The 72089-nt window shown below is 44.7% G+C and overlaps 1 pseudogene; it reads left to right on the top strand.

Moving 5' to 3' along the window:
• The first annotated feature begins 33858 nt into the window (after positions 1-33858).
• LOC130593203 (F-BAR domain only protein 2-like) lies at positions 33859-67711 on the top strand (annotated as a pseudogene).
• The last annotated feature ends 4378 nt before the right edge of the window (positions 67712-72089 follow it).

The following is a 72089-nucleotide window of genomic DNA, read 5'->3' as shown; positions in this document are numbered from 1 at the left end:
ACAGAGGGCCCGATATGCAGAGTTGACCCTCATCATAGGGAAGTGTGTAGTCTGCCTGGAGCCCGGATCAGGGATATCACCAGGGCGCTCCCCAACCTGGTGCACCCGACAGACTATTACCCGCTGCTGGTCTTCCAGACAGGTGGGGAGGAAGCTGCTTCCTGCAGTCTGAGGGGGATGAAGAAAGACTACAGGGCCTTGGGGCGGATGGTGAAAGAGTCTGGGGCTCAAGTGATCTTCTCCTCTCTTCTTCCATCTTCCACTGATGTGGGAAGGAATGGGAAGATTCAGTTCATGAACAATTGGCTTCGAGACTGGTGCTACAGGCAGGGCTTTGGATTCTTTGATAACGGCTGGTTTTATAGGGCACCAGTCTGGACAATGACAAGTGAGAAAGGTTTGTCTCACAGAGGGAAAAGGATGCTGGGGCACGAATTAGCAGGGCTCATTTGGAGAGCTTTAAACTAGATTCGAAGGGGGATGGGCTTGTAGCTGGGCTTGCCCCAGTGGGGCAGCGCTCCAGAATTAATGAAGACTGGGAGGCCTCCTACAATCCTAGGGTGAAATCGGTGTGCTCAGCTCGCTCCCTGAAATGCCTGTACACCAATGCGCGCAGCATGGGAAATAAGCAGGAGGAGTTGGAAACCTGTGTTAAGTCAGGAGACTATGATCTGGTGGCAATTACAGAGACGTGGTGGGACAGCTCACATGACTGGAATATAGTCATGGAAGGCTATGTCCTTTTCAGGAAAGACAGGCCAGCCAGGCGGGGTGGTGGGGTTGCTCTTTATGTGCGGGAGGAACTACAGTGCACCGAGTTCTGTCCAGGGACAGATGATGAGCGAGTTGAGAGTCTGTGGGTGAGAATTAAGGGGCAGGCTGGCAGGGGGGATACTGTTGTAGGTGTCTGTTACAGACCACCGGATCAGGGTGAGGAAGTTGACGAGGCCTTCTACAGGCAGCTGAGAGCGGCCTCACAGTCACAGGCCGTGGTCGTCGTGGGGGATTTTAACTTCCCTGATGTTTGCTGGAAGGACCACTCGGCAACCCAGCCACAGTCCAGGAGGTTCCTCCAGTGTATGGATGATAACTTCCTCCTGCAAATGGTGGATGAGCCGACCAGGAGAGGAGCGCTGCTGGATCTCATCCTCACTAACAAGGAGGATCTGGTCAAAGCAGTAAGGGTTGAGGGCTGCCTTGGTTGCAGCGACCACGAGATGGTGGAGTTCAGGATCTTGTGTGGTAGGACTAGTAGAATACCAAGTAGAATTGCAACCCTGGACTTTAGCAGGGCAAACTTTGGCCTTTTCAAGCAATTGCTAGGGGAAATCCCATGGGCAGGGCTGCTTGAAGGTAAAGGGGCCCAAGATAGTTGGTTGACATTCAAGGACTGCTTTTTCCGTGCTCAAGATCAGAGCATCCCGACACGTAGGAAGTCAAGGAAGAGGGCCAAGAGACCTGCGTGGCTAAATAGGGAATTGCTGGGTATGCTCAAGTGGAAGAGGAGAGTTTACAGGTCATGGAAGGAGGGGCTGGACACTTGGGAGGAATATAAGGCTGCTGCTAGAGGATGTAGGAAGGCAGCTAGGATGACTAAGGCATCCTTAGAATTAAACCTGGCAAGAAGGGTCAAGGACAGCAAAAAGAGCTTTTTTAAATACATGGCAGACAAAACTAACACCAGAGGCAATGTAGGCCCACTGATGAACGGGATGGGTGCCCTGGTGACAGAAGATAAAGAGATGGCAGAGTTACTGAATGCCTTCTTTGTTTCTGTCTACTCTGCTGCGGGCAGTCCTGAAGAGCCCTGTACCCCTGAGACCTTAGATGAAGTCAGGTCGACGGAGCGGTTTGCCTTAGTCGATGAGGAATGGGTTAGAGACCAGTTGAGCAACCTGGACATCCATAAATCCATGGGTCCAGATGGGATGCACCCGCGGGTGCTGAGGGAACTGGCGGAAGTCATTGCTAGACCACTCTCCATCATCTTTACCAAGTCTTGGGAAACGGGAGAGGTGCCTGAGGACTGGAGGAAAGCAAATGTCACTCCAGTCTTCAAAAAGGGCAAGAAGGAGGACCCGGGTAACTACAGACCGGTCAGCCTCACCTCCATCCCTGGGAAAGTGATGGAACACCTTATCCTTGGTACCATCTTAAGGCATATCAAGGATAAGAAGGTTATGAGGGGCAGTCAACATGGCTTCACCAGGGGGAAATCATGCTTGACCAATCTCTTAGCCTTTTATGAGGAAATAACACGGTGGATGGATGATGGCAGAGCGGTGGATGTGGTCTACCTTGACCTCAGCAAAGCATTTGACACAGTCTCCCACAGCATCCTCACGGCTAAAATGAGGAAGTGTGGACTGGATGATCAGGTAGTGAGGTGGACTGCGAACTGGCTGAAGGAGAGAAGCCAGAGAGTTGTAGTCTATGGGGCTGAGTCTAGTTGGAGGCCTGTAACTAGTGGAGTGCCTCAAGGGTCAGTACTGGGACCGGTATTATTTAATATATTCATCAATGATTTGGATGAGGGAATTGAGTGTACTATCAGCAAGTTTGCTGATGACACTAAGCTGGGAGGAGTGGCTGATACGCCAGAAGGCTGTGCTGCCATCCAGCGAGACCTGGATAGGCTGGAGAGTTGGGCAGGGAGTAACTTGATGAAATATAACAAGGGAAAGTGTAGAGTCCTGCATCTGGGCAGGAACAACCCCAGGTTCCAGTATAGGTTGGGGAACGACCTGTTAGAGAGCAGTGTAGGGGAGAGGGACCTGGGGGTCCTAGTGGACGACAGGATGACCATGAGCCAACACTGTGCCCTTGTGGCTAAGAAGGCCAATGGCATCCTGGGGTGTATTAGAAGGGCGGTGGTTAGTAGGTCGAGAGAGGTCCTCCTTCCCCTCTACTCTGCCCTGGTGAGACCGCATCTGGAGTACTGTGTCCAGTTCTGGGCCCCTCAGTTCAAGAAGGACAGGGAGCTGCTGGAGAGAGTCCAGCGCAGGGCAACGAAGATGATTAAGGGAGTGGAACATCTCCCTTATGAGGAAAGACTGAGGGAGCTGGGTCTCTATAGTTTGGAGAAGAGGAGACTGAGGGGTGACCTTATCAGTGTCTATAAATATATAAAGGGGGAGTGTCACGAGGACGGAGCCAGGCTCTACTCAGTGGCAAACAATGATAGGACAAGGGTTAATGGGTACAAACTGGAACACAAGAGGTTCCACTTAAACTTGAGAAGAAACTTCTTCTCAGTGAGGGTGACGGAACACTGGAGCAGGCTGCCCAGGGAGGTTGTGGAGTCTCCTTCCCTGGAGACATTCAAAACCCGCCTGGACGCGTTCCTGTGTAACATTATCTAGGTGTTCCTGCTCCGGCAGGGGGATTGGACTAGATGATCTTTCGAGGTCCCTTCCAATCTCTAACATACTGTGATACTGTGATACTGTGATATTAGGTCGCATTCCAACCTGCCTGGCCCTTTAACTGCAGGTAATGACATAGCAAACTCCTTGACTGTTAACACTGTGCAGTTTACTTCTGCAGCTGCTTCACAATCCTTTTTTCCTCATCAGAATGCCTCTGATTTAAAGAAACAATTTAATCTGTCTTCTTAAGCAAACAATTTGTCAGCTCTTGCCCTGTCAGTCAACAGCTCAATCCTCATTTGCCATGTGTGTAAATCCTCGTGGTTTAAGAACGAATGTGGTATTGTGCTCCATTGGGGCCTGCAGAACTGGGAAGGGCCAGTGGAATTGATAACCTGGGGGAGTCTGTATGTTTGTGTCCTCCTACCTACAGGTCCGTGGTGGCTTCTTGAAAAGTTTGTCAAGCCATACCATGAGCTGGACAGACGAGTTGAAGAACTTGATGCCCTAGCTGCAGGAGCTGACCTTGAAGACCCAGAGCAGAATGAGACAGAGGAAGAGAAAAATGAATGATTTGCAAAACATCACTTGGGGCAACTGAAAAGTAATGACTTGAATATGTGTGCTTGTGTCGTGGTTTAAACCCAGTCAGGTAACTTGTTCACTCACTCCCAGTGAGTGGTGCCGAGCTGACAACAATCGAGGTCTGTGTCCCCCCCCCCCGCACCGGGGCTCTCCCCTTCCCCGCTCCCAGAGGAACGGGGAGGAGGATCGAGAGAGTGCAACTCCTACGGGTTGAGACTAGAACAGTCCAGCAACAAATCACCACCGCTACTATCAGCTAAAACAATGATAAGGGAAAATAACAAGGGAAGAGAATACGATACCACCGGCCAAGAAAGAGAGTTCCACCCGGAAGCCCCTGTCCTTCCGGGTAACTCCCAGTTACACCCCACCCCGGGCATGACGTGCTGTGGTATGGAATACCTCCCCGGCTAGCCCGGGTCACGCGCCCCATCTCTGCTTCCTCACAGCTTCCCCTCCTCCCTGGCAGAGCATGAGCCTCACAAAGTCCTTGGTCAGGGTAAACATCACTTAGCAACAACCGAAAACATCGGCTTCACCAACACTGTTCTCAAACTAGAAGTCAAAACACAGCACTGCACCAGTTAACACAAAGGAAAAACATGACTGCTACTGCTGAACCCAGGACATTATCCACCCCTTATTCCATACCATTCACGTCGTGCTCAGATCCCACATTTTCAATACACCATCGCTCTCCCACATATATACATCCATATACATACAGACCAAGAGGAAAAAAATCATTTTCTTAGTGCATGGACCAATCCCTATAATGCTGACGAGTCCATTCGGTCCATGATGTTCCAAGTTCATTCTCTGTTGGGATGATGGCTGGAGGGAAGTCAGGGCCAGTCGCTGGTGACCTGGAGACATCTAGTTGATGGGCTATAAAAGCATTACACAGCAGGCAACAGCATACAATTGAGTTCACTGGCTGTTTTCCCCTAAAATCAAATCCCCTTGAGGTATACATCGGACTTCCCCATCTTCCCGCATTACCCACCAAGTATATCCAGGTCCCTGAGCAAAAGCAATCCCACGAGTGGGTTTGCCTTTACCTGAAGCAGGAATAACCCAGACTGTCTTCCCCAGCAAATTCTTCATATGCACCACAGGAACTTTGTCCCCCTCTACAATATGTAAAAGTTCTGACTGGGCTGGGCCAGCCCTGTTGGCAGATCCTCTGGTGTTGACCAACCAGGTGGCCTTTGGTAAATGTGTATCCCAATGCTTGAAAGTTCCCCACCCATCGCTCTCAGTGTAGTTTTTAACAGCCCATTGTACCGTTCGATTTTCCCAGAGGCTGGTGCATGGTAGGGGATGTGATATACCCACTCAATGCCATGCTCTTTGGCCCAAATATCTATAAGGTTATTCCGGAAATGAGTCCCATTGTCTGACACAATTATCTCTGGGGTGCCGTGTCGCCACAAAATCTGTTTCTCAAGGCCCAGGATAGTGTTCCAGGCAGTGGCATGGGGCACAGCGTATGTTTCCAGCCACCCGGTGGTTGCTTCCACCATGGTAAGCACATGGCGCTTGCCTTGGCGGGTTGGTGGCAGTGTGATATAGTCAATCTGCCAGGCCTCCCCATATTTATACTTCAACCATCGTCCTCCATACCAAAGAGGCTTTAACCGCTTGGCTTGTTTAATTGCAGCACATGTTTCACACTCATGAATAACCTGGGCAATAGTGTCCATTGTTAAGTCCACCCCTCGGTCACGGGCCCATCTATATGTCGCATCTCTGCCCTGATGGCCTGAAGTGTCATGGGCCCACCGGGCCAAAAATAATTCACCTTTATGTTGCAAATCTAAGTCCATCTGAGCCACTTCAATCTTAGCCGCTTTATCCACTTGTTGGTTGTTCTGGTGTTCCTCAGTGGCCCGACTCTTGGGTACATGGGCATCTACATGACGTACCTTCACCACCAGGTTCTGCACCCTGGCAGCAATATCTTTCCACAGTGCAGCAGCCCAGATGGGTTTACCTCTGCGTTGCCAGTTGCTCTGCTTCCATTGCTTCAACCACCCCCACAGGGCATTTGCCACCATCCATGAGTCAGTATAGAGATAAAGTACTGGCCACTTTTCTCGTTCAGCAATGTCCAGGGCCAGCTGGATGGCTTTCACCTCGGCAAATTGACTCGATTCACCCTCTCCGTCAGCAGTTTCTGCAACTTGTCGTCCAGGACTCCATACAGCTGCCTTCCATCTCCGATGCTTTCCCACAATACGGCAAGAGCCATCAGTAAACAAGGCATACTGCTTTTCACTTTCTGACAGTTTATTATATGGTGGGGCCTCTTCAGCACGCACCACCTCCTCCTCTGGTGACATTCCGAAATCTTTGCCCTCTGGCCAGTCCATGATGACTTCTAGAATGCCTGGACGACTGGGATTTCCTATTCGAGTTCGTTGTGTAATTAGTGCAGCCCATTTACTCCATGTAGCATCAGTTGCATGATGTGTAGAGGAGACCCTGCCTTTGAACATCCAGCCCAGCACGGGCAGCCGGGGTGCCAGGAGGAGCTGTGCTTCAGTGCCAATCACTTCCGAAGCAGCTCGAACCCCTTCATAGGCTGCCAGTATCTCTTTCTCAGTTGGGGTATAGCTGGCCTCAGATCCTTTGTATCCCCGACTCCAAAAGCCGAGGGGTCGACCTCGAGTCTCCCCTGGAGCTTTCTGCCAGAGGCTCCAGGTAGGACCGTTCTCCCCAGCTGCAGTGTACAGTACATTTTTTACATCTGGTCCGGTCCGGACAGGTCCAAGGGCTATTGCATGAACTATCTCGCGTTTAATTTGCTCAAAGGCTTGTTGCTGCTCAGGGCCCCATTTAAAATCATTCTTCTTCCGGGTCACATGATAGAGAGGGCTTACAATCGAACTGTAATTTGGGATGTGCATTCTCCAGAACCCCACTGCACCCAAGAAAGCTTGCGTTTCTTTCTTATTAGTTGGTGGAGACATTGCTGTTATCTTGTTGATCACATCTGTGGGGATCTGTCTACGTCCATCTTGCCATTTTATTCCCAAAAATTGAATCTCCTGTGCAGGTCCCTTGACCTTACTCCGTTTTATGGCAAAACCAGCTTTCAGCAGGATTTGGATTATTTTCCTCCCTTTCTCAAAGACTTCTTCCGCTGTATCGCCCCACACAATAATGTCATCAATGTATTGCAGGTGTTCTGGAGCTTGCCCCTGTTCCAGTGCAGTCTGGATCAGTCCATGGCAAATGGTAGGGCTGTGTTTCCACCCCTGGGGCAGTCGGTTCCAAGTGAACTGGACACCCCTCCAAGTAAAAGCAAACTGTGGCCTGCACTCTGCTGCCAAAGGAATGGAGAAAAATGCATTGGCAATATCAATCGTGGCATACCACTTGGCTGCCTTTGACTCTAGTTCATACTGAAGTTCTAGCATGTCCGGTACGGCAGCACTCAATGGTGGTGTGACTTCATTCAGGCCACGATAGTCTACTGTTAGTCTCCATTCTCCGTTAGACTTTCGCACTGGCCATATGGGGCTATTGAAGGGTGAGCGGGTCCTGCTGATCACCCCCTGACTCCCCAGTCTACGGATCAACTGATGTATGGGAATCAGGGAGTCTCGGTTGGTGCGATATTGCCGCCGGTGCACTGTTGTGGTCTCAATTGGCACTTGTTGTTCTTCAACTTTCAGCAACCCCACAGCAGAGGGATCTTCTGAGAGACCAGGCAAGGTGGACAGCTGCTCAATTTCCTCAGTCTCCAAAGCAGCAATACCAAAAGCCCATCGGTACCCTTTTGGGTCTTTGAAGTACCCTCTCTTGAGGTAGTCTATGCCAAGGATGCATGGAGCCTCTGGACCAGTCACAATAGGGTGCTTTTTCCACTCCCTCCCAGTCAGGCTGATTTCAGCCTCCAGCACAGTCAACTCTTGGGATCCTCCTGTTACTCCAGAAATATAGATGGGTTCCACCCCTTGACAGCTTGATGGCATCAGGGTACACTGTGCACCGGTATCTACTAGAGCCTTATATTTCTGTGGGACTGATGTGCCAGGCCATCTGATCCACACAGTCCAGTAAATCCGATTGTCCCCTACCTCCACCTGGCTGGAGGCAGGGCCCCTCTAATGGTCATCACAGCATTGGACACTTAAGTCGTGTTGAAAGGGATTATTCTTCATTATCACAGGAGCTGGAGTAAAATCAGCTCTTCCACTCCATCTGGGAAACTGCTCACCAGAGACTCAAGCCGTAGCTCTCATGGGACGATCAGTCTTGGCCCTTGCTCCCCTCTTCAGTTCACTCACCCGTTCCTCCAAAGCTGAAGTAGGTTTTCCATCCCACTTTGTCATGTCTTCTCCGTGATCCAGCAGGTAAAACCATAGGGTACCCCGTGGCGTATACCTTCTGTATCTCCTCTCTTGAAGAATAGGACGTCTTTTGTTAATAGCTGAGACGTGTGTTGGTACACGTGAGGAGCTGGATAAATCAGATACATCGTCCCTCAATTTGTCGAGGTCCTGGGACAGTTTTTTCACAGCTGAGATGATGGAAGGAGTGAGATTGTCTTCGAACTCTCGGAGTTTATGAACCATTTCATCCACTGTTAGTGGTACTATGTCATTCCAGGTCACTGTTGCCAATGAATGGGCATATGATGACGGTGCATTCCGTGTGAGTTTTCGCCACATGGGTCGTGTACATTCAACTTCATCTGGATCTATAGGTGTATCCCCGTTATTCGGCTTGATGTGATAGATCATCTCTACGATGGCCGATTCCCTCAGAGACTGGATGCCTTTGTCTATAGTAGTCCACTTGGCCGAACGACTCGTAACATCGTCCTTGTACGGAAACCTTTCTTTCACAGCTGCCAAGAGCCTCCTCCAAAGGCTGAGGGACTTTTTCTCTCTTGCAATTGCTTTGTCAATTCCCCCTTCTCTAGCAAGTGATCCCAGCTGCTTGGCTTCTGTACCTTCTAGTTCGTGACCATCGGCCCCATTGTCCCAGCATCGGAGTAACCAGGTGATGATGTGCTCCCCTGGTTGACGGGTAAAATCTTTTCGCATATTCCGCAGCTCGGTTGAGGTCCGAGGTCGAGAAGTTACCTCTTCTTCTTCATCTTTGTCATGTGATGATGACTCCTGATCAGATTCTGGACCAGGTGGTGAATTCATTGGTGCTTCATCTCGCTTCACCCTTTTTGCCTCCTTTTTGCTTGTTCGCTTGCGTACAGGTGCAACTGATATTGGTACGAATTGGTCCTCTGGTTTGGCTGCAGTGATTGTCACTGTGGTTTGAGTAGCGACTGTACTTGTTGCTGGGGGTGGTGTAGCTGCTGTGCTTGGAGCTGGGGTAACCGCGCTGTCTGTTGCAGTTGAAGTTTGATCAGCTGCTGTACTTGCCGCTGGGGTAGCTGCGCTGCTCATTGCAGCCAAAGTTTGAGTAGCGACTGTCACTTTGCCCTCAAATCCACCGACATTCTTTTCCTTTTGAAGGTGCTGGATAGTGTTGAACAAGGCCCTGTAAGCATAGGCCAAGCCCCAGTACGTTGCCGTGATTTGTCCATCTCTGGTATGGCCAGAATGACCACACACCTCATTTAAGTGTTTTACTAATTCTTCTGGATTTTGCAGTTGTTCGGTAGTGAAATTCCAAAGTACTGGAGGGGCCCACTGACCTAGATACTTGCCCATACTATCCCACACACCCTGCCAGTCATGGCTGTCCAGCCTCAGGGAAAATCTCTTGGTCCTCCTACATCGTCGTTTGACCCCAGACAAGACCCAAACCAGAATCTGCTTAACTCTTGAAATCAGTAGTGGGCAAAACACACTCTGTATGCGTGTTAGCATGGTGATTCCCATCACCATCAGCAAACAAGTCTCAACAGCATTAAAAGGCCATTCAAAAAATTCAAGACTGTCAAATGTAAATGGTCTGGGGGGACGACTAGGAGGGTAAAAGGATGTCTCCTTCACAGGTTGAGCACCTGAGAAGGAGAAAAAAGATGTGTAATTGCTAAGCCCCTCCATCATATACCTCCCAAAGTATAAAGGTGGTGACCACACTGGGAACATAAGCCAGATCAGTTTCATGATCAATGATTCTATTGTATTACAAGTCATTACCATAAAGTACAATGGGATAAAAACCTTAGCCCAAGCCCCACACTTGAAAAACACTAATACAGCCAATACCGGATGGACGTAAGATATGATATACTGAAACTGTGAGATCAAGAGGAAAAATCTTGAGAGCCAATAAATCAGCATTGTGACGAGTGACTATCAATCCAGTCAGATCTGTTCTTATCTCAACCCCTCGCGCCCCACGTTTTGCGCCAAAAAGAACTGTCGTGGTTTAAACCCAGTCAGGTAACTTGTTCACTCACTCCCAGTGAGTGGTGCCGAGCTGACAACAATCAAGGTCCGTGTCCGTCTCCCCCCCCCCCCCCCCTGCACCGGGGGCTCTCCCCTTCCCCGCTCCCGGAGGAACGGGGAGGAGGATCGAGAGAGTGCAACTCCTACGGGTTGAGACAAGAACAGTCCAGCAACAAATCACCACCGCTACTATCAGCTAAAACAATGATAAGGGAAAATAACAAGGGAAGAGAATACGATACCACCGGCCAAGAAAGCGAGTTCCACCCGGAAGCCCCTGTCCTTCCGGGTAACTCCCAGTTACCCCCCACCCCGGGCATGATGTGCTGTGGTATGGAATACCTCCCCGGCTAGCCCGGGTCAGGCGCCCTGTCTCTGCTTCCTCACAGCTTCCCCTCCTCCCTGGCAGAGCATGAGCCTCACAGAGTCCTTGGTCAGGGTAAACATCACTTAGCAACAACCGAAAACATCGGCTTCACCAACACTGTTCTCAAACTAGAAGTCAAAACGCAGCACTGCACCAGTTAACACAAAGGAAAAACATGACTGCTACTGATGAACCCAGGACAGCTTGAAACTTAGGTATTATTAGAGGCTGTGATTTTGTGTATAAACCACCTGTATTTACTAACCTGTTGCTAATATGAAACTACACCTTGCATTGTATGGATTTGCCACTTGTAAAAGAGATGGTAGAGCATGCAAATTTACAGCAGCTGCTAGAAAATGCTAAGGCAGAATCTAGAAAGATTCTGATAGGATGGTAGTGTTATAAAGCAGATAATGGAACATATTAAGAGATTGGGAGAACCCCACTGGTGGGAAATTTTCTTTGGCTGATCCGCCACTGCCATCAGCATCTTCAACATGCTGCTGCACCCTGTAGTAGTTATACTGCTAATGAAAATCTGTGTGTGCTTTGCCATAGTAGCAACTTGTTACTGGATGAGGCAGGTGAAACTCTTCAGTGACAACGAGGTGCAAGGACCAAGGCTGGCCAAAAGCCTGCTGCCACAGTCAAGGGCAAGACTGCGTTGGCCTCTGTGTTTGCCACCAAGAAGAACCTTTAGCTCCATTGTTGGCTGCAACCCAGCAGGTGTTGAGTGGTGGGGACACATGCCATACCAGACCTTGATGTGAGGGATTCCCTCCCCTGTTATAAGAGGGTCATCCAGGAGAAAAGGGCAGGCCAAGCAGCCTGTGGTTGGCATGAGAGATGATCTAGTAAAAACAAAATAGGACAGCAATTGATTTTTCTTTTAGTACATAAGCATGGGTGTGAAGACTTTGATGACTTACGTTGCATGAATTTAAGTGACAACTCCAGTTCAATACACGCATAAATACAAAAGTTGAAGACCTTTGCTAACCAGCTAGCAGAAAACACCAGGTGGAACCCCTTTCAGAGATGGACATGAGGGGTGGGACTAGCTGCAAAAAGCTGTTGCATTATTAGGGGTAATAGGTAATGGGTTTTTTATGTATTTTATGTTGTGTTCCCTGTCTTTTAGCACTAATCCATTCTCTTATAGACAGTATACTATATAAACCTGTAGCACAAATGATAAAATATTTGTGTGTTCCAACCATGGACCATGGGGTGGCATGTGTCAGGGACAATGGATAATGGTCTGTGGTGAAACACACAAAGATAGAAAAGTACTGTTTGTCCACTTTGCCTCCTCCCTGCAGAGTCCTGCTTTGGCTGCTCCCTGGAAAGTCCAGCTTTGGTTCCTACCCAGAAAGTTCCGCTTTAGAACTCCCTGGAAACGTCTTGACCCTTGGAGAACTTTTTAGATATTGCTAGCAGCTTCTTCCAATGTAGGCTGGCCCCCTGCATCAGAATGAGTGTGTATTTTTATCAGTATAAAAGCCCCAGCCTCATGTGATGTGAGGGAAGCAGAACCTCATGCCACCCAGGTCAACATTGGCTCCGCGGGGACGCCCGCTAAGGTTGAGCCTGCCACCTCGCACTGCAATGATGATTCTCAGAGCTGGTTTCCTGATTGTCTTCACAGAGTCCTTGGGGTTGGTAAGATAACCAAACATCAGAAGTATCCTTTACTGTATCCTTTACTATCTCTATATTTTCCTATATTAATAAACTAGTTACCCCTCCCCCAGGCACAATAGGGAGGAGAATTAAAAGAATGTAAAACTTGCAGATTAAGATAAGAACAGTTTAATAACTAAAGTACTATATGAAACTACTACTAATGATAATAATATTAATGATGATAAGAGAAATAACAAGGAGAGAGAATATAGCACTAAAAGGGGGAAAGGAAAAAAATAAAACCCCCATGTGTTGCACAATACAGTTGCTCACCACCTGCTGACTGATACCCAGCCTGACCCGGGCAGCCATCAGTGCCTCTGGAGTGGATTTGTCTCTGAGTGGACAACTCCACTTTCAAATATCTCTTAATATTAAATATTCATTGATGTAACACCTGTACTTTGGATGTCTTTTCTAATCTATAGGCAGCAGTTAAATCAAAAAAAGCTACAGATACCTATAAACTCTATGTAAAGAAATATGCTGTGGTTAAATCTGGTTTTGAACAGAAAATGATAGAAACTGCACAGGTAAGTTATATTAAATGAGTTAGCTTTAAAATAAAATGTTCTATTTTATCTCTTTGAAGATATCTGAAATGAAAGATTTAAAAAATTTGGGTTATGATAGAATGCCCTCCATTGGAACTCAGTATGAAGAATATCCGAAGTAGCATGATTGAAGGGCAAACATTGACCATGTGTCTTGTGATGGCAGTGTCCTTGAGTGACACAGTTGAACATTAGCACTCTAGAAGAAGTTTTAGAAGAAAATGTTAGGAAGAAATCAAAATTAACTTCTGGAAGTACACTTCAGTAACAGTTTAAATGTCTTTCCAGGATTTATCTGAGATGGTCAAAAGCCCCATCATCTATTCAAATTTCCATTTGTTTTTTTTTTTAAGCTGTTCTAATCTGTGTTTCAAAGGTTATCAAGTTCTCTGTATGATTGCATGTGCTGCTGCTTATGTTTTGAAGTTTTTTCAAATCTTTTGATAGCAGGCTTTTTTCTATTGTCCCAGATTTCAAAAAGCAAACCTAACTGTTTCTGCTCTTAGTACTAATATTTAGTTGAGGACTGGTTGGCATATATATTTGTATGTGCTTCTTGGTTTAATAAACCTTTACAAGATAGGAATTTTCTTTTCAGTAGAAGAGTCTTTGCTCTCTTCCTTAATTTCAAAAATTAATTTTTAGACATAGATGGAATTATTAGGGCGATTCAGTCATACTTGTATTACTAACATAGAAGTGGAAAAGTGTTAGTTTTTCTTAACTCCTTGGAAATTAAGATTTTACTGTATGGATATTATGTAGGCTGACAGGTAAAACGCTGCCCTGTCCTAAACTATAAACTGCTTTCTTACTTTGAAAATTTCACTAGAACTTGATCTAGTTCATGTCTGAATAGATACTCAACACAGATGTTACAGAAAGGTTACTGTATACCACAACTCTTCCACTCACCCCTCCAGTCCAGGCATTTTTGACAAAGAAGTGCTCAAGCATGCTACTGCCAAATTCTGCCTTTAATGTGACCATTAAAGAGTCTTGACATCCTTTCATTGAAGAGTTCACAGTACATATCTTTTTTGTGCAGTATTTTAACTAGGTTCTATTTGGAGGAGCTGTACTCCCTATGCTTTTCGGTTTCGAGTTATATTTGGTTGAGTACATTGTTTCTCTCATTTAAAAAATGTGACTCTTATTTTGTGCAAGGAACAACCAACACAAATGCTTGTGTTGTCACAAAGGAAGGGGCAATGGAGTACTAAGGGTAGAGACCTGTATCTTTAAGCTGACTTAGTGTGTGACACCTGGCCTGAACTTACTTGAATGGGTGTCCATCTTATACATTTATATCTGTTGCATTTTGTGTCTCTCACTGTAACTTAAAATATTTGTTTATCAGTTATCCCTAGGCAATTTCATTGGGATTGTCATGTGTGATTCCAATCACTTGAGAGTTTTTGGACTAGGCAATATTTTTAAACTTAAATATATCTTAAAACAACTGTTAGAAGCAAGTATAATAGTAACAAAACAATCTTTACCATTTACATTCCTCCTGGAAAGTTCCACAAATAAGGTAAAAGCATACTGACATGTGAACACATACTGCTGTTACCCAAAATGGTAACCTCTTTGCAGTGTTCTTGTTAATGTAACTATTGTAGTTGCTCAGTAAGTATTCCAGTAACTCATCATTGTGTGGTATGGATAAATTGTAGTGCAGCCTGACTTTTGCTGTAGACCATACCTTTTTCATACAAAGAAATCAAGTAATAACAGAAAAATACTGAACCGTTCAACTGATTTGTTTCAACCCATATATGTGCATGGGTTTTCTGGATATCTAGAATAACTGAAGAAGTTCTTGCCCTGTTTGTTATTTACCTTGCTCTGGAATTTATTGAACCCTCACTGAAATAGATCATGGAATTGTTTGAGTTGAAAGGGCCCTTAAAGCTCATCTAGTTTCAACCCCCTGCCACATTCAGGGACACCTTCAATTAGACCAGGTGGCTGAAATCCCCATCCAGCCTGTCCTTGAGCACTTCCAAGGATGGGGCAACAACAACTTCTCTGGGCAACTAGTGCCAGAGCCTCACCACCCTCACAGTGAAGAATTTTTCCTGATATCTAACCTAAATTTCCCCTCTTTCAGCTTAAATCCATTTCCCCCTTGTCCTGTCGCTACGTACCCTGGTCAAAAGCTCCTCTCCAGATTTCTTGTTGGCCCCTTTAGGTCCTGGAAGCTGCTCCAAAGTCTCCCTGGAGCCTTCTCTTCTCCAGGCTGAACAAGCCCAGATCTCTCAGCCTGTCTCCAGAGCAGAGGTGCTTCAACCCTCAGAGCATCTCCATGGCCTCCTCTGGACTCACTTGAACAGGTCCATGTCCTTCTTGTGTTGAGGGCCACAGAGCTGAATGCAGTACTCCAGGTGGGGTCTCATGAGGAGATTTTGTGAATACTTCTGATCGACTTCAGAAAAAGTTCACTCAGGATGCTTTAAATCTCTATTTAGTCTTGCAAATCCTGCCTGCTGTTTATTCCCTACTTTACAAGAAAGAGACTGTTTATAATGGTTCACTTATTTCTCTCTGAAACCATAAGAAAAAAATTTAAAAATACAATTTTAGTAAACTGCCCTTGCTTAATTTGTACTACAGACTTGTCTCTAAAGAGCAAGAAAGCTGTGAGCTTTCTTGTTTAGAACTGGCAGAAGATAAACATGAAGAGTATTTGAAGTGGATTTTATTGTCAGTGAATTATTGAAGGAAAATGTAGGGGGCTTCAGCAGACAAATTAGCTGGGCTTTTCATGAAGTCTTAAAATTTCATTTGAGCCATTTACTGCAAAAGAATAAAAAAAAAAAGTAACAGTTTATTTTGCATCTAGAGACAGAATATGAAGATGTTCAGTGTTCAGCTTTAATTGTGTTATTAGGTAGGCATTAGTGTTGTGGTTTATCCCCAGCCAGCAACTAAGCCCTCCACAGCCACTCACCTTACTCCCCTTGCAGCAGGATGGCAGGGAGAATCAGAAGGGTAAAACTGAGAAAACTCGTGGATTAAGATAAAGAGTGTTTCATAGGGAAAGCAAAAGCTGCACACAGAAGCAAAACAAAACAAGGAATTCATTCACCACTTCCCATCACAGGTAGAAGTTCAGGTGTCCAGGACAGCAGGGCTACTTTTTTTTTTATGTTATTTTTTTTTTTTTTGTGATTAAAGATGTAGGAAAATATAATTTACTTTGTAGTTTAGATATTGGATTTGGCAGAAATTTGTGTTGAAAGATTTTTTTTCTGAGTAAAACTATAGTTGTTTGCCAAGAATTATTTTCATTAGGAATAATTGCTTGTATTGATTTACAGACATTTCAAGACATTGAAGAAACACACCTTCTTCATATGAGATTACAGAATCATTGTCAAATGCCATAAAAGAAATTCATTTACAAACAGGAGTGGTAATTTTTATATTATCATTTGTTTGGATCATGCTGCATATTTCTCTTCACTATTAAATTAAACATTTCTTACTGTGTTTGTGGTAATTACAAGATCACATCTTTCAAATAATAGTAACATTTTAAACCAGTATGAGTAGGAGGTGATAAATAAAAATTATCCACACAGTTCAAAAGACTTTCAAGCATATGTGGTTCTTTTTAGCACAGATATCAAACATTATGGAAGTATAATCATAGAATAAAATGCTTATAAGTAGTCTTTAACTTCTGATGTTTGAAATGTATTTTTATTTTGCATACATTTAATTTGAGTCACTGTTTTCCTCAGTTTTGAGGTTTTCTGTCAATGAATGGTGGTCACAAGGGTCATGTTATTTATTTCTAAAGCATATGCATACTGCCTTGTTGGAATAACTTCTTATTAACATGTGCTTGTCCCTTTGTCAAACCAAAAAACATCACGACAGTAATGCTTTTACTGAAGCAGGTGGGAACTGTGATAATACCGTGGCGACAGTTCACACCCTTAACTGGTGCAGGCTTAAGAGATTGCATGTTTTCCTGACATTATAGCAGGACATATTACTGACAACTTGAGAAAATGATGGGTTACAGAAGTGGTTTAGATCGAAGAAATGGAAGTAAATCCTAGACCCGTAATCAACCTGTATTCTTTCATTCCTCGTTTGTATCTGTATTATACATACACTTGCTAATACTAATTCAGAGAAAGGATTTCCTTGGTAAAATGCCTGTTGATTTTTTTTTTTTTTGACTGCCTGTAATATATTTGAGAGGCAAGTATTTTGAAACTTAACTCCAGAGAAAAAAACTTTTTAAAATTAATTATATTCTTGCAGTTACTGGTTTTAAAATTCTTTTTGTGTTGTTTGTTGGTTTGTATTTTGTTTTTGAAGGTGCATGAAGAGTTTATTAATAAAATGACAAATACCACAGTTGAGAGTTTAATACAGAAATTTGCTGAGTCAAAAGGAACTGGCAAGGAAAGACCTGGTAAGAGGCTACAAATAGGAAAGTAGGAAATGTTGTAGATTTCCACTCCTAATAAAAGTTCCAACTTTATTTGTTTATGAGTTGTAAGGGTAATTTTCCTGGGTTCAGCAGTTGCAGACTTGTTTCTCCTTTGTGGTAGCTGGTGCAGTGCTGGGTTTCGACTTCCAGCCTGGGAACAGTGTTGGTGAAGCCGATGTTTTTGGTGGTTGCTAAGTGATGTTTACCCTGACCAAGGACTTTGTGAGGCTCATGCTCTGCCAGGGAGGAGGGGAAGCTGTGAGGAAGCGGAGATGGGGCGCCTGACCCAAGCTAGCCGGGGAGGTATTCCATGCCACAGCACGCCATGCCCGGGGTGAGGGGTAACTGGGAGTTACCCGGAAGGACAGGGGCTTCCGGGTGGAACTCGTTTCTTGGCCGGTGGTATTGTATTCTCTTCCCTTGTTATTTTCTCTTATCATTGTTGTCGTTGGTAGTAGCAGTGGGGATTTGTGTTGTACATTGGTTGCTGGACTGTTCTTGTCTCAACCCGTAGGTGTTGCACCCTTTCGATCCTCCTCCCCGTTCCTCCGGGAGTGGGGAAGGGGAGAGCCCCGGTGGGGAAGGGGGGCCTCAATTGTTGAGACAAGAACAGTCCAGCAACCAATGTACAACACTGGGAGCAAGTGAACAAGTTGCCTGACTGGGTTTAAACCACGACAGTTCTTTTTGGCGCCAAACGTGGGGCACGAGGGGTTGAGATAATAACAGATCTGACCGGATTAATAGTCACTCGTCACAATGCTGATTTATTGGCTCTCAAGGTAGTTCCTCTTGATCTCACAGTTTCAGTACATCATATATTACTTCCATCCGGTATTTGCTGTATTAGTGTTTTTCAAGTGTGGGGCTTGGGCTAAGGTTTTTGTCCCATTGTACTTTATGGTAATGACTTGTAATACAATAGAATCATTGATCATGAAACTGATCTGGCTTATGTTCCCAGTGTGGTCACCACCTTTATACTTTGGGAGGCCTATAATAGAAGTGCTTAGCAATTACAGATCTTTTTTCTCCTTCTCAGGTGCTCAAACTGTGAAGGAGACATCCTTTTACGCTCCCAGTTGTCCCCCCAGACCATTTACATTTGAGAGTCTTGAAGTTTTTGAATGGCCTTTTAATGCTGTTGAGACCTGTTTGCTGATTGTGATGGGAATCACCATGCTAGCACGCATACAGAGTGTGTTTTGCCCACTACTGATTTCAAGAGTTAAGCAGAGTCAGGTTTGGGTCTTGTCTGGGGTCAAACGACGATGTAGGAGGACCAAGAGATTTTCCCTGAGGCTGGACAGCCATGACTGGCAGGGTGTGTGGGATAGTATGGGCAAGTATCTAGGTCAGTGGGCCCCTCCAGTACTTTGGAATTTCACTACCGAACAACTGCAAAATCCAGAAGAATTAGTAAAACACTTAAATGAGGTGTGTGGTCATTCTGGCCATACCAGAGATGGACAAATCATGGCAACGTGCTGGGGCTTGGCCTATGCTTACAGGGCCTTGTTCAACACTATCCAGCACCTTCAAAAGGAAAAGAATGTCGGTGGATCTGAGGGCAAAGTGACAGTCGCTACTCAAACTTTGGCTGCAATGAGCAGCGCAGCTACCCCAGCGGCAAGTACAGCAGCTGCTCAAACTTCAACTGCAACAGACAGCGCGGTTACCCCAGCTCCAAGCACAGCAGCTGCACCACCCCCAGCAACAAGTACAGTTGCTACTCAAACCACAGTGATAATCACTGCAGCCAAACCAGAGGACCAATTCGTACCAATATTGGTTGCCCCTGTATGCAAGAGAACAAGCAAAAAGGAGGCAAGACGGGTGAAGCGAGATGAAGAAACAATGAATTCACCACCCAGTCCAGAATCTGATCAGGAGTCATCATGACATGATGAAGAAGAAGAAGAAGAAGAGGTAACTTCTTGACCTCGGACCTCAACCGAGCTGCGGAATATGCGAAAAGATTTTACCCTTCAACCAGGGGAGCACATCATCACCTGGTTACTCTGATGCTGGGACAATGGGGCCGATGGTCACGAACTAGAAGGTACAGAAGCCAAGCAGCTAGGATCACTTGCTAGAGAAGGGGGAATTGACAAAGCAATTGCAAGAGAGAAAAAGTCCCTCAGCCTTTGGAGGAGGCTCTTGGCAGCTGTGAAAGAAAGGTTTCCATACAAGGACGATGTTACGAGTCGTTCGGCCAAGTGGACTACTATAGACAAAGGCATCCAGTCTCTGAGGGAATCAGCCATCGTAGAGATGATCTATCACATCAAGCCGAATAACGGGGATACACCTATAGATCCAGATGAAGTTGAATGGACACGACCTATGTGGCGAAAACTTATACGGAATGCACCTTCATCATATGCCCATTCATTTGTAACAGTAACCTGTGCCCGGGGTGGGGGGTAACTGGGAGTTACCCGGAAGGACACGGGCTTCCAGGTGGGACTCATTTCTTGGCCGGTGGTATTGTCTTCTCTTCCCTTGCTATTTTCTCTTATCATTGTTGTAGTTGGTAGTAGCGGGGGTGATTTGTGTTGTACATTGGTTGCTGGACTGTTCTTGTCTCAACCCGTAGGACTTGCACCCTTTCGATCCTCCTCCCCTTTCCTCCGGGGAAGGGGCCACCCAAGGCCTCATCCAACCTGGTCTTGAACACTGCCAGGGATGGAGCATTCAGTCAGGTGAAGTTCACGACAACTGGAAAAAGGGAAATATAATAGCCATTTTCAAGAAGGGGAAAATGGATGGCCCATGGATCTAGAGACCAGTCAGTCTCACCTCTGTGCCTGAAAAAATCTAGTAGCAGATTCTCTGGGAAACATGAAAAACAAGGTGCTTGGTGACAGCCAGCATGGCTTCACTAAGGGGAAATCCTGCCTGACCAATTTGGTGGCCATCTATGATGGGGCTACAGAACTGATGGACAGGGGTAGAGCAGTTGATGTCATCTACCTAGACTTGTTCAAAGCATTCGACACTGTCCCACACGACATCCTTGTCTCTAAATTGGAGCGACATCCATTTGACAGGTGGACCACTCGGTGGATAAAGAACTGGCTGGATGGCCACACACAAAGAGTTGTCGTCAATGGCTCAATGTCCGTCTGGAGGCCAGTAACGAGTGGCGTCCCTCAGGGATCGGTGTTGGGACCGGTCTTGTTTAACATCATTGTCGCTGACATGGACAGTGGGATGGAGTGCGCCCTCAGCAGGTTTGCTGATGTCACCAAGCTGTGTGGTTCAGTTGATACCCTGGAGGGAAGGAATGCCATCCAGAGGGACCTTGACACACTTGTGAGGTGCGCTGATGCCAACCTCATGAAGTTAACCATGCCAAGTGCAAGGTCCTACAGCTGGGTTGGAGCAATCCCAGGCACAGCTACAGGTTGGGCAGAGAAGAGATTCAAAGCAGCCCTAAGGAGAAGGACTTGGAGGTGTTGGTTGATGAGAAAATGAACATGAGTGGGCAGTGTGCGCTTGCAGCCCAGAAAGCCAACCGTATCCTGAGCTGCATCAAAAGGAGAGTGACCAGCAGGCTGATGGAGGTGATCCTGCCCCTCTCCTCTGCTCTTGTGAGACCTCACCTGGAGTATTGTGTGCAGTTCTGGTGTCCTCAACATAAAAAGGACATGGAACTGTTGGAACAAGTCCAGAGAAGGGCCACGAGGATGATCAGGGGACTGGAGCACTTCCCATGTGAAGACAGGCTGAGAAAGTTGCGGCTGTTCAGCCTGGAGAAGAGAAGGCTGCATGGAGACCTCATAGCAGCCTTCCAGTATCTGAAGGGGGCCTATAGGGATGCTGGGGAGGGACTTTATTAAACGCTGTAGTGAAAGGACAAGGGGTAACAGGTTAAAACTTAAACAGGGGAAGTTTAGGTTGAATATAAGAAGGAAATTCTTTCCTGTTAGGGTGGTGAGTGTCGTGGTTTAAACCCAGTCAGGCAAGTCGTTCACTCACTCCCCCCTACACTTCTTTTCCTCCCCCTGCTCCCGGAGGGACGGAGAGAAGAATCAAAAGAATGCAACTCCCACAGGTTGAGATAAGAACATTTTAGTAACTAAGGTATAACACAAATCACTACTGCTGCCACCTATAATAACAATGATAAAGGAAATAACAAGGGAAGAGAATACAACACCTCAGCACCAGCCGACCGATAACTCGCCCCCCCCAACCCAACCAAGCACTGACCGATACCTCCTCCAACCCTGCAGTCTCCCTGCCCTTCCGGCTAACTCCCAGTTACATTCTGGGCATGATGTGCTGTGGTATGGAATACCTCTTTGGCTAGCTTGGGTCAGGTGTCCTGTCTCTGCTTCCTCCCAGCTTCCCCTCCTCCCTGGCAGAGCATGAGGCTCACAAAGTCCTTGGCCAAACCAAAACATCAGATCTGTTCCCAGGCCGAAAGTCAAAAAACTGCACTGCACCAGCTACCAAGAAGGAGAAAAATGACTGCTACTGCTGAACCCAGGACAGTGAGACACTGGAATAGGTTGCCCAGGGAGGTTGTGAATTCTCCATCCCTGGCAGTGTTGCAGACCAGGTTGGATGAGGCCTTGGGTGATATGATTTAGTGTAAGGTGTCCCTGCCCACGGCAGGGGGTTGGAACTAGATGATCATAAGGTCCTTTCCAACCCTTATGATTCTACTGTGGGTCAGGTGTCCTGTCTCTGCTGCCTCCTGGCTTCCTGTGTCCCTCGTCACTGGCAGACCATGAGACTCACAAAGTCCTTGATCGGAGTAAACATTACTTGGCAAAAGCTGAAAACATCATTGTGTTATCAGCATTGTTCTCAAACTAAAGTAAAAAACACAGCACTGCACCAGCTACTAAGAAGGAGAAAAATAACTGTTACATCTAAACCCAGGACAGTATCCACCCCGTTTTTCCGTACCATTCATGTCATGCTCAGATCCCACATTTTTCAATATGCTATCGCTTTTTGTCTCTTGAAGTGCATTTATATATATATATACACACACATACACACAAAGAGACAGATATCATTCCTTAGTCCATGGACCATCCCTATAAAGCTCGTTGAGTTAATTCAGTCCATGATGTCAGGCTCCATCTATCTTAACAGTCTTTCAGGGCAGGAGAAACAGTGCGTAGTGTTGGATTGTTGCCTGCTGATGGCATCACTGAACTTGTCTGGTCACTGCTCAGTTCATCTGGTTTCATTGAAGTTCAGTCTTTGTTGTGATGATGATCAGAGGAAAGTCAGGTTCAATCGATGGTGACCTGAGGACAGTTTTTGGAGACTCCTGCTACTGCTCCTGGCTTTTCCCATGACTTTCTTCTCTGCTGAGGACCATGACAGCACATATCTTCTTTTCAAAGCCCAGAGTGGCAGAGATGGGCATCTAGCTATACATAGCATATAATTGAGTTCATTGGCTGTTTTCTCCCAAAATTAAATCCCCTTGAGGTACACACCAAATTTCCCCATCTTCCCACGTTACCCAACAAGTGCATCCAGGTCCCTGAGCAAGAGGAATCCCATGAATGGATTTCCCTTTACCTGAAGCAGGGATAACCCAGACTGTCTTCCCCAGCAAATTCTTTTTGTGCACCACAGGAACTTTATCTCCCTCTACAGTATGTAAAAGTTCTGATTGGTCTGTACCAGCGCTGTTGGCAGATCCACTAGTGTTGAGTAACCATGTGGCTTTTGGTAAATGTGTATCCCAGTGTTTTAAAGTCCCACCACCCATTGCCCGAAAGCTGATAAACACTATTGACTGCAAAAATAAGGTATGACATGCTGAAACTCTGAGACCAAGTGCAACAACTCTAAGAGCAAATAATTCAACAATCCAAACTGTCAACCCAAAACAATGAATGCTTATGAGACAAGGCGGCACAAAATCACAAAATGGAATATATAAACCTTTAGAATCAGTTTTAAGTAATATTAAGTTTGATGGCTTTGTAACAGTAGCAATGGAAAATTACTGAAGTGCATGATACATAGAGAAAAATAATAGATTACAGCTAGAGAACATACTGAAAATTATCACAAGATAAATTGTTATAGTTTACATAGTTTTAAGAAAAACAGTCTAGAAGAACAGGACACAGGGATAAGGAATATCTGAGAACCGCATGTGTCCAGGATGGGCTACAGTTAAATTAACTGATAAGTAGGAGGATAGGAGGATTATTATGTCTCCGAGCTCAAGATCGGAGCATCCCGACACGTAGGAAGTCAAGGAAGAGGGCCAGGAGACCTGCGTGGCTAAATAGGGAATTGCTGGGTATGCTCAAGTGGAAGAGGAGAGTTTACAGGTCATGGAAGGAGGGGCTGGCCACTTGGGAGGAATATAAGGCTGCTGCTAGAGGATGTAGGAAGGCAGCTAGGATGACTAAGGCCTCCTTAGAATTAAACCTGGCGAGAAGGGTCAAGGACAGCAAAAAGAGCTTTTTCAAATACATGGCAGATAAAACTAACACCAGAGGCAATGTAGGCCCACTGATGAACGGGATGGGTGCCCTGGTGACAGAAGATACAGAGATGGCAGAGTTACTGAATGCCTTCTTTGTCTCTGTCTACTCTGCTGCAGGCAGTCCTGAAGAGCCCTGTACCCCTGAGACCTTAGATGAAGTCAGGTCAACGGAGCGGTTTGCCTTAGTCGATGAGGAATGGGTTAGAGACCAGTTGAGCAATCTGGACATCCATAAATCCATGGGTCCAGGTGGGATGCACCCGTGGGTGCTGAGGGAACTGGCGGAAGTCATTGCTAGACCACTCTCCATCATCTTTACCAAGTCTTGGGAAACAGGAGAGGTGCCTGAGGACTGGAGGAAAGCAAATGTCACTCCAGTCTTCAAAAAGGGCAAGAAGGAGGACCTGGGTAACTATAGACCGGTCAGCCTCACCTCCATCCCTGGGAAAGTGATCCTTGGTGCCATCTTAAGGCATATCAAGGATAAGAGGGTTATGAGGGGCAGTCAACATGGCTTCACCAGGGGGAAATCATGCTTGACCAATCTCTTAGCCTTTTATGAGGAAATAACACGGTGGATGGATGATGGCAGAGCAGTGGATGTGGTCTACCTTGACTTCAGCAAAGCATTTGACACAGTCTCCCACAGCATCCTCACAGCTAAATTGAGGAAGTGTGGTCTGGATGATCAGGTAGTGAGGTGGACTGTGAACTGGCTGAAGGAGAGAAGCCAGAGAGTTGTAGTCAATGGGGCGGAGTCTAGTTGGAGGCCTGTAACTAATGGAGTGCCTCAAGGGTCAGTACTGGGACGTTTATTTAATATATTCATCAACGATTTAGATGAGGGAATTGAGTGTACTATCAGCAAGTTTGCTGATGACACTAAGCTGGGAGGAGTGGCTGACACGCCAGAAGGCTGTGCTGCCATCCAGCGAGACCTGGACTGGCTGGAGAGTTGGGCAGGGAATAACTTGATGAAATATAACAAGGGAAAGTGTAGAGTCCTGCATCTGGGCAGGAACAACCCCAGGTTCCAGTATAGGTTGGGGAACGACCTGTTAGAGAGCAGTGTAGGGGAGAGGGACCTGGGGGTCCTAGTGGATGACAGGATGACCATGAGCCAACACTGTGCCCTTGTGGCCAAGAAGGCCAATGGCATCCTAGGGTGTATTACAAGGGGGTGGTTAGTAGGTCGAGAGAGGTCCTCCTTCCCCTCTACTCTGCCCTGGTGAGACCGCATCTGGAATATTGTGTCCAGTTCTGGGCCCCTCAGTTCAAGAAGGACAGGGACCTGCTGGAGAGAGTCCAGTGCAGGGCAACTAAGATGATTAAGGGAGTGGAGTATCTCCCTTATGAGGAAAGACTGAGGGAGCTGGGTCTCTATAGTTTAGAGGAGACTGAGGGGTGACCTTATTAGTGTCTATAAATATATAAAGGGTGAGTGTCACGAGGATGGAGCCAGGCTCTACTCAGTGGCAAACAATGATAGGACAAGGGGTAATGGGTACAAACTGGAACACAAGAGGTTCCACTTAAACTTGAGAAGAAACTTCTTAGTGAGGTTGACAGAACACTGGAACAGGCTGCCCAGGGAGGTTGTGGAGTCTCCTTCCCTGGAGACATTCAAAACTGGCCTGGACACATTCCTGTGTAACCTTATCTAGGTGTTCCTGCTCCGGCAGGGGGATTGGACTAGATGATCTTTTGAGGTCCCTTCCAATCTCTAGCATACTGTGATACTGTGAAACTGGTGCTAATGAACCAATTAAACTGGTATGAGCATCTACTGCGCATGCTCCAAAGGTGGCCAGAAGTGATGAAGATTGTTGGAAGAAGTAAACGACCCTCAGAGACCACCACCACAATTTTGTACGCATGTGGGGAACTTTCTGGAAAGTGATGTAATCCATACATAGCCTCATGAATATGTATGTCTGCCCAGTGGCTATATAAGGACGGCTTGTGTAGCAATAGGAGGACACAAGTTAGGAGGAGCTATCCCCCATGTGTCCCAGCACCGCAATAAAGAATACCTGCTTGTCAGCTTGAAAACTTTGTTGTCACGTTTGTTCCTGGAGTTTTCCCCGAATCACTTATCACAAATACATTTTGACTCACTCTGGTCAATCTTGTTATCTCAGTCCTTCGTGCCTCATGTTGGGCACCAAAAATAACTGTCATGGTTTAAGACCAGCTGGTAACTCAGAATGACGTAGTCGCTTGCTCACTCCCCCCACAGCCTGTCCAGGTATATTGTGGAGTCTCCCTCACTGGAGACATACAAAACTGACCTGGTTGGTTTTCCGTGTAACTTTTTCTAAGTGGCTTTGCCTTGACAGGGGGTTTACACTAGTTGATCTCCAGTGGTCCCTTCCAACCCTAATGATTCTGTGACATCTGTGGGGATCTGATGACATCCGTCTTGCCCAGCCCAACCCAAGCAGTGATTGGTCCCTTCTGGGTAACTCCTCACAGTTTTATATAGTGGACATGATGTGCTGTGGTATGGTATGTTGCTAAGTAATGCTTACCCCGATCAAGGACTTTTCAGTGCCTCATGCTCTGCCAGTGAGGAGGGGCACAAGAAGCCAGGAGGAAGCAAAGACAGGACACCTGATCCAAACTAGTCAAAGGAATACTCCATACCACAGCATGTCATGCCCAGTACATAAACTGGGGGGAGTTCCCCAGAAGGCCCAGATCGCTGCTCAGAGTGGGCTGGGTATTGGTCAGTGGGTGGTAATTGTATTGGATTTGGTTCACTTATGACCATGTAACTTAATTTACAAGTGTCAAAACATGGCCTGGGCTCTTCCTATTTTCGTCATGTTAGTTATACCAATTCTAATGCATTGTTACGGTTTCAAAGCCTTCCTTTGTTGGTGTAGCTTATTTTGCTTAGGGGATCGGTTTAAGTGGTTAAGAACTGCTTTATTTGCGTAGGCTATACATTTACTTTTGGACAGAGATGTTTACAGTACAGCTATAGCAGTCAACAACTTTTAAGTTGCCAAGATTGTAGCTGAGACTTAAAATCTTTTTTGACTAAAGCAGAGAAGATTCATGTTCAGAAATTACTCTTATGTTCCATTTGTCATTGTCTTGGGCTGGATAAAGCATAGAAAGGAAATAAATCCCAGACTAGCATATAAAAAATAATTTTTGAGCAATATCTGTCTCTATTGAACTGTACAATATGCTTATAGATATCTGATTTGTGAGCAGTTTTGAGTTGTATCACCCTGAAAATTTCTAAAGATGAAGAGATTCTTTATTTCATACGTAATATTTTTTTTTAAGGGGAATATAGTGGGTTTTCAACAATGTATTCAAATTGACAGCTGTTAAATTTTGGAAAAACAAATTACACTATTTTGCTCAAGAGTTTGCTCTAGGTAGTTATCTTACATGAAATAAAAACTGTACACTAGTTGCATCAGATGCTTGCATTCAGTCATCTTGTTTAAAGTTTGGCAGACTACTTTGATTCAGCAAAAATTGAAGCAGACATGACAGTAAGTCTAACGGAATATTTAAATGTATTTTCATTTTAGTACATTAAATGGGTATGAAAGCAAACTTTTTTTCTGTACTAAATCTATATGGCCCATGCGAACCTCATTATGTTCAATGGGTCCAAGTGCAGGGTCCTGCCCCTGGGTCAGGGCAACCCCCAGTATCAATACAGGCTGGGGGATGAAGGGATTGAGAGTACCCCAGAGGAGAAGGACTTGGGGGTATGGGTAGGATGAAAGATTGGACATGAGCCATCAGTGTGCGCTTGCAGCCCAGAAGGCCAATTGTATCTTGGGCTGCATCCAAAGGAGCATGGCCAGCAGGTCGAGGGAGGTGATTCTGCTCCTCTACTCTGCTCTCATGAGATCCCACCTGGAGTATTGCATCCAGTTCTGGAGTCCTCAGTACAGGATAGATATGGACCTGTTGGAGAGGATCAGGAGGAGCGCCACAAAAATGATCAGAGGGATGGAGCACCTCTCCTATGAGGAAAGGCTGAGAGAGTTGGGGTTGTTCAGCCTGGAGAAGGCTCCAGTGAGACCTTATTGTGGCCTTTCGGTTCTTAAAAGGGGCCTATAAGAAAGATGGGGAGACACTTTTTAGCAGGGCCTGTTGCGATAGGATGAGGGGAGATGGTTTTCAACTAAAAGACAGGAGATTCAGGCTGGATGTGAGGAGGGCATTCTTTACAATGAGGGTGGTAAAACATTTGCACATGTTGCCCAGAGAGGTGGTGGATATGCCATCCCTGGAGACATTCAAGGCCAGGCTGGATGTGGTTCTGGGCAACATGATCTAGTTGAAGATGTCCCTGCTCATTGCAGGAGGGTTGGACTAGATGACCTTTGAAGGTCCCTTCCAACCCAAACTATTCTATAATTCTATATATATCTGGTCCTAAAAACATGCAAGAAAAGACAGGCATGGTTCCAGACTCAGTCTCAGTGGGAGCCAGCATTAGAGCTGGCTACAGCACTTGGAAATCATGAAGTCAGTATCAGCTGGGAACCCAGGAGATGTTCTTGTCTTTACAAGACTAAGATCCTACTTTTTAGGAGGACAGGGGCTTGAAACTACTGGGAATATAGGCAAATAAGAATAGGGTATTGAACTGCAGTAGCTTTGAGAGGCAGGCTTCAGTTTCTGATCCAAGTGCTTTGGCTATTCAGGATCAGCTGGAGCAATAGCTCTTGTAGAGTTTCTGTGAGCAGAGTCCCTTTCCTCAAAATGACAGTGCACCCATCTTTTAAGTGAGTCTAGCATATCCAGTTTGGAGAAATATATGTACAATGTGGAACAGTTTTATATAGACTTATTGACATTTTGCTTGAACCATATTTTAATTTTTTTTTTGTATGAAGTTGATGTGTTTTAACCTCCCTAGGCAGCTGAGCCCTGGGAGAATCGGAAGGGTAAAAGTGGGTAAACTCGTGGGTTAAGATAAAGACAGTTTCATAGGGAATGTAGAAGCCACACATGGAAACAAAGCAAAACAAGGAATTCATTCACCACTTCCCATCACAGGCAGATGTTCAGGTGTCCAGGACAGCAGGGCTCCATCACACACAGTGGTTACCTGGGAAAACAAATTCCATCACTCCAAATGTCCCCCCTTCCTTCTTCTTCCCCCAGCTCTATATGCTGAGAAGACGTCATATGGTCTGGAATATCCCTTTGGTCAGGTGGGGTCAGCTGTCCCAGCTGTGTCCCCTCCAAACTCCTTGTGCACCCCCTGCCTACAAGCTGGTGGGGTAGGTGTGTATGTGTGTGAGGAGCAGAAAATGCCTTGACTCTGTGTAAGCACTGCTCAGACAGCTAAAACATCCCTGGTGTTATGAACACTGTTTCCAGCAGAAATCCAAAACATAGACACATACCAGCTACTGTGAAGAAAATTAACTCTATCCCAGCCCAAACCAGCACATTGTGTTATTGAACAGCATATTGGAATAATGCTCCCTTAATTTGTTCTTGTGTTCCCTTATTTTTGCTCCACTGTTAGATTTTTGTATCACTAGTTATGGCATTTAAAAGGTATTGGCATTGGTATGCACCAGTGTGTGACATTGCTAAATATATACTCATCTCTTTGATCTTTAAATGAAAGGTGTTTGTTTCATAAGTATAAAACCATGGAAGAGGAACCCTTTTGTTTTATCAGGAATAATGAAAAAAGAAAAAGATACTGAGTCTGTGTAAGTATATTTCCAGCTGGAAGCCTTGTCTTGTATGAAACATAGTAAATGTATGGAGATAAACATTAGATGATGTTTAACAAAAAAATGTTTTATAACAGTTTAGAGGAATGCTATGAATATGAGAACAACAGAGCTACGTAAGATTTTTGTAACTAATGATTTTAAGGAAATAATACAAATGTTTTCATAGCAGTCTACTTGTGTTTCATTCTTTCCCCTGGATAGGTAAGTAGTTCTCCCTTGTTCTACATTTGATCATTGTAGATAATGCGATTCTCATGTGTACTCGTAATGAAATAGCAACTCTGTATGTGAAAACCTTACTGTATGTCTATGTTTGCAGAACTGAAGCTTCAGTTATTTTTTTGTTAGAAAAACTTTTGTGTACTGTATAGAAGTACAGGAAAAAAAAGTGTGAGGTTTTTTTTTTGTTCTTTGCTTGTTTGGTTTTGTGAGGGTTTTTTTGTTTTGTTTTTCCCAGTAAATCATGTACTTATTCAGTTTTGAAATACTGTCATTCTAACTCATGATTGATAGCCCAGTGTGGTGGGTTACCTTGGCTGGATGCCAGATAACCACCAAAGGCACTCTTACTGCCCTCCTCAAGTGGACAGGTGAGAGAAAATATAACAAAAGGCTCATGGGTTGGGATAAGGACAGGGAGAGATCACTCACCAATTACCGTCATGGGCAAAGCAGATTCGACTCAGGGAAAATAATTTAATTTATTACCAGTCTAAGTCAGAGCAGGATAATGAGAAATTAAAACAAATCTTAAATACACCTGCCCCCCTCCCCCCCTTCTTCCCGGGCCCAGCTTCACTCCCAGCTTCTCTACCTCCTCCCCCCCATCAGTGCAGGGGCACAGGAAATAGGGGTTGTAGTCAGTTCATCACACACTGTTTCTGCTGCTCCTTTCTCCTCAGGGGAAGAGGACTCCTCACACTCTTTCCCTGTTCCAGCATGGGGTCCCTCCCATGGGAGATAGTCCTCCATGAACTTCTCCAGTGTGATTCCTTTCCACAGACTGCAGTCCTTCTCAAACGGCTCCAGTGTGGGTCCCTCCCACAGGGTGCAGTCCTTCAGGAGCAGACTGCTCCAGGGTCCCCCACAGAGTCACAGGTCCTGCCAGCAAACCTGCTCCAGCATGGGCTCCTCTCTCCACTTTGTCACAGGTCCTGCCAGGAGTCTGCTCCAGTATGAACTCTTCATGAGGTCACGGTTTCCTAGGTCACGCCCTAGGGAGCCCTGTCCTCAGGGGGTCCTGCAGCTGAGCAGAGAGGGTCCCATCTGCGGTGCCAAATTGATTCGGAGAAAACTCCAGGAACAAACTTGCCAACAAAGTTTTCAAGCTGACAAGCAGGTATTCTTTATTGTGGCGCCGGGAGACACAGGAGATCGCTCCTCCTAACATGTGTCCCCGTATTGCTACACAAGCTGCCCTTATATAGTCCCCAGGCATACATACATATTCATGAGGCTACATATGGACTGCATCATTTTCCAGAAAGTTCCCCACATGCGTACAGAATTGTGGTGGTGGTCTCTGAGGGCTGTTTACTTCTTCCAACAATCTTCATTACTTCTGGAAGCATTTGAAGCACATGCAGTAGATGCTAATACCAGCTTAATTGGTTTGTTAGCACCAGAGACATAATAATCCTCCTGTCCTCCTACTTATCTGTTGGTTTAACCATAGCCCATGATGGACACCTGCCATTCCCAGATACTCCTTATCCTTGCATCCTGTTCTTCTAGACTGTTTTTCTTAAAACTACGTCAACTATAACGATTTATCTTGTACAAGAATTCTCAGTATGTTCTCTAGCTGTACTGTGGTTTTTTTTCTATGTATCATGCACCTCAGTAATTTTCCATTGCTGCTGTTACAAAGCCATCAAACTTGACATTACTTAAAACTGATTCTAAAGGTTTATATATTCCATTTTGTAATTTTGTGCCCCCCTTGTCTCAGGGCACATCCACCTGCTCTGGCATGGGGTCCTCCACAGGCTGCAGGTGGATATCTGCTCCACTGTTGACCTCCATGGGCTGCAGGGGAACAGCCTGCCTCACCATGGGCTGTACCACGGGCTGCAGGGGAATGAATCCCTGTTCTGGCAACTGGAGCATCTTCTCCCCTCCTTCTGCACTGACCTTGGGGTTTGCAGAACTGTTTCTCTCACGTATTCTCACTCTCCCCAGTTGCAATTGCTCCAGTGCAGTAACTTTTCCCTTTCTTAAATATATTATCCCAGAGGTGCTACCACCATTGTTGATGGGCTCAGCCTTGGCCAGTGGCCGGTCTGTCTTGGCTCTGTCAGACATAGGTGAAGCTTCTAGCAGCTTCCCACAGAAGCCACCCCTGTAGCACACATCCCCCCTCAAAACCTTGCTATGTAAATCCAGTACACCCAGCTTTGTCATATTCACTGCATGCTCTCTGTCTTAGATGGATTGGTAGCATTCTTTGTATTAGGAATTATGGTTACTATATTTCAATGTATTTTGTTCATAATTTCTAGATGTGTTTTCTCAGTAGAAGTATTTAACAGAAAAATGCTTTCGATTTGACAGAAACTTAGCTGTATAGAAATATTATCAGTGGCAACAGCTCTATACATTCTTTTTAAAATTATTTTTTTTTAACCAGCCTTGGTTTTTAATACAGTGCTGCAAAATTAATGACCTAAGAACTGCAAATGCTAATTATTTGCACAAAATGTCTAATAGCTATTCTTTTGCTGTTTGATTTCAATAGTGATATGCTTCTAATGAATGCTTTTTCTTGTCTCTGTCTGATACTATAAGGGCTCCAAGGTGTTTTTTTTTTTGTCATTCCTCTCTATTTCTCTTCTTTCTGTAATTTAATCTTTCCCCCACCCTCTCTTCTGTACTTTATTATGCTGAGGTAAAGTTTAAGAGAAATGTTTGTATATAGTGGGATTTTGGTGGCCAGTAATCTGAGAATACTATTCTGCTACAAAGAATTATTTTTCCTGCTTATATTTCCTTGCAAATCACTAATTTGCAATTGTATTGAGTACTGTTGTATGACTGAGTTCTGCAGCTGTCAGCTTTTCTTGTCCAATAATTATTTTGCCACCACATTGGCTGTTACTCAAGATAATTTCATGTTATGCTTGCAAATTGGGCATGTCCTTCCATCCATTCTTTGGCAGATGATGAAATATAATCTGGCTTTAGCAAAGATCCAGGGCTCTTAATAGTAGCTTTGTGGAGACAGTAAAGTCAAAAAGCTCCAAATTAACTCTTCCTGGATGTATCACTCAATAGGACTGTTGTGGTTTAACCCCAGCTGGTAACCGAGCACCATGCAGATGCTCGCTCACCCTTCCCTTCCCCCACCCATCCCCTGGTCAGATGGGGAGGAGAATTGGAAGAATCTAAAACCTAGGGGTTGAGATAAAAACAGTTTAATAACTAAAGTACAATATAATGCTAATGATAATTATGATAAGGGAAACAACAAGGGAAAAAATAGAAAACCAAAAGAGGAAAAGGGGAAAAAACAATAATAAACAGCAGTGATGTACAATACAATTGCTTACCACTTGCTGACCCAGCCCGACCTGAGCACACCCTTCCAGGTAACTCTCCCCTGTTTATATACTGGGCATGACATACTGCTGTGGAATATCCCTTTGGCTAGTTTGGGTTAGGTGTCCTGTCTCTGCTTCCTCCCAGCCCCCTGTGCCCCTCCTCACTAATAGAGCATGAGAGACTGAAAAGTCCTTGATCAGGGTAAATGCTACTGAGCAAGGACTAAACCATTGGGTGTGTTATCAGCATTGTTCTCAGACTAAAGCCAAAACAGAGCACTGAACCAGCTACTAGGAAGAAAAATTAACTCTATCACAGCTGAAACCAGGACAGTATCCATATCTAGAGGTTATATTTTTCCTTGACCTGGAACAGAAAAAAAATTTTCTCAGACACTGAGGGCTGAAAAATCCCTTCTATACTATGTGAAACACTTTGTCCCTTTGTATGCTTGTCCACTGGATCTGAATACTTTTCTAAATGCTGTCCTTTCCCAAAGACATTTTATTTAATGTTGAAGGATAAAATGGGTGCCTCTTTTTCTAGAAGAAATATTGTTTTTTATGGCACAATGATGTCATAAGAAAATATAAATCAGCACAGCCACTCTGAAATGGGAAAATATTTTGACTTGCTTTCAACAAGTTGGACTGAAACTTGAATTATGCAATGATATGATTATATTATTTTTATTCTATATTTATACACAATGCAAAAATTAATAGAAGGTGAGGTCAGAAAGAATGAAGAATGGTTGCTTGATATTGACCTTATATGTAACACATGCCATAGGCTTTTACAGAGGTTCTTACAATTAATCTATAACTTCTAAATTGTGGAACATCACATTTTAATGTAGAGTTTTCAAATAATAAAGGATTCATTATTTGCTTCAGTAAAATATTGTGATATTTATGACCACTTTAAAAATTTTTTTAGTTTGCTATTCTGAATTTTGTCAGATTTCATCTTCAGCTAATTATCGTGTTATAGGCTGTGCATGATAGAACTTCGTGTCATCAGACACTTCTCTGCACATAAAGGTCAAGGCCTTTCTTAATCTGTTAAATTAGGCTGTAAGATTGTTTACTATGTGTAAGGCAGGTTTTCCACACCTAGAAAAGCTCTCATGTTTTGTAGGCTTTTCAGTTTACCAATACAGGTTTTTAAAGTGTTGACAACTAAACCAAATACTGTTATAATGGTTTTACACAGGGAAATGCTATACACAGTGTATTCTATTACATACTGCTACACATGTTCATAGAATCATAGAATCCCAGGTTGGAAGTGACCTCAAGGATCATCTGGTCCAACCTTTCTAGGCAAAGCATGACCTAGTCTAGATGTCCCCAGCAGCCTGTCCAGCTGAAACTTAACAGTGTCCAATGTTGGTGAATCCATCACTTCTTTTCTCTAGGCTGAACAAGACCAGCTCTCTCAGCCTTTCTGCATATTGCATGGGGTTGTTGTGGCCCAAATGCAAAACCCAGCACTTTGCTTTGTTGGACCTCATACCACTGACCACAGCTCATGGATCCAGCCTGTCCAGATCCCTCTGCAGAGACTTTCTACCCTCCACCAGATGAATGCTCTTGCCCAACTTGGTGTCATCTGCAAATTTACTGAGGGCGCATTCAGTCCCTTCATCCAGATCATCAGTGAAGATATTAAACAACATTGGCCCTAATACCGAGCTCTGAGGAGCCCTACTAGTGACCAGTCCCCAACTAGATGTGACACCATTTACCACCACTCTTTGGGCTCATCCATCCATCCAGTTTCCAACCCAGTAAAGAATCCACCTATCGAGGCCATGAGCAACCAGTTTCTCCAGTACAGTGCTCTGGGAGACAGAGTCAAATGCTTTACTAAAGTCCAAATAGATGATGTCCACATCCTTTCTCTCATCAGCCAGATGGGTCACCTTATTGTAGAAGATCAGGTTGGTCAAGCAGGACCTGCCTATACTGGGTTCAGCTGTAGCAGTCATTTTTCTCCTTATTGGTAACTGGTGCAGTTCTGTGTTTTCAACTTTAGCCTGAGAACACTGCTGATAAAACTGATGTTTTTAGTTGCTGTTAATTAATGCTTACTCCAATCAAGGACTTTTATTCTCATGCTCTACCAATGAGGAGGGGCCCGGAAGGAGTCAGAGACAGGACACCTGACCCAAAGTAGTCAAAGGGATATTTCATACTACAGCACGTCATGCCTAGTACATAAACTGGGAAGAGTTGCCTGGAAGGCCCAGATCACTGCTTGGATCAGGCTGGGTATTGGTCTGCGGGTGGTGAACAATTGTATTGTTCATCACTTGTGTTTATTGTTTTCCTTTTGCCCTTTTAGTTTTGTATTGTCTCTCCTTGTTATTTCCCTTATCATTATTATTATTGGTGGTGGTAGTAGTAGTGGTTTTGTATTATACCTTAGTTACTGGACTGTTCTTATCTCAGCCCCAAGATAAAAATTTACATTCTTTCGATTCTCCTCCCCATCCCTCTGGGAGTTGGGGGGGAAGAAGGTGGAGAGTGAGAGAGCAGCTGTGTGGTTCTGAGTTACTGGCTGGGCTTAAACCACAACACTGTCCTTCATGAACCTGTGGCTGACTGGGCCCGATCCCCCCGTTTTCCTACATGTCCTGTGTTATCTCACTTAGGATGATCTGTTCCATGACCTTACCTGGCACTGAGGTCAGGCTGACAGGACTGTAGTTTCCTGGGTCCTCCTTCCTGCTCTTTGTGTAGAGAGGCATCACCCTGGCCAACCTCCAATCATAGAATCATAGAATCATAGAATAGTTTGAGTTGGAAGGGACCTTCAAAGTTCATCTAGTCCAACCCTCGGGGACCTTCCCACTATACCAGGACTTCTGATAGATGATGGAGTGTAGCTTTGCAAGCTCCTCTGCCACCTCCTTCAGCACTCTTGGGTGGAACCCATCTGGCCCCATAGGCTTATGTACATCTAAGTGGAGCAGGTCACTAACCATTTCTTCCTGGGTAAGGGGGACTTCAATCAGCTCCCCATCTCTGCCATCCAACTCAGGGAACTGAGTACTCTGAGGATGGCTGGTGGGACTATTAAAGACTGAGGCAAAGGCGACATTAAGTACCTCAGCCTTTTCCCCATCCTCAGTCACTAGGATTCACCCTAGTATCCAGTAGAAGATGGAGGTTCTCCTTGGCCCTCCTTTTATTGTTAATATATTTGTGAATTATTTTTTTTTATGGCAGTGGCCAGATTAAGTTCCATCTGTGCCTTCGTCTTTATTTTCGCTCTCTATAACCTAACAACATCCTTGTACTCCTCATGGGGTGATAGTCCTTCTTACACAGGTGATAGAGTTTATTTCTTTTCCTGAGTTCCAGCAATATCTCCCCGCTCAGCCAGGCTGGTCTCTTCCCTGATGGTTTGATTTTCAGCACATGGGGACCACCTGTTTCTGTGCCTTGAAGATTATATTCTTGAAGAATGTTCAGCCTTCCTGAAAAGCTTTGTCCTTCAATAATGTTTCCCATGGCATTCTCCCAATCAGTGTCCTAAACAGGCCAAAGTAAGCTTTCCGAAAATCTAAGTTGGTGCTTTTGCTGACCTTCTTTCTGACTTCTCCAAGGACTGAAGCTCAATTATTTCATGATCACTTTACCCAAGATGGCCTTCAACCATCACATCACCCACGAGTCCTGTGTTTGTGAGCAGCAAATCTAGGTGGGCATCTCCCCTAGTTGGCTCACTAACCAGCTGGGTCAGGAAGTTATCTTCCACACCCTCTAAGAACCTCCTTAATTGTTTCTTCTCTGCTGTATTGTACTTCCAGCAGACATCTGGTAGGTTGAAGTCCCCCACAAGAAAAAGGTCAAGTGACTGTGAAACTTCTCCCAGTTGTTTGAAGAATGGTTCATCCATAGCTTTATCCTGGTTGGGTGGTCTATAACAGACTCCTACCAGGATATCTGCTTGGTTGGACTTTCTCCTGATCCTCACCCACAAACATTCAGCCTTCTCACTGACAACACTGAGTTCAAGGCAGTCAGTGCAACCCCATTTCCTTGCCTGTCCCTTCTGAACAGCCTGTAGCCATCCATTGCAGCACTCCCATCGTGCACATAGTCCCACTACATTTTTGTGATTGCGATTATGTCATGATTTCCCTGCTGCACAATGGCTTCCAGCTCCTCCTTTTTGTTGCCCATGCTGCAGGCTTTGGCATAGATGCATTTAAGTTGCCCTGTGGATCTGGCCTCCAGCAGTGGCACGCTACCTCACGGCTCATTTCTGGAGAGCCTGGTGTTCTCTCCTTCCCCCTTCAAACCTATTTTAAAGTCCTCTCTATGAGCCCTGATAGCTCCTGGGCTAGGATCCTTTTCCCCCTTTGGGACAGGCATACCCTGTCTGCCACCAGCAGGCCTGGTACCATATAGACCAACCCATGGTCAAAACCCCCAAAATTCTGACACTGCCACCAGCCCCAGAGTCTATGGGGATGGATGGGCTCCACTCAAGGGTACTGAGGTTGCTGGCAGAAGTGTTCAGCAAGGCACTTTCCAGTTCTGACTAACTGGGGAGGTCCTCCATGCCTGGCAAAATCTTGGAGCAGATTCTCCTGGATGGCATGCTAAGGCACATGAAAATCAACGAGGTTCTTGGTGACAGCCAGCATGGCTTCACTAAGGGGAAATCCTGCCTGACCAATTTGGTGGCCATCTATGATGGGGCTACAGAACTGATGGACAGGGGTAGAGCAGTTGATGTCATCTACCTGGACTTGTGCAAAGCATTCGACACTTTCCCACACGACGTCCTTGTCTCTAAATTGGAGAGTCATCAATTTGACAGGTGGACCACTCAGTGGATAAAGAACTGGCTGGATGGCTGCACGCAAAGAGTTGTCGTCAATGGCTCAATGTCCAGCTGGAGACCAGTAACGAGTGGTGTCTGTCAGGGATTGGTGTTGGGACCGGTCTTGTTCAACATCTTTGTCGCTGACATGGACAGTGGGATGGAGTGCGCCCTCAGCAAGGCTGCCAATGACACCAAGCTGTGTGGTTCGGTTGATACCCTGGAGGGAAAGGATGCAATCCAGAGGGACCACGACACGCTTGTGAGGAGGGCGGAGGGCTGATGCCAACCTCATGAAGTTTAACCATGACAAGTGCAAGGTCCTACACCTGGGTCGGAGCAATCCCAGGCACAGCTACAGGTTGGGCAAAGATGAGATTCAGAGCAGCCCTGTGGAGAAGGACTTGGGTTGTTGGTCAATGAGAAAATGAACATGAGCCAGCAGTGTGCACTCGCAGCCCAGAAAGCCAACCATATCCTGGGCTGTATCAAATGGAACGTGACCTTGAAGAAGATGATCCTGCCCCTCTGCTCTGCTCTTGTGAGATCTCACTTGGAGTATTGTGTGCAGTTCTGGTGTCCTCAACATAAAAAGTACATGGAACTGTTGGAACAAGTCCAGAGGAGGGCCAGGAGGATGATCAGGGGACTGGAGCACCTCCTGTATGAAGATAGGCTGAGAAAATTGGGGCTGTTCATCCTGGAGAAGAGAAGGCTGCATGGAGACCTCATAGCAGCCTTCCAGTATCTGAAGGGGGCCTATAGGGATGCTGGGGAGGGACTCTTCATTAGGGACTGTAGTGACAAGACAAGGGGTAATGGGTTCAAATTTAAACAGGGGAAGTTTAGACTGGATATAAGGAGGAAGTTCTTTACTATAAGGGTGGTGAGGCACTGGAATGGGTTGCCCAGGGTTGGTTGTGAATGCTCCATCCCTGGCAGTGTTCAAGGCCAGGTTGGACAGAGTCTTGGGTGGCATCATTTAGTGTGAGGTGTCCCTGACCATGGCAGGTGGTTGGAACTAGATGATCTTAAGGTCCTTTCTAACCCTAATTATTCTATGATTCTGTGACCTGAGTCTTGCCTAAGTGACCCAAATATTGTGTTGTTGGCCTTATTGCCTTGTTTTGGATTTATTTTTTTTTTTATTATTGCTCACCTGATGTTAAAATTAACTCATCTTCTTGCTTAGAATGTACTGAACTGCTTGTTAGCACCAACATTTTTCAAAGTTAGGACAATGAAATAAATATTCATCTTTCAACACTAAGAAAAATTTAAATTAATTAAAGGCATTGCTTTTCCTTAACTGCAGAATTTGCTTTCCTAGGAATAGGAATGTGTATAGATGTTTTCAGATGAAATAAAGTTAAATAAAGTGGATTTAAAACTGTTCCTTTTTACTACCCAGTATCTTGAAGTCTGGATGATATCATGGTAATGCTACATACTAAAGAGGTCAAAGGAAAAGTGCATTTGGGCAAGTGGGCGATGTCTCACTGAATACCTGTGATACTGTAGCAGACTTCTCAATGTAGCATGCACTGTCTTCCTGGGACCATATTTCTAAAGTTAATTCACTTGGGGACATTTGAGTTTGCAACTCTTAAGATGGCTGTGGCCACTATTAGTCTAATTTCTTACTTTTTAAGTTAGTGATGAAACACCCATACTTCAGTGATAGCAGAGTTTTGCTGAATGCCTGAGAAAATTCCATACTTAAAAGTTACATATTTAAATAACATTAACTGATTTAATTAAAAAAGAAACGTTGGGATAATTTGAGAGAGATGATAGGATGTGCTGCAATGACATAATCATATATTTGGGTTTCAGTATATTTTGAAGTTAATTTTAGATCTGGCATACTCATTGGATGGCATCTAATATTTGTTTTAAAGTACGGTTCTATTTAGAAAAGTGACTGTGTAAAAGTAACATCTTTGTACTGCTGCCACTATCTGTTAGTTATGTCTGTTAGGTTTAGAAGGACATGAGTGCAGTATTTTTTTTAACTGCTTTATAATTCTGATAGCTTGTCTAAGAGATAATATGGAGTTGCTGTGTTCTTGCAATCAACAAAGTAATTTCTCTGTTATACTGGTGTATACTTATTGAATTCAGTGGGATTTCAGAGGTCATAATTTGATATAAAGAGTTGTGCCATTGTGAGCCATGACCAAATATGAATTTCCACTGAATTTTCCATTTGTGGTGAGACATGAAAGACTATCCTGGAACTAGATGATCATAAGGTCCTTTCCAACCCTAACTATTCTATGATTCTATGATTCTATTTTTAGTGGGAAATCTTACAAAATGGAGCTTGTAAAATAGGAACTTGTAATAGAAGCATAACTTCCAGTTATTCTATTTAAGTACATATTTTTGTCCAGTGTGACCTTTCTAATATTGATTTCCTTAAATTTGCTTTCTTTCAGGAAGGCACACAACTCTTTCTGTAGGCACCATTGTACCCCCTCCAAGACCTGCTTCAAGACCAAAGTTGTCTACAGAGAAACTTAGTGGAATTAATGAAATAGTATGTATTGATTCCCTTTCACCAACACCCCCTTGTCGTGGGGAAAGAGCTTGCATGCCCTTGTGAGGTTGGGAGCTATGCTAGTGGTGGCATATGCCTCTGGTAGGGTCTCTCTCCCATGCCAGACAGGTCTCAACTGAAGGGTCAGACAAAGTGTGTCCATGGGCAGGATGGGCTCACTAGCCTTTGGGCAACCATCCTAGGAGAAGGACAACTCTAACTTCAAACCTGGGCAGATGGAGCTCGTTTAGCTCTGTAAGGGCATCCATCTAAGAGAAGGGTACTCTAATCAAACCTATGACCTGAAGACTTTGCTGTCACCATCCAAGCTTGCTAGGCCCTGGCACATAAACCTCAGGTGTAAAGGGTGGGGCTGTGCCTCACCTAAAAAATCCACTGTGCAGGCCTGAAGGGTTTACCCACACTTGCAAAGCCCTGTAGCAACAGGTGAGGGATGAAAGGGCAGGTGATTGATAAGGTGCACTGGAAGTCGCAGACCCAACCCTGCATGCAGATGGTTCAGGACATTGGTCGCTCCATAACACCGTTGTCTCCTTTGAGAACTCACGCACAATTAGTCTCGAGGAGAAAAGACAACGTAGAAAGAATCACGCCCTGCCTATACCACCCAAGGAGACCTTTTACTGTGCTTTTTTCAACTGGATTTGCCTATCACACATTGCCCTTTTTAGTCATCAGTGCGCTTGTAGTAAGCGTGGGTAAAGCCCTTCCCAAATCTTCGTTTGTGAAGTCAAGCCATGATGATGATGACATATTGATTGTTGGGTTTGTTGTATGGCTTTTTTAATTCTTCATTGTAACTTGATTTCAGATATATCATTTACACTGTTACAGTGGAGTTACTTTCCAGCCAGTGTTCAAGGAATCACATACTCTGGCATGGAAGTTGTTAATGATAAACAAAATAATTAATAACTGAACTAAAAAGGTCCAAAACATAAATTTTGCATCATCTGAATGTTTTTAATTGAACAAATCAATAACTTGAAAATTAAAGAATAACACATGTAGAATTCAAGTTTTCAAAATGTGAAATGCTAGCAAAGTTATTAACAAAACTCCATTGATTTAGGGATATCACCAAAGCTTTAGGGAATTATTGGTATTAAGTAGATCTTTATCAGTTACGTGTTGACACTAGTAGCCCTGCTGTTACTTCACCCTGCCCTTTCTGCTGGTTGGTGAAGGGAAGTAGCAGATTGCAGCAGCCGTCCACTGGATTAATGAGAGGTTGCGTGCTACCTGCATCTCTGCTTGCTGCTTGCAGTGCAGGTCCACCTGCTGATAAGGAATGTGGCAAAGAATGCAAACATCCCAACAGCATATCAGACCAAGCCATGCTTTATCTCTTCTATGAATATTATGATTCTTTTGTCTGACTTAGTGACTTGGAAAAATTTTACTGTGATAAGATACTCTTACTGTCTTTCAAAGTAGCAAGATAATTTCACCATATTATTATAAAATCATAGAATGGCTAGGGTTGGAAAGGACCTGAAGATCATCTAGCTCCAACTCCCCTGCCATGGGCAGGGAAACCTTCCATTAGACCAAGTTGCTCAAAGCCCCATCCAACCTGTCCTTGAACACTGCCAGGGATGGAGCATTTATCACTCCTTTGGGCAACCTCTTCCAGTGCCTCACCACCCTCACAGTAAAGAACCTCTTCCTTATATCTAACCTACACTTCCCCTGTTTAAGTTTAAATCCATTGCCCCTTGTCCTATCACTATAGTCCCTGGTGAAGAGTCCCTCACTGTCATCCTTGTAGGCCCCCTTCAGACACTGGAAGGCTGCTATGAGGTCTCCACACAGACTTCTCCAGGATGAACAGCCCCAATTTTCTCACAAAACTGAAATACTGTTTAACTGTTGCTTTCCTGTAAAGTTTTGTCTCAAAAAAAACCCACCAACAAAACCAAACCACAAAAAAAACAAAAAAACTACAAACAAGCAAGCAAACAAACAAACAAAAAAACCCACCACACAACAGAAAGGAAGAGGAAAAATAAAAGCAAGGGACTTCATCCAATGTCTCCTTCCTCCAGAAGTCTCCACCCAGAACCTCTTCGCAGATCTGCAGGGGGCTAACAACACAACACCCAGCCTAGCAGAAGAACTGCCAGCTGCTGCACCAATAAAGAGGATAACTACTCATGCATCCAAGAAAAAGCGGCGAGTAATAGTAGTAGGAGACTCTACTTTGAAAGGCATAGAGACACCCGTCTGTCACCCTGACCTAACTTCAAGGGAGGTGTGTTGCCTACTGGTGGCTTGGATCAGAGATGTGGCTGAGAGGCTGCCTAGTCAAGTAAGTCCTACTGACTATTACCAACTTCTAGTGGTCTATGCGGGTGCCAGTGATATAGCCAGAAGCAGATTGGTAAACATTAGGAAGGACTACAAAACCCTGGGAAAGGGGGTTAGGGGCTCTGGGGCTCAGAGAGTTTTTTCATCAATCCTCCGGGTCAAAGGAGAGGACCCTTGTCTCTAAATTGGAGAGACAGCAGTTTGATGGATGGACCACTTGGTGGATAAAGAACTGGCTGGATGTCTGCACGCAGAGTTGTCGTCAATGGCTCAATGTCCAGCTGGAGACCAGTAACGAGTGGTGTCCGTCAGGGATTGGTGTTGGGACCGGTCTTGCTTAACATCTTCATCTCTGACAGGGACAGTAGGATTGCGTGCGCCCTCAGCAAGGCTGCCAATGACACCACGCTGTGTGGTTCGGTTGATACCCTGGAGGGAAAGGATGCAATCCAGAGGGACCACGACACGCTTGTGAGGAGGGCTGATGCCAACCTCATGAAGTTTAAACATGCCAAGTGCAAGGTCCTACACCTGGGTCGGAGCAATCCCAGGCACAGCTACAGGTTCGGTAAAGATGAGATTCAGAGCAGCCCTGTGGAGAAGGACTTGGGTTGTTGGTCGATGAGAAAATGAACATGAGCCAGCAGTGTGCACTCACAGCCCAGAGCCAACCATATCCTGGGCTGCCTCAAAAGGAGTATGACCAGCAGGTTGAAGGAGGTGATCCTGCCTCTCTGCTCTGCTCTTGTGAGACCTCACCTGGAGTATTGTGTGCAGTTCTGGTGTCCTCAACATAAAAAGGACATGGAACTGTTGGAACAAGTCCAGAGGAGGGCCACGAGAATGATCAGGGGACTGGAGCACCTCCCGTATGAAGATAGGCTGAGAAAGTTGGGGCTGTTCAGCCTGAAGAAGGGAAGGCTGCATGGAGACCTCATAGCAGCCTTCCAGTATCTGAAGGGGGCCTATAGGGATGCTGGGGAGGGACTCTTCATTAGGGATTGTAGTGATAGGACAAGGGGTAATGGGTTCAAACTTAAACAGGGGAAGTTTAGATTGGATATAAGGAAGATTTTTTTTTCTGTTAGGGTGGTGAGGCACTGGAATCGGTTGCCCAGGGTGGTTGTGAATGCTCCATCCCTGGCAGTGTTCAAGGCCAGGTTGGACAGAGTCTTGGGTGGCATCGTTTAGTGTGAGGTGTCCCTGACCATGGCAGGTGGTTGGAACTAGATGATCTTAAGGTCCTTTCTAACCCTAACTATTCTATGATTCTATGATTCTATGGCCTTGAAAAGGCCAGGTGGATCTGGCAGGTTAACAGATGGTTAGAGGGGCGGTGCCATAGTCAGGAGTTTGGTTATTGAGACCATGGGACTCACTTTGGGAAGCCGGGTGTTCAAGGACAGGTTGGACAGGGCCTTGGGCGACAGGGTCTAGTGTGAGGTGTCCCTGCCCATGGCAGGGGGGTTGCAACTAGGTGATCTTATGGTCCTTTCCAACCCTAACTATTCTGTGATTCTCTTCTAACTACCCAAAGTTTTAGAGTGGAAGGGACTTCTGAAGGTCTGTTCTAAGCCAACCTCCTGCTCAAGGAAGGGATAACTTCAAAATTGCATCAGGTTGCTCAGGGAAATGCTGAGTTTTGAAAATCTCCAGGGAGGGAGATCTCACAATGTCTTCAGGCAACCTGTCCAAGAAGGTTTCCCTATATTAATCTAAAATTTCCCCTTGCACCTCTGAATAGAGCCTGACTCCATCTTGTTTGTAGCTAGTGAAATACAGCCAGTAGATCCCTCCTCTAGGTTTCTCTAGACTGAACAAACCCATGTCTCTCAGCCTCTCCCTCTCTCTCTTGTCCTCCAGTCCTCAACTGTTTTAGTTCCCCTCTGCTGGACTCAGTTAAAGTTTGTTAATAGCTCTGAAAATCCACATCTGCTATGCACATACACAGGTCTATAAACTTAGGTTCTGCTACTGTGCTATAGCACAGTTATTGATAGGCTGTTACATAATCAAATATATTAGACTTAGCTACCCTTGGAAAAAAGAAAAAAAGCTATGACATCATAGAAGTGATTCCCATGGGGAATTCCTGTGGGTTCTCTGTTTCACACTAAAAACTAGGATAGATAAAGCATTAAAAGAAATATGTTGAGGAACACTATAAAATTGATCAGGGATTGAAATGAAGAACTCTTCTATTTACAGTCTATTTTCATCTTTTTAAAACCACTTTCTGTCTCTCATAATCTTGTGATCTCGTGTTTAGCCTAGGCCATTAAGCCCTCCATTGACCTCTAACTCAAGTCCACCACCTGCAGCTCCCTTGGCACATGCAGAGAGCATTTCTTCAATATCCTCTTCTGCTTCACTCAGTCAGCAAACACACCTGCAGTTGGTAAGTTAACCATTTTAACTCATTTTAGAAATGGTATAATTCTGCCACTGCGTTCCACCTCTTAGGAAAAACATTCCTTGGAGTTAGTTGTTCCATATGTAAGTCCAGTCTAGGTACTTCAAGCATGCTTTGCAATACCTAGTTCTAAAATACATTGAGAGACAGGACAGTGGATTTGACTAGGTTAGACCATAGATCAAATTATTGCAAGTTCTTTAGTGAAATATTTTTCGAAACTAAAATATTCCATTAATTATTATTTGCTGTGCTTATATATCCATTCATCAAGCACAACGTTATCATGTATTTGTTTAGAAGTTGTTATTGTATATGAGCAAATATTTTGGAATACTGATAAATTAAAATTAATATAACTAAACAACTAATGCATTTTTTTAAGTTAGTGAAGTATATAATCTAAACATAGGTATTTAGTAAAAGCAAAACAACTAACCAATTGCTGCCACTAATTTCAGAAGGTTTTCTTATCTTTTTAAAGTCCTTCAGTTATGATATTTGATTATGACAAATAACAAGGAACAAGGAGACTTGGGGGGGGGGGGGGTGTGTTAAGACATTTTAACTTGTTTCTGTAGCAGAATTGAAGTATTTCATTCCTAAACACTGTTACAGCTTTAGTCCCAATTTAAATCAGACTCTTGAGTTAAAACTCAGTTATGTATGAATGTTACTGATGCCAAGGATTCTTTACCCAGGCTCAGCACCTGTCCTGGTTTCAGTTGGGGTAGAGTTAATTTTCGTCCTAGTAGCCGGTGCAGTGCTGTGTTTTGGCTTTAGTCTGAGAACAATGCTGATAACACATCTGTGTTTTAGTTGTTGCTAAGTAGTACTTACCCTGATCAAGGACATTTCAGTGTCTCATGTTCTGCCAGGGAAGAGTGGCATGGGAAGCTGGTAGGGAGCAAAGACAGAACACCTGACCCAAACTAGCTTGGTATCAGAGTTGTATTATCTAATACATTACTTGCAGTATGCATTCACTGCATTGAACTTGATCATCCATGGGACTTGGATTGTTGCTCTGGATAAAGAAAAAGAGCTGATCAAGGGGGTTAATGAAGCTTTTGATCTCGGGACTTGGAAAAAAATTGGGGCATGCCTGTGGGATCAAGTTACTTGTGGGTTTAAGGAGGCTGCCCCCTGGTTACTACAAAAAGGGACTCTAGCCTTAATGAAGGCTGAGAAACAGGCGTCAAAATCCGTTTTTACAGCTCTCTCTGACTCGCCTTCACAACAGCAGGGCTCGGCACCTACATTAGATTCAGCACCCGGTGCTACAGCCATGGTAGTGTCGTCTGTTTCGGGCATAAAACATTCTGGTCAAAAACCGGCGCGCAGTACAGTACGAAAGTTTGAGGACCCTGCACCTTTCCCCTATCCTGTGTCGACAACGCCTTTATCGGCGGTAGCTCCAGCTGATACTCAGGAGCCAGTAGCGGCTACTGAGCAACCGAAACAAACTGATGTTAACCCTTTTCATGCTGCTACTGCCCCTAAACTTAATCTCCAAGAATTTTTGCCGGGGTGGGAGTCTCCTAAGGAGGAGAGTGTAACTCCGAATAAATACCCACCTCCGCCACATACACCACCGCTTTCATCGCTCCCACTGGAGCTGCAAAATGAGTGGAACTGGGGGCAATGGACAAAATCCTTAGATAAGCAATTGCAGGACTTGCGGGACCGTCTGGACAAATTGGGGGAGGAGAGGCAGCAAGCCCCAGAAAAAACAGGTAAGATCAGTCCATGTGATGTGCCGTTACCACGGACTCCTACATCTAATAAAGCCAATCCGAGTGCCATGAGATGGCGAGGCTGCATTCAGGATGCAATCATAGGCAGTACTATTTTACCGATAGATGTTCCCGATGCATTCCCTGTCATTATAAATTCTCAGGGACAGTCTGTATGGACTCCTATGGACTGGAAAGCTATGAAAGAAATTAAGGGAGCAATTACTCAGTATGGGTTGTCTTCCTCATATACACAGCAAATGTTATCTGCTTTCTTTTCTAGTAATGTTACTCCAAATGATTGTCTCAGAGTGGCTGCAATTTTATTAACTCCTTCACAGCTCCTACATTTTAAAAGTGGGTTTGAGGAGCTTGCTGCAAGGGCTGCAGATGAGAATTTAGAGTGTAATCCTCATCACCCTTTGCATGGTGTTTCATCTGAAATGTTATTGGGAAAGGGACAATTTCACCCTGATGGAGTACAAGCTCGTATGAAAATTGAAGTTTTACAGCAAGCACAGCAATTGGCTTTAGCTGCTCTGAAAGCTGTGACGGAAGCAGGAAAACCTAATCCTTCATATACATCAGTAAAGCAGGGACCTACTGAGCCCTATATGCAATTTGTTGACAGATTGGCAGAGGCTATCAAAAAGAATATTGATCTGGCATCTAACGCTAAAGAATCCATGCTTATGTCTCTGGCTATGGAAAATGCTAACCCAGCTTGTAAGCGTGTTTTGCAGGTTTTGCCAAAATCTGCTGGTCTTCAAGAAATGATGGATGCATGTTCTAAAGTGGGCCCAGCAGAGGAAAAGGCTGGATACATGGCTACTGCCTTCGCCGCTGCTGTTAAACCCCTTCTACAACAAGGTCAGGGTGATCGTGGGGGTACTAAAGGACAAACTATTATTGAACGAACACATCAAACTTTGAAACAACTGTTGGAAAAACAAAAAAACGGGGGAAGAAGGACGTACGCCGGTAGCAAGGATACAGAAAGCTGTATACGTTATGAATTTTGTGCAATTGACAGGAGACTTTAATGACCCCCCTGCTATAATACATGGTCAGGCATTAGGTTCAGGTTATATGCCTAAAACTCCGGGTATTTTGGCCCAGTACAAGGATTTGGAAACCAGCATTTGGAAAGGCCCTGTAAAACTAACTGTTCAAGGTTATATGTGTATAATTACAGATTCCAGTCTGTGGTGGGTGCCGGCTCGATGGGTGAAACCCTGGAAAGAGCCAGCACCACCCCAGGACAACCCCCTTGTCAGTGATTGAATTAACTGAAATTTCAGCTTAGGACTTCCGTTTTATGGATGTTTTCAGTCCTTCTTAAAGTGAAGGGAGCAATCTTTTTTACATTAAAGTAAAAAACAAAAACAACAACAAAAAAAACAAACAAAAAAAAAAAACAAAAAAAAAAACAAAAAAAAAAAAAAAAAAAAAAAAAAAAAAAAACAAACCAAACAAAAAAAAAAAACACACAAAAAAAACCAAACAAAAAAGAAAAAAAGAAAACCCACCATCCACAACCCCCTACCCAAACCCCCGAACCTACAGAGAGACAAACACGGAATACAGGCGTATTGTGTGCGTTTTCTGTGGTGGGAAGGTCTTTCATATGTTCTTATCAGGGGTGTTAGGCATACTGTGACTCATTTAATACAGTCTCTCTGTGATACTTATGAACTAGAAGTTGGTAAAAATAAGTATGTCCAGGTTTCTATCAACGTTTGGAGACCTTTGCAGATATTGCTGGCCACTTCTTTCAGCACAGGCTGGCCACCTGTGTCGGAATGAGTGTGCATTTTGGTCAGTATAAAAGCCCAAGCTTCATACGATGTGGGGGAGGCAGAGCCTCTGCGGGGACGCCTGCTAAGAATGATCCTGCCACCTCACACTGCAATGATGCTTCTCGGAGCTGGTTTCCTGTTAGTCTCCACAGGGTCCTTCTGCCACATTCTGTACGTGGGACTGTAGTGGAAGTAATGATTGTCTGGATTTTGTGCTTCAAATATTGTAGTTGTGTGGAGTGTGCTTGTGGGATCCCACACACGTGTGTGTGTGTGTTGAGGGCAATCGGTGTTTTATGTATTGTTGGGTTCATGTAAAAGTTTTTAACGGGCGGCTGTAGCTGCTGCCGAGCAGGCCGGCTTTTGCAGGGATTTAAAAAAAAAAAAAAAAAAGGAGAAAAGAGCAATGATGCAGCAAACTCCACAACAGTTAACAATGTGCAGTTTAACCTGTCTGCTTCTCAAGAGCTGATAACCTGGGGGAGGAGGTATATTTGTGTCTTCCTGCCTACAGGTCCATGGCGACTGCCTGCAAAGTTTGTCTAGCCTTGCCATGAGCTGGACAGATGAATGGAAAAACCTGATGCCTCAGCTACAGGAGCTGATCATGAATACCCCAAGCAGAATGTGATAGAGGAAGAGAAAAACAAATGACTGCAAAACATCACTTGGGGGTGTCGTGGTTTAAACCCAGTCAGGTAACTTGTTCACTCACTCCCAGTGAGTGGTGCCGAGCTGACAACAATCGAGGTCCGTGTGTGTCCCCCCCCCCGGGGTTCTCCCCCACTCCCGGAGGAACGGGGAGGAGGATCGAAAGAGTGCAACTCCCACGGGTTGAGACAAGAACAGTCCAGCAACCAATGTACACAAATCACCACCGCAACTATCAACTACAACAATGATAAGGGAAAATAACAAGGGAAGAGAATACGATACCACCGGCCAAGAAGACGAGTTCCACCCGGAAGCCCCGTGTCCTTCCGGGTAACTCCCAGTCAACCCCTACCCCGGCCATGACGTGCTGTGGTATGGAATACCTCCCTGGCTAGCCCGAGTCAGGCGCCCCATCTCTGCTTCCTCCCGGCTTCCCCTCCTCCCTGGCAGAGCATGAGCCTCACAAAGTCCTTGGTCAGGGTAAACATCACTTATCAACAACTGAAAACATTGACTTCACCAACACTGTTCTCAGGTTGGAAGTCAAAGCACAGCACTGCACCAGCTAGCACAAAGGAAAAAAAATACCAAACATGACTGCTACTGCTGAACCCAGGACAGGGGGCAACTGAAAAGTAACATCCTGAATATGTGTGCTTGTAAAGCAGCTATTATTAGAGGCTGTGATTTTGTGTATAAAACCACCTGTATTTACTAGCCAGTTGCCAATAAGAAACTATGCCTTGTATTGTATAGATTTGTCACTTGTAAAAGAGATGTTAGAGTATGGAAATTTGCAGTAACTGCTAGAAAATGCTAAGGCAAAAGATAGAAAGATTTTAATACTATGGTAGTGTTATAAAGCAGGTAATGGAACAAATTAAGAGGGGGGGAGAATTCCACTGGTAAGAAATTTCTTTGGCTAGTCCCTCGCTGCCATCAGCATCTTCAACTGCTGCTGCACCCTGTAATAGTTACTCTGCTAATGTAAATTTGTGTGTGCCTTGCTGTAGTAGTGACTTGTTACTGGATGAAGCAGGTGAAAATCTGCATTGACAACAAGGTGCAAGGACTGAGGCTGACAAAAGGCCTGCTACCACAGTCAAGGGCAAGACTGGGTTGGCCTCTGTGTTTGCCACCAAGAAGAACCTTTAGCTCCACTGTTGGCTGCAACCCAGCAGGCGTGGAGTGGTGGGGGCACATGCCATGCCAGACCTTGATGTGAGGGATGGCCTCCCCTGTTGTCAGAGAACCATACAGGAGAAAAAAGGGGCAGGCCCAGCAGCCTGTAGTTGGCATATGTTGGAGATATGATCTAAACCAAATCCCCTGCTCAAGTAGAGTCACCCAAAACATATATAAAAAAAAAGGGGGAGATGTGGAGACAGTGTTCTCACGGGAGAATGGATAACTGGTACATAAACTCTGAATAATCCTGAAAGATACAGCAAGGCCATGAGAGGCCCAAGGAAGCTTAAGCAAGCAAGATAAGAAGCAGCTAGAATTCACTGATGTAATGAGAACTGTGGACTGTTGGCAAGCTTTCGAGGTCAAGTTCCCACACCTGTGCTTAACCAATTATATGCTAGTTGCAAAGGGTCTTCAGGACATGTATCCAACATTAATATGCCAAATCACTGTAAGTGCATGTAAGAAATAGCATTTAAGGGGTTAAGGCTTTGTAATAAAGGGCTTTTGTCTGATCATATTGATCTCTGACTGAGTCCATGTATTTTCTGCGGCAAGGTCTCCATGCAGCCTTCCCTTCTCCAGGCTGAGCAGCCCCAACTTTTTCAGCCTGTCTTCATATGGGAGGTGCTCCAGTCCCCTTATCCTCATGGCCCTCCTCTGGACTTCTTCCAAAAGTTCCATGTCCTTTTTATGTTGAGGAAACCAGAACTGCACACAATACTCCAGGTGAGGTCTCACGAGAGCAGAGTAGAGGGGCAGAATAACCTCCTTCAACCTGCTGGTTATACTCCTTTTGAGGCAGCCCAGGATACGGTTGGCTTTCTGGGCTGCGAGTGCACACTGCCAGCACATGTTCATTTTCTCATCAACCAACACCCCCAAGTCCTTCTCCACAGGGCTGCTCTGAATCTCATCTTTGCCCAACCTGTAGCTGTGCCTGGGATTTCTCCGACCCAGGTGTAGGACCTAACACTTGTCATGGTTAAACTTCATGAGGTTGGCATCAGCCCTCCTCACAAGCGTGTTGTGGTCCCTCTGGATTGCATCCTTTCCCTCCAGGGTATCAACCGAACCACACAGCTTGGTGTCATTGGCAGCCTTGCTGAGGGCGCACTCCATCCCACTGTCCATGTCAGCGACAAAGATGTTGAACAAGACCGGTCCCAACACCAATCCCTGACGGACACCACTCGTTACTGGTCTCCAGCTGGACATTGAGCCATTGACGACAACTCTTTGTGTGCAGCCATCCAGCCAGTTCTTTATCCACCAAGTGGTCCACCTGTCAAATTGATGACTCTCCAATTTAGAGACAAGGACGTCGTGTGGGAAAGTGTTGAATGCTTTGCACAAGTCCAGGTAGATGACATCAACTGCTCTACCCCTGTCCATCAGTTCTGTAGCCCCGTCATAGATGGCCACCAAATTGGTCAGGCAGGATTTCCCCTTAGTGAAGCCATGCTGGCTGTTACCAAGCACCTTGTTGATTTTCATGTGCCTTCATGAGGTTGGCATCCTCCCACCTCTCAAGCATGTCAAGGTCCCTCTGGCTGATCCCTCTGGATAATTGAATTTCTTTTATGTTTTAGCCTTGTTTTCATTTGGAAAGTTTTTTTTTTATAATTATATTAACATCTATAACATCTATTTTTGCTTGAAATATTTTGTTTTCCTGCAATTTTTTGTTTGTTTTCTTTATTTAATAGATGATGATCTTTTGATTGGAGCACTTCCTACACTTGAAAAACTTTGTGAGATTGAAACAAGGGGGCACAAAATCACAAAATAGAATATAGAAACCTTTAGAATCAGTTTTAAGTAATGTTAAGTTTGATGGCTTCGTAACAGTAGCAATGGAAAATTACTGAGGTGCATGATACATAGAGAAAAATAATAGAGTACAGCTAGAGAACATACTGAGAATTCTCACAATATAAATCGTTATAGTTGTGACATAGTTTAAGAAAAGCAGTCTAGAAGAACAGGACACAGGGATAAGGAGTATCTGGGAACCGCAAGTGTCCAGGATGGGCTACAGTTAAACTAACTGATAAGTAGGAGAATAGGAGGATTATTATGTCTCTGTTGCTAACGAACCAATTAAACTGGTATGAGCATCTACTGCGCATGCTTCAAAGTCTGCCAGAAGTGATGAAGATTGTTGGAAGAAGTAAACGACCCTCAGAGACCACCACCACAATTCTGTGTGCATGCGGGGAACTCTCTGGAAAATGATGTAATCCATAAGTAGCCTCATGAATATGTATGTATGCCCAGTGGCTATAAAAGGACGGCTTGTGTGGCAATGGGGAGACACAAGTTAGGTGGAGCTGTCCCCCATGTCTCCCGGCGCCGCAATAAAGAATACCTGCTTGTCAGCTTGAAAACTTTGTTGGCAAGTTTGTTCCTGGAGTTTTCTCCGTATCAAGGTGCCACCACATACTGTACTAGAAGGAGATTTACCTGGTATCCCATGACAGACAGTGGGATTGAGTACACCATCAGCAAGTTTGCAGAGGGCACGAAGATGAGTGGTGCAGTTGACACACCCAAGGGATGGGAAGCCATACAGAGGGACTTGGACAGGCTCAGGAGGTGGGCCCATGCAAACCTCATGCAGTTCAATGGGGTCAAGTGCAGGGTCCTGCCCCTGGGTCAGGGCAACCCCCAGTATCAATACAGGCTGGGGGATGAAGGGATTGAGAGTACCCCAGAGGAGAAGGACTTGGGGGTATGGGTAGGATGAAAGATTAGACGTGAGCCAGCAGTGTGCGCTTGCAGCCCAGAAGGCCAATTGTATCTTGGGCTGCATCCAAAGGAGCATGGCCAGCAGGTCGAGGGAGGTGATTCTGCTCCTCTACTCTGCTCTCATGAGATCCCACCTGGAGTATTGCATCCAGTTCTGGAGTCCTCAGTACAGGATAGATATGGACCTGTTGGAGAGGATCAGGAGGAGGGCCACAAAAATAATCAGAGGGATGGAGCACCTCTCCTATGAGGAAAGGCTGAGAGAGTTGGGGTTGTTCAGCCTGGAGAAGGCTCCAGTGAGACCTTATTGTGGCCTTTCGGTTCTTAAAAGGGGCCTATAAGAAAGATGGGGAGACCCTTTTTAGCAGGGCCTGTTGAGATAGGATGAGGGGAGATGGTTTTCAACTAAAGACAAGAGATTCAGGCTGGATGTGAGGAGGGCATTCTTTACAATGAGGGTGGTAAAACACTTGCACATGTTGCCCAGAGAGGTGGTGGATACGCCATCCCTGGAGACATTCAAGGCCAGGCTGGATGTGGTTCTGGGCAACATGATCTAGTTGAAGATGTCCCTGCTCATTGCAGGAGGGTTGGACTAGATGACCTTTGAAGGTCCCAGACTATTCTGTGATTCTATGTTAACTAATCATCATAGTGCACTACATCTGGTAGTATTGTATTTCTTTTGAAACAAATTTCTCTAGCTATTTCTAGTGTCTGGCAGGCACAAGTAGCTTGAAAACTCAACTAAGCAAGTTATGTGTTGCTGAAGTCACCAGAACTTGATATAAGCACTTTTATACAACACATGATCTATTCACCTCCAAAACCAGGTGGAAATTGATCTTCTATCTTCAGTTTATTATTAACTACTTTCTTGGAAGAAAAGATAATATCTTTCTACTGTGACAATCCTTATTGTGATATATAGAATCACATAATGGTTTGGGTTGGAAGGGACCTTAAAGATCATCTAGTTCCAAACTACTGCCATGGGCAGGGACACTTTCCACTAGACCAGGTTGCTCCAAGCCCTGTCCAACCTTGCCATGAACACTGCCAGGGATGGGGCAGCCACAGCTTCTCTGGGCAACCTGTGCCAGTGCCTCACCACCCTCACAGGGAAGAACTTCTTCCTAAGATCTCACCTCAGTCTCCCTTATGGCAGTTTAAAGCCATTCCCCCTTGTCCTGTCCCTAGAGGCCCTTGTCAAAGGCCCCTCTCGGATTTCTTTTTGGACCCTTTAGGCACTGGAAGCTGCTCTAAGGTCTCCCCTGAGCCTTCTCTTCTCCAGGCTGTCTCCATAGCAGAGGTGCTCCAGCCCTTGGAGCATCTTCGTGGCCTCCTCTGGACCCACTCCAACAGGTCCATATCCTTCTTATGTTGGGGGCCCCAGAGCTGAATGCAGTAATCCAGTTGGGGTTTCACAAGAGCAGAATAGAGGGGGAGAATCCCCTCCCTCAACCTGCTGGTCACACTGCTGGGGATGCAGCCCAGCACACAGGTGGTTCTGGGATGCAACCGAACACTGCCAGCTCCTATTGAGCTTCTCGTCAGCCAACACCATCATGTCCTCCTCCTCAAGGCTTCTCTCAGTCCATTCTCCATCCAGCCCATATTTGTGATTGGGATTGCCCTGACCCAGATGCAGGAACTTGTACTTGGCCCAGGTGAAGGACCTTGTTGAACTTCGTAAGAGAAGTAAATAAAACCATTTCTATATTTCTAAATAACACAAAGCTTTGAAGATAAGGAAAATGAAGATAATATTTTAAAATATATATTATTTTTATGACAGCCATTTAGCCAGTCTTAAAATTACCTGAATCGTGGTTCCTAAAGTGAACTAAAAACATTTGATCAGACTTCTTTATTTGCCCCTTTTATGGCCAGTGATGCAGTCTTTTATTCTGCAGTTTGGCAACCTCCTTGAGTATGTCAATGCAACTGTTTGCATGGTTGTGTTATTAGCTCTTCAGTCAGCACAGCTGATGGGCTGTTAACAGTCATTGGGTCTGAGACAGGTGGCAGGGCATCAAAGTGAGATTTGCTGGTGCTGCCAAAGGTCCTAGAACTGGACCTGTGAGCTGGAATGCAGCTTGAGATATAGCAAGTCCACCTTGGCACAGCTCTGTGACATCCCATCCTTCTGAGAACTCACAGCAGGCATGTGATACAGGCTGTTTCATCAGTGGTACAAAAAATTTGTAAGATGCTCTCCACTACACTACTGCAGTAATAAAAAGATAGACTTCCCAGTATTGTCTTTTATATTCAGTAAACATATAAATCACTACTGAAAAGTAAAATCCCATAACAACCAGTTTTGTCAATTTCATGCATATTTCAAAAAGCCTTAGCTGAGGTCTGAGTTGATATTTAATGCTATGCGCTGGAACTTTGCTCTATGAGCACAGGCATCTGTGAAGGCCTGTAACACAGGCCTGGTAATTATTTTTCTTGTAAACTGCCATGTATTTCCAGGTACATCCAAAGCGCTTCCAGAACCTTTACTACATAAGCATTAGGAAAGTTTGCAAAATACTTCTCTAACAGTTTCTGCTTGGTGATTGTAATCTTTGTTGGATGAAATAGTTAAAAGTGTTCAACAGTTCACTTATGTGGGGTAATATTAGTGTATGTGCATTTATGTTCATACATACTGTAACTGAATTCTTTGCATTTCTATGACTATTTTATCATACATTTTTCCATACTATAATCATACAGTAGGGACTTTTTAAAAAGTATTGTAGTTAACATCTAATTTCCTTTGGATCTGTTGACTACAGTTTCATCACTAGCCATTTTAATGCAGTGTTCTTCTGTCTCATATGTATTTCCTTGTGTCTGTCCATTTAAAAAATGTCATACTGATAGTCCTGGGTTTTTAGGCTGCTAATCAATGTTTTGATTGTGTGGTTGTACTGTACTATGTTTATATTTCTCTACACACTTCTCAATACTTCAGGCTCCGCTGTGACCTTGATGGCAGTAACCTCTTGTAAAAATGACAGGTGTAGGCAACCATTCTGAAATCTATTGCTAAGCTTTTTGAAAATTAAACCTATATACTGTATGTATTCTAGGTGTTTCACGTGGTCCCAGCCCTGTCAGACTTGGAATCCAGGACACCTTACCTGTTGCAGTAGCCATTACTGAATCTGTTAACGCCTACTTTAAAGGAGCAGATCCCACAAAGTTAGTTAAATAGTGAATTGTTTTGAATGTAATAACTTACAAAAAGAAAACACACTGGTTTTACTTTTAATGTTTTTTGGGAAAAACACTAGAAGGGGGATTCGCAGGGTATTTTCCCCTGATATAAGAGATATCAGTGGCCTATCGCTCTCTCTGTTGGCCTGCATCCCACTAAGAGTTAATCTAGGAGTTTGATTTACAAAAATGTGTTCAATGAGAACACTGAAAATGAGAAGGGGTTTTATTATAGTCAGGTAGGTGCTACATGTAAATTTAGGCACCTCATTTGCTATGGCACATTGCTTGCTGTACTACTTAGGCCTTGCCTAAACATAGTTGTTCCATGGTTTCAATGACTGAAAAATATACAGCCATGCTAATGCATGCTTAACCAGCTAAACCTTTTTCTTTCATCTGACTTCCAATTTGAAAGTGATAGTACATTGTCATAGTACCACTTTACCCTCATTTGAAATTGATTTTATGTTTTGAATTCACTTTATCAGATTGTAAAAGTACAATGATTGTTTAAAAATTAGTATTAATTAGGCATTTAATTGGTTACAAAAAAACTGATGTTTTCATTCTCTTCTAGATATATTGTGAAGATAACTGGTGATATGACAGTATCATTCCCAAGTGGGATTATTAAAGTCTTCACCAGTAACCCATCTCCAGCTGTGCTCTGCTTCAGGGTAAAAAACACAATCAAATTACAACAGATTCTTCCAAATGCACAACTTGTATACAGGTTTTGTATTTTATTTTTTTAACAGTATAGTAAACTACATGATTTGTAAAATGTGAATTGATGAATATGTAAATCAGAATTCTCTACAGTCTTTTTGATTTGCTTATACATAATTAAATTTCATGAACTAATCTTGTTTAGCTAGGTTTCTCTCCACTGCCATCATTAAAAATTTCAGTGATTGTTAGATTGAAAATTATGCTGAATATAACAGGAGCCATAAAAAAATAGTTTGCAAACATAGCTGTATTTTTTACACACATTTTAGAAATAGAATGGTTTAATAAACTACTAAAAAACCCCCCAACACTTTTTTTTATAATCAAACTGCATGATCAATAGAACAAATTACAGATACAGAAAAAAAATTAGATGTCAGAAAAAAGACACATTGTTGTTAGATTTCTTTATACAGTAGTAAAAATGGTAAGATTAAATTATGAAACAGTAGTTATTAATAGAAAAAAAAAGTAGTAGGAGCTACACCTTATCTCATTTGTCAGTTATTAGTGTATTTTTTTAAGCTGTATAATTTCTATGGTTGATCAAGTCCATTACATAACTGTATCTCTCAAGTGTATAGCAGCATGTTTAGGAGATTTCTTAATAAAAAAGATATTGGTTGAGTAGGATAATGGTTAAAATGATAGCATTTAGACATATTAAAAAAAAGGAAAAACTGATATCTGTTTCAGCTGAGCAGTTTCTATTTCATTTATTGGAGAAATTTGAAAACCAGTTAAACACTTCTAGATGCTACGCTTTTTAAATTACTGAAATAACTTGAAAAAATCAAACCACATGCATACATTATTTTGTATTTAATTACATTTTGTTCATTCATACTTAATGATTCACGCAAAATTAAATTTATTGTCCCTTGACATGACAGTTTATAACTGAAGTGTTAGCAGAGCCATATCTGACAGTGAATTATAGTGAAAAATTATATTTTGGGGAAAAGTGAAAATGTACAGTATTCTTGTTGGAGTGCTGTAGCACTTCATCTCTAATTACAAAGGATCCATGTACTTGATATTTATGAAGTTAAATCTCTATGGTAATAATTTGACATTTCATTATATACTGCAATGACTATAATGTCGTGGTTTATACCCTAGCCAGACAGCTTGTTCACTCACTCCCATTGAGTGGCACCGGGCTGAAAGCAATTGAGGCCCCCCCCCCCCCCCTCCCCCGGGGCTCTCCCCTTCCCTGCTCCCGTGAGGGATGGGGAGGAGGATCGAAAGAGTGCAACTCCCACGGGTTGAGACAAGAACAGACCAGCAACCAATGTACAACACAAATCACCACTGCTACCACCAACGACAACAATGGTAAGAGAAAATAACAAGGGAAGAGAATACAATACCACTCACCAAGAAAAGAGTCCAACCCCAAAGCCCGTGTCCTTCCGGGTAACTCCCAGTTACTCCCCACCCCGGGCATGACGTGCTGTGGCATGGAATACCTCTTTGGCTAGCCTGAGTCAGGCGCCCTGTCTCTGCTTCCTCCAGGCTTCGCCTCCTCCCTGGCAGAGCATAAGCCTCACAAAGTCCTTGGTCAGGGTAAACATCACTTAGCAACAACCAAAAACATTGGTATCACCAGCACTGTTCCCAGGCTAGAAGTCAAAACACAGCACTGTTCCAGCTACCACAAAGGAGAAAAATGACTGCTACTGCTGAACCCAGGACATTATCCACCCCTTATTCCATACCATTCACGTCATGCTCAGATCCCACATTTTCAATATACCATCGCTCTCCCACAATACGGCAGGACCCATCAGTAAACAAGGCATACTGCTTTTCACTTTCTGACAGTTTATTATATGGTGGGGCCTCTTCAGCGCGCATCACCTCCTCCTCTGGTGCCATTCTGAAATCTTTGCCTCTGGCCAGTCCATGATGACTTCTAGAATGCCTGGACGACTGAGATTTCCTATTCGAGTTTAGTGCAGCCCATTTACTCCATGTAGCATCAGTTGCATGATGTGTAGAGGAGACCCTGCCTTTGAACATCCAGCCCAGCACGGGCAACCGGGGTGCCAGGAGGAGCAGTGCTTCAGTGCCAATCACTTCTGAAGCAGCTCGAACCCCTTCATAGGCTGCCAGTATCTCTTTCTCAGTTGGGGTATAGCTGGCCTCAGATCCTTTATATCCCCAACTCCAAAAGCCGAGGGGTCGACCTCGAGTCTCCCCTGGAGCTTTCTGCCAGAGGCTCCAGGTAGGACCGTTCTCCCCAGCTGCAGTATACAGTACTGTCCTGGGTTCAGCAGTAGCAGTCATGTTTCTCCTCCTTGGTAGCTGGTGCAGTGCAGTGTTTTGACTTTCGGCTCGGGAACAGAGCTGATAGAGATGTTTTGGTTTGGCCAAGGACTTTGTGAGCCTCATGCTCTGCCAGGGAATAGGGGAAGCTGAGAGGAAGCAGAGACAGGACACCTGACCCAAACTGACCAAAGAGCTATTCCATACCACAGCACGTCATGCCCAGGATGTAACTGGGAGTTAGCCGGAAGGGCTGGCAGACTGCAGGGTTGGAGGAGGTATCGGTCGGAGCTTGGTTGGGCCTGGGGGGTGAGTTATCGGTCAGCGGGTGGTGAGGTGTTGTATTCTGTTCCCTTGTTATTTCCTTTATCATTATTATCATTGGTGGTAGCAGTAGTGATTTGTGTTATACCTTAGTTACTAAACTGTTCTGATCTCAACCCGTGGGAGTTGCATTCTTTTGATTCTCCTCTCCGTCCCTCCGAGAGCAGGGGGAGGGCAAGAAAGGGGGGGAAGTGAGCGAACGAATTACCTGACTGGGTTTAAACCACGACAGTTCTTTTTGGCGCCCAACGTGGGGCACAAAGGGTTGAGATAACGACAGATTTGACTGGATTAATAGTCATTCGTCACAATGCTGATTTATTGGGTATCAGAGTTGTTCTTCTTGATCTCACAGCTTCAGACCGTTGTAACTTACGAAGAGCCGGTATTTGCTGTGATAGTGTTTATCAAGTGTGGGGCCTGGGCTAAGGTTCTTGTCTCACTGTGCTTTATGGCAATGGCTTGTAATACGGGTGGGCTCCAGCAGCAGGGCGGGACGGACGTGGCCGTGGACTTGTACCTGGCCGTCCGGCTCCTCTTCACCGTCCTGGCCCTCACCCTACTCTCCATCTTCGTGAGGCTGCGGGGAGCCGAGGGGGAGCGGCCCCGGGAGCCGGCGGCTGCTGAAGCGGCCCGGGAGAGCGGCCCCGGGGACCAAGCGGCGGCGGGAGCGGGGCCGGAGGCCGCCACGGGACGGCTGCCGGTGGAGGAGGTCGGGGAGGTCGAGGAGCAGAAGGAAGCGGCTGCCGAGCAGCGGGAGAAGGCGGCGGAGGAGCCGAGCCCCGCTGAGGAGCCGAGTCCCGCGGAGGAGCCGAGCCCCGCGACGGCCGAGAGCATTTCCCGGAAGCCGCCCGCCGAGCCCCAGGAGGATGCAGGAGACCACGCAGCACTTCCCAGCAAGGCAGAGGAGGAAGAGCTGGGCTCAGGAAAAGAGAAGCCGGTGGTGGGAGAGCCGGCAAGCGCAGCAGCTACACCAGCCCCAGTGACAAGCACAGCAGCATCGTTTGAGAGTTCTGAAGGTTTTGAACGGCCTTTGGGTACCCTTGGGACCTGCCTGCTGATTGTGATGGGGATCAGCATGTTGGCACACACACAGACTGTGTTCTACCCACGACCATTTTGTCTGATCTCAAAAGTTAAGCAGAGTCAGGTTTGGGTCTTGTCTGGGGTTAGACAACAATATAGGGGGACCAAGAGATTTTCCCCAAGGCTGGAGAGTCATGAGTGGCAGGGTGTGTGGGACAGTATGGGCAAGTATCTAGTCCACTGGGCCCCTCCAGTGCTTTGGAAGCATCGGAGATGGAAGGCAGCTGTATGGAGTCCCCAGCAACAAGCTGCAGAAACTGCTGAAGGGGACAGTGAATTATTTTAAGCCTGGTGGGCCCATGGCACTTCAGGCCATCAGAGCAGAGATGCAACACAGAGATGGACTCATGATCGAGGGGTGGACATAACAATGGACACTATTGCCCAGGTTATTCACGCGTGTGAACACTGCACACAGTCTCTCCTGCTCTGGAAGACTGTTACAAGAGATGGAGCCTGACATGGACCAGATGGACGCAGCAGCTTTATAGGGACTGGTCCATGCACTAAGATAAGAGTGCACCGAGATAAGAGTGATGGTATATTGAAAATGTGGGATCTGAGCATGACGTGAATGGTATGGAATAAGGGGTGGATAATGTCCTGGGTTCAGCAGTAGCAGTCATGTTTCTCCTCCTTGGTAGCTGGTGCAGTGCAGTGTTTTGACTTTCGGCTCGGGAACAGATCTGATAGAGATGTTTTGGTTTGGCCAAGGACTTTGTGAGCCTCATGCTCTGCCAGGGAATAGGGGAAGCTGAGAGGAAGCAGAGACAGGACACCTGACCCAAACTGACCAAAGAGCTATTCCATACCACAGCACGTCATGCCCAGGATGTAACTGGGAGTTAGCCGGAAGGGCTGGCAGACTGCAGGGTTGGAGGAGGTATCGGTCGGAGCTTGGTTGGGCCTGGGGGGCGAGTTATCGGTCAGCGGGTGGTGAGGTGTTGTATTCTGTTCCCTTGTTATTTCCTTTATCATTATTATCATTGGTGGTAGCAGTAGTGATTTGTGTTATACCTTAGTTACTAAACTGTTCTTATCTCAACCCATGGGAGTTGCATTCTTTTGATTCTCCTCTCCGTCCCTCCGAGAGCAGGGGGAGGGCAAGAAAGGGGGGGAAGTGAGCGAACGAATTACCTGACTGGGTTTAAACCACGACAAGTACTTTTTTTACATCTGGCCCGGTCCAGACAGGTCCAAGGGCTACTGCATGAACTATCTTGCGTTTAATTTGCTCAAAGGCTTGTTTCTGCTCAGGGCCCCATTTAAAATCATTCTTCTTCCCGGTCACATGATAGAGAGGGCTTACAATCGAACTGTAATTTGGGATGTGCATTCTCCAGAACCCCACTGCACCCAAGAAAGCTTGCGTTTCTTTCTTATTAGTTGGTGGAGACATTGCTGTTATCTTGTTGATCACATCTGTGGGGATCTGTCTAAGTCCATCTTGCCATTTTATTCCCAAAAATTGAATCTCCTGTGCAGGTCCCTTGACCTTACTCCGTTTTATGGCAAAACCAGCTTTTAGCAGGATTTGGATTATTTTCCTCCCTTTCTCAAAGACTTCTTCCGCTGTATCGCCCCACACAATAATGTCATCAATGTATTGCAGGTGTTCTGGAGCTTGCCCCTGTTCCAGTGCAGTCTGGATCAGTCCATGGCAAATGGTAGGGCTGTGTTTCCACCCCTGGGGCAGTCGGTTCCAAGTGAACTGGACACCCCTCCAAGTAAAAGCAAACTGTGGCCTGCACTCTGCTGCCAAAGGAATGGAGAAAATTGCATTGGCAATATCAATCGTGGCATACCACTTGGCTGCCTTTGACTCTAGTTCATACTGAAGTTCTAGCATGTCTGGTACGGCAGCACTCAATGGTGGTGTGACTTCATTCAGGCCACGATAGTCTACTGTTAGTCTCCATTCTCCATTAGACTTTCGCACTGGCCATATGGGGCTATTGAAGGGTGAGCGGGTCCTGCTGATCACCCCCTGACTCTCCAGTCTACGGATCAGCTGATGGATGGGAATCAGGGAGTCTCGGTTGGTGCGATATTGCCGCCGGTGCACTGTTGTGGTCGCAATTGGCACTTGTTGTTCTTCAACTTTCAGCAACCCCACAGCAGAGGGATCTTCTGAGAGACCAGGCAAGGTGGACAGCTGCTCAATTTCCTCAGTCTCCAAAGCAGCAATACCAAAAGCCCACCGGTACCCTTTTGGGTCTTTGAAGTACCCTCTCTTGAGGTAGTCTATGCCGAGGATGCATGGAGCCTCTGGACCAGTCACAATAGGGTGCTTTTGCCATTCCCTCCCAGTCAGGCTGATTTCAGCCTCCAGCACAGTCAACTCTTGGGATCCTCCTGTTACTCCAGAAATATAGATGGGTTCCACCCCTTGACAACTTGATGGCATCAGGGTACACTGTGCACCGGTATCTACTAGAGCCTTATACTTCTGTGGGACTGATGTGCCAGGCCATCTGATCCACACAGTCCAGTAAATCCGATTGTCCCCTACCTCCACCTGGCTGGAGGCAGGGCCCATCTAATGGTCGTCACAGCATTGGACACTTAAGTCGTGGTAAAAGGGATTATTCTTCGTTATCACAGGAGCTGGAGTAAAATCAGCTCTTCCATTCTATCTGGGAAACTGCTCACCAGAGACTGAAGCCGTAGCTCTCATGGGACGATCAGTCTTGGCCCTTGCTCCCCTCTTCAGTTCACTCACCCGTTCCTCCAAAGCTGAAGTAGGTTTTCCATCCCACTTTGTCATGTCTTCTCCGTGATCCAGCAGGTAAAACCATAGGGTACCCCGTGGCGTATACCTCCTGTATCTCCTCTCTCGAGCAATAGGACGCCTTTTGTTAATAGCTGAGACGTGTGTTGGTACACGTGAGGAGTTGGATAAATCAGATAGTTTGTCTCTCAATTGTTTGAGGTCCTGGGACAGTTTTTCCACAGCTGAGATGATGGAAGGGGTGAGATTGTCTTTGAACTCTCGGAGTTTATGAACCTTTTCATCCACTGTTAGTGGTACTATGTCATTCCAGGTACTGTTGCCACTGAATGGGCGCATGATGACGGTGCATTCCATGTAAGTTTTCACCACATGGGTCATGTACATTCAACTTCACCTGGATCTATAGGTATATCCTCGTTATTCGGCTTGATGTGATAGATCATCTCTACGATGGCTGATTCCCTCAGAGACTGGATGCCTTTGTCTATAGTAGTCCACTTGGCCGAACGACTCATAACATTGTCCTTGTATGGAAACCTTTCTTTCACAGCTGCCCAGAGCTGCCTCCAAAGACTGAGGGACTTTTTCTCTCTTGCAATTGCTTTGTCAATTCCCCCTTCTCTAGCAAGTGATCCTAGCTGCTTGGCTTCTGTACCTTCTAGTTCGTGACCATCGGCCCCATTGTCCCAGCATCGGAGCAACTAGGTGATGATGTGCTCCCCTGGTTGAAAGGTAAAATCTTTTTGCATATTCCGTAGCTTGGTTGAGGTCCGAGGTCGAGAAGTTACCTCTTCTTCTTCTTCTTCGTCATGTGATGATGACTCTTGGTCAGATGCTACACCAATCACCAGCACTGTTCCCAGGCTGGAAGTCAAAACACAGCACTATGCCAGCTACCACGAAGGAGAAAAATGACTGCTACTGCTGAACCCAGGACACTATAATTTGCTTAATATTTATAGAGATGGAACTTTTTAATGTGAGTAATATTTGTGGAGACATCAGAATTTCTGCTTTGAATTACACTTGGTCGTGGAGCAGCAGAAGGATTTTTTACTGGTTTCATTTGTTTAAATTTTGAAGGACTCTGTGATAAGTGTTTATATATTTTACTGAAAATTGAAATTGCATGAATGACAACACTGTATTGAGAACCAAGTTCTAAGTGAATTAGACAGCCTACTGGTATGTATTCAACCCATTGCAGTCATATTTACTGTGTTCCAGGTGTTTTTTTTTCAGCTTTCACTCTGCATGCCTCCTTAGGGATGGATGTGGTTCCTCTATGTATCCACAGATGATGGGTGGAGCTCTTTGAATTTTGTTTCTGAATAAGTTTGCTTAAAAGCATCATTTTTATTAAAAAATAAACCTGATGCAACCAGAGCTGAAAATATTCTTGATCTGCAAATCACCTTTTCATGCTCCAGTATCTCCCAACCAGGATTTTGCTTCTGCAGTCATGTGCACTCTTACATATAGAAATGATATAATAAATTGTTTCTAAGATTGAATATAACTCTAAGTATCTGAGAAAAAAATTTTTATAATAATTTGAAAATCACTTTTAATTTAAAAAATTTTGAAAGCTTACAGTATATAAATATGTGAAAATGTGGTAACACTTACAGCACAAATCTTAATTCAGTGCATTAGTGAAGCTATATCATAATAAAAAGTAATTATGATTTTAGGATTTATTCCAAATTGAATAACGTTCCTTTTCAAAGACCACTTTCATCCCCACCTCCCACACTTTCTCATGGAACCTGATTGTATTAAAATAGTGTTTTATTAAATGTAAATCCAAATTTGTCAGTAACTCTATCTTGTTGTCATGGTTTAAACACAGTCAGGTAACTCGTTCACTCACTCCCCCCGCTTCTTTCCCTCCCCCTACTCCCGGAGGGACAGAGAGGAGAATAGAAAAGAAGGCAACTCCCACGGGTTGAGATAAGAACAGTTTAGTAACTAAGGTATAACACAAATCACTACTGCTACCAACAATAATAATGATAAAGGAAATAACAAGGGAAGAGAATACATCACCTCATCACCAGCCAACCGATAACTCGACCCCCCAGCCCAACCAAGCTCTGATTGATACCTCCTCCAACCCTGCAGTCTCCCCGCCCTTCCGGCTAACTCCCCGTTACATCCTGGGCATGACGTGCTGTGGTATGGAATACCTCTTTGGTCAGTTTGGATCAGGTGTCCTGTCTGCTTCCTCCTGGCTTCCCCTCCTCCCTGGCAGAGCATGAGGCTCACAAGGTCCTTGGCCAAACCAAAACATCCTTGTTATCAGCTCTGTTCCCAAGCCGAAAGTCAAAACACTGCACTGCACCAGCTACCAAGAAGGAGAAAAATGACTGCTACTGCTGAACCCAGGACACTTGTGATGCAGATCATCAGTATAGGAAATGCACTGCTCCACAAGCTGGAAGGAGAATTTTTACCAGATACGACAAGCAGTTAATTTGTCTTAATATTTAGGAATGTACAATTATGTGTTATAAAGCATTAGAACAAATTCTTGCTTGAAATAGTGAAGAAGGTTAAAGATGTAATCTTAAATTTTAGATATTCAAAATAATAAAACTCGGTGTTGCCTTCTGGTTCCTACCTTCCTTTTTCTTTATAGTGATCAATCACAAAGTGACTCCAGTACTAAGGATTTTTGGATGAACATGAAAAACATGTCTACCTCAAGAAATTATCAGAGCAGAATCCATCTGCATCCTATTATAATGTGGATGCTTTAAAGTATCAGGTAAACACTTTGTTCCCTTTGGAATGTTTTAGGAACTCTGGCAGATTTCATATCTGTACAGGAATTATAAGAATTGTTCTTTGCCTGCTTGCATGCAGGTGAAATGTCATCCCTCCTCTAGGCCGTTTCTGGCTATGTCACTGTTTCCAATGCATAGTCTCTGCCCAAGCAGAGTGCATTCATGTTATGTCTTCATGTCATTCCTTGTTGTCCTGGGTTCAGCTGTAACAGTTATTTTTCTCCTTCTTAGTACCTGGTGCAGGGCTATGATTTCAACTTTAGTGTGAGAACACTGATGATGACACACTGATGTTTTTAGTAGTTGCTAAGTAATGCTTACCCCAATCAAGGACTTCTCATTCTCATGCTGTGACAGTGAGGAGGAGCATGGGAAGCTGGGAGGAAGCAGAGACAGGATACCTGACCCAAACTAGCCAAAGGGTTATTCCATACCACAGCATGTCATGCCCAGTATATAAACTGGAGGGAGTTACTTGGAAGGCCCATGTCTCTGCTCAAGTAGGGCTGTATATTGGTTGGATTTACATTGTTTTGATTCTCCTACCCTTCCCTCAGGGAGGGGGGGGTGGTGGTGGTGGTGAAGGGGGGGAGTGAGCGAGTGGCTGCGTGGTTCTGAGTTACTGGCAGGCCTAAAGCACGACACCTGTTCATTCATGACCTGTTTTAGCTTGCTCACGCTTCAGTCCAATTCATGTGTGCAAGCTTCAAATGCTGCTTCTTTAGGTATTTGTTAACAAAGTCATTTTTTCCTTAAATTTTAGGGGGGTTGGTGTGGGTTTGTTTGAGTTTGTAATTATATTGTATTTTGATTTTATAATTGCATAATTTGTGGATGCTATAGTTCATCAACTGTAATATATGAGAATACATGATGTTCTCACCTGTGAATGTATAATGGAATAACTCATCCTTAAAACCATTTACAGGCCCATGAAGGACAAGAATGTGATCAATAGTCAGTGTGGATTTACCAAGGGGATGTCATGCTTGACCAACTTGATGATAACCTTCTATGATGAAATGACTGGCCTGGTAAATGAGGGGACAGTAGTGGATATTGTCTACCTAGACTTTGGGAAGGCTTTCAACACCCTCTCCCATAGCATCTTCATGGAGAGGCTGATGAAGCATGGGCTGGATGAGCAGACAGTAAGGTGAATTCAAAACTGGCTGAACCACCAGACCCAGAATGTGATGGTCTCGCCTCAAAAGGGAGAAGAGGAATTTCTCTAGGCCTGCATTGAGATGGCTGAATGTAGAATCGTACAATGATAGAATGGTTAGGATTGGAAAGGACCTTAAGATCACCTAGTTCCGACCCTCCTGCCACCTGTCTCTACATCAAAAAACACAAGAATGAGGTCCAGTTGAAGGCCTGTAACTATCCAGTGTACCTCAGGGTCGATGCTGTGTCAGAACCTGTTTAGCATCTTGTCCTGGGTTCAGCTGTAAGAGTTATTTTTCTCCTTAGGAGCTGGTGCAGTGCTGTGTTTTGGCTTTAGTCTGAGAGCAATGCTGATAACACAGAATGTTTTAGTTGTTGCTACATAATGCTTACCCCGATCAAGGACTTTTCAGTCTCTCGTGCTCTGCCAGTGAAGAGGGGCACAGGAAGCCAGGAGGGAGCAGAGTTAGGACACCTGACCCAATCTAGCCGAAGGGGTATTCCATACCACAGCACATCATGCCCAGCATATAAAATAGGGGGAGTCACCTGGAAGGCCCAGATCAGTGCTCGGGTTGGGCTGGGTATTGGTCAAAGGGTGGTGAGCAATTGCATTGTGCATCACTTGTATTTATTGTTTTTTTTCCTTTTTCTTTTTAGTTTTATATTCTCTCCACTAGTTATTTCCCTTATCATTATTATTATTGGTGGTGGTAGTAGGAGTTTTGTATTATACCTTTGTTACTGGACTGTTTTTATCCTAACCTGTGGGGTTTACATTTTTTTGATTCTCCTCCCCATCCCTCTGGGAACAGGGGTGAGGGGTGAGAAGTGGGGGAGTGAGTGAGTGGCTGCATAGTTCTGAGTTACCAGCTAGGCTTAAACCACAACACATCTTCATTAAAAATATGGATGTGGGGGCAGAGTGTATCCTCATAGTGTTTGTTGATGATGCCAAACTGGGAGGAGTGTCTGATAAGCCAGAGGGTCCTGTTGCCATTCAGAGGGACCTTGACAACCTTGACAGACTGGAGTAATGGCCTGATGGGAACCTCATGCAGTTCAACAAGGGGAAGTGCGAAGTCCTGCCTCTGGGGAGGAACAACCCCGAGAACCACTATATGCTGGAGCCACCCAGCTGGAAAGCAGCTTGGCAGAAATGGTGCTGGAGTCCCTGGTGGACAGCAGGTTAAACGTGAACCAGCAATGTGCCCTTGATGCTAAGATGGATATCGGTATCCTGGGCTGTGTTGGGCACAGTACTGCCAGCAGGTTGAGGGAAGTGATCCTTCCCCTCTACTCAGCACTGGTGAGGTCTCACCTGGAGAACTGTGTCCATTTCTGGGCTCCTCAGTACAAGAGAGATATAGAGCTCCTGGAGAGAGTCCAGCAACAGGCCACAAAGTTGATGAAGGGGCTGGAGCCTCTCACATATGAGGAAAGGCTGAGAGAGATGAGGCTGTTCATCTTGGAATAGAAATGGCTCGGGGGGGAGGGGGAGGGATGAGGGGGGGATATCTCATCCATGTGTATAAATGCATGAAGGAAACATGTAATGACTGAGCCAGGCTCTTTTTCTGTGGTGCCTGGTGACAGAACCAGAGGCAATGGGTACAAAGTGAAACATAGGAGGCTTCCTCTGAACATCAGGAAACACTTATTTACTGTGAGGGTGACCAAGCACTGGACCAGATTGTCCAGAGATGTGGTAGAGTCTGGACATGGTCCTGAGCAGCCAGCTCTAGGAGGCCCAGTTTGAGCAGGGGGGGTTGGACCGGATGACCTCCAGAGGTCCCTTCCAATCTCACCGTTCTGTGAATCTGTGAGAAGATGTCAACAAAAAATATTCATGAAAACTCAAGACAAGACAGACTCTTCTCAAAAGAGAGAATGGGGATTTTCTAGGCCTGCACTGAGATGGCTGAACATCTGAGTGAACTGTCAACCCAAAATAAACTATCAGTTTATTACTGATATAATTGTAGTTTTCCACATCCTCCCAAAATAGTTTAAAATCCTGGCATACCAAATCTATAAAAAGCATGATAAGTACACATAGAATTCCTGAGAAAGATGGAAGGAACAGAATTTATCTTTCGATTGCAAAAATGAGTACTGTGGAAGAATGAGATCTATTTAAGATCTTTACCTTGGGAGGAAAATGAGGCAGTGGCATGCAGAAGCCCTGTCAGAAAGGGTTTTGGGCTGCCAAGATAATGTGAGAGGGGACACCAGAACGCACAAGGTTCCTCACTTAGACTAGGAAGGTGGTAGAGGTGCAGCAGGGCAGTAGCAGAAGCTCAGCTACAGAAGCAGCAGCATCCAACCCTGCTGCAGCAGGAAAACAGTACATTTAATAGGTAAGAGCTGTTTTGCTGGCCGCCTGTCCAATGTTAGGTATTACCCTCTGCTGCGGGCTATTTGGGCAGCTGAAATGGTATGGCACATGATTTGGACAAAACTCCAGGAACAAACTTGCCAACAAAGTTTTCAAGCTGACAAGCAGGTATTTTTTATTGCGGCATCGGGAGACACAGGGGATAGCTCCTCCTAACATGTGTCCCCGTATTGCTATACAAGCTGCCCTTATATAGTCCCCAGGCATACATACATATTCATGAGGCTAAATATAGATTACATAATTTTCCAGAAAGTTCCCCGCATGCACACAGAATTGTGGTGGTGGTCTCTGAGGGTTGTTTACTTCTTCCAACAATCTTAATCACTTCTGGAAGCCTTTGAAGCACATGCAGTAGATGCTTATACCAGCTTAATTGGTTTGTTAGCACCAGAGACGTAATAATCCTCCTGTCCTCTTACTTAACTCCTGTTCTTCTAGACTGTTTTTCTTAAAACTATGTCAACTATAATGATTTATCGTGTACAAGAATTCTCAGTATGTTCTCTAGCTGTACTCTACTTTTTTTTCTACCATGAAACTCAGTGATTTTCCATTGCTACTGTTACAAAGCCATCAAACTTAACATTACTTAAAACTGATTCTAAAGGTTTATAGATTTCATTTTGTAATTTTGTGCTCCCCCTTGTCTCAAATCCCCCCTTTTTCTGTCCTTTTGCAAGTTCTTTTGCAACATTTTATATTCTACCACTGCCTTCTGAAGTCTTTTTGAAATAATTTCCCATTTCTACTTGATGCTTGATTTCATTTCTCTTCCAATCTTCATAATTTATCATAGACCGTTTAAAACACCAGAGGGAACATTGTATCATACCACAAGTAATCAATATTAAAATAATTAACATCAGTATTCCTGCAACCATTTGCCTCAACCAGGAGAGATTAGGTAACCATGAAGTTAACTTTTTCCATATTTCTTCAAAATCCCAGGAGGTGTCATCCATGGGCATTTCATGAAATACCTTAGTTTGTTTCCAAATTTCCTCCAGATCTGTTTCAATTCTGACACTTTGATCTATATAGGAACAACAACTTGCATTGATTATGGAACAAACCCCTCCTTGTGAAGCCAGTAGCATGTCTAGAGCCATTCGGTTTTGTAATATCACCTTAGATAGGCTAGTTATCTCTTGTTCTGCCTGGATTATATCAATAGTTTTACTTTCCATTTCCTCTATGGTTACTGAGATATTTACAATTGCCTTCTCTAATTCACTTACTCCCAAAGGTGGAATTAGCCCTCTTAAAAAAACTATGAAATGTGGTGTGACATTCAATAATAGAGTTAAACCCTCGCTTTATTTGTTTAGAAAAACTTCTAATCCAAGTCCCAGAAGGATACGTGTCAATAATAGTTTGATTGGGTATCACAGCACCTAAGGTGCATGCCCCCTTCCAGTTGGGGGGTAGAGTCCTATAAGCATTTTCTCCACATAACCAATACCATCCTTTCCCTTTAGGAACGGGCCACCACTGAACTATGATAACTTCTATATTAATAGTATGATTACAATTTGAATGGTGACCTACATCTGTGGCATTTAAACAAACAAAATTTCCTACCCTGGTTCCTGGTGTAATACATCTTTGTGCACAGGTGTAATATTTATTACCTGGACTAGGATTAACTATTCCAAATTTTAACCTTTCCCTCGGACGTAGATTGCTAATGTTCACCCAGAAATTTGTCCATGAGACAGTGTTAGGAATTGGAACTCCAGTTAATGGAAGGTCTGGATTTTCTCCTGATTTAGGCAACTGTGCACACACCCAACAGTCACTACGATTAAAAACATTAATAACATTCTGCACTCATTTCAGGTATAAGTTCTGGTCCCAAGCTTGTGCGCCATATGAGACCAAATTATGACCGACGCAATTTCATACGTAAGGGTCCTGAAGGTTCGATCTGCCATGTCTTCTCTGGCTCTGGTGCTTTCTTA

The sequence above is a fragment of the Pezoporus wallicus genome, unplaced genomic scaffold, assembly GCF_028554395.1.
Source record: "Pezoporus wallicus isolate ANWC-B61680 ecotype Strahan unplaced genomic scaffold, APGP_CSIRO_Pwel_v1 contig_6653, whole genome shotgun sequence".
NCBI classification, from domain to species: Eukaryota; Metazoa; Chordata; class Aves; order Psittaciformes; family Psittacidae; genus Pezoporus; species Pezoporus wallicus.
The sequence above is the reverse complement of the archived record's forward strand: the minus strand, read 5'-3'. Positions and strand labels throughout refer to the sequence as shown.